Source organism: Lycium barbarum, chromosome 9, assembly GCF_019175385.1.
Source record: "Lycium barbarum isolate Lr01 chromosome 9, ASM1917538v2, whole genome shotgun sequence".
Classification (NCBI taxonomy): domain Eukaryota; kingdom Viridiplantae; phylum Streptophyta; class Magnoliopsida; order Solanales; family Solanaceae; genus Lycium; species Lycium barbarum.
Window position 1 is genome coordinate 13227719 of NC_083345.1, and position 72089 is coordinate 13299807.

General features: G+C 34.7%; 5 protein-coding genes across 5 annotated transcripts; all 5 read right to left on the bottom strand.

The window, feature by feature from the left end:
- Nucleotides 1–19531: 19531 nt before the first annotated feature.
- LOC132611323 (acireductone dioxygenase 2) lies at nucleotides 19532–23852 on the bottom strand. The gene is made up of 7 exons (XM_060325753.1): nucleotides 23699–23852; nucleotides 21168–21279; nucleotides 20628–20722; nucleotides 20396–20510; nucleotides 20188–20312; nucleotides 19977–20047; nucleotides 19532–19870 (listed from the first exon to the last, which is right to left on the bottom strand). The coding sequence occupies exons 1-7, from the start codon at nucleotides 23714–23716 to the stop codon at nucleotides 19804–19806; spliced, it is 603 nt and encodes a 200-aa protein (XP_060181736.1). The 5' UTR covers nucleotides 23717–23852; the 3' UTR covers nucleotides 19532–19803.
- Nucleotides 23853–31620: 7768 nt separating this feature from the next.
- LOC132611023 (heat stress transcription factor A-6b-like) lies at nucleotides 31621–36289 on the bottom strand. The gene is made up of 2 exons (XM_060325438.1): nucleotides 35527–36289; nucleotides 31621–32590 (listed from the first exon to the last, which is right to left on the bottom strand). The coding sequence occupies exons 1-2, from the start codon at nucleotides 35818–35820 to the stop codon at nucleotides 31775–31777; spliced, it is 1110 nt and encodes a 369-aa protein (XP_060181421.1). The 5' UTR covers nucleotides 35821–36289; the 3' UTR covers nucleotides 31621–31774.
- A 6525-nt stretch (nucleotides 36290–42814) lies between these two features.
- Nucleotides 42815–47427, bottom strand: LOC132611024 (acireductone dioxygenase 2-like). Its single transcript, XM_060325439.1, has 6 exons — nucleotides 47239–47427; nucleotides 44476–44570; nucleotides 43973–44087; nucleotides 43761–43885; nucleotides 43195–43268; nucleotides 42815–43071 (listed from the first exon to the last, which is right to left on the bottom strand). Exons 1-6 carry the CDS (start codon nucleotides 47396–47398, stop codon nucleotides 42981–42983), a joined length of 660 nt encoding a protein of 219 aa, XP_060181422.1. The 5' UTR covers nucleotides 47399–47427; the 3' UTR covers nucleotides 42815–42980.
- An 8774-nt stretch (nucleotides 47428–56201) lies between these two features.
- Nucleotides 56202–60386, bottom strand: LOC132610226 (acireductone dioxygenase 1). Its single transcript, XM_060324523.1, has 4 exons — nucleotides 60160–60386; nucleotides 59883–60065; nucleotides 57043–57282; nucleotides 56202–56523 (listed from the first exon to the last, which is right to left on the bottom strand). Exons 1-4 carry the CDS (start codon nucleotides 60169–60171, stop codon nucleotides 56395–56397), a joined length of 564 nt encoding a protein of 187 aa, XP_060180506.1. The 5' UTR covers nucleotides 60172–60386; the 3' UTR covers nucleotides 56202–56394.
- A 6740-nt stretch (nucleotides 60387–67126) lies between these two features.
- On the bottom strand, nucleotides 67127–68628 carry LOC132610413 (EPIDERMAL PATTERNING FACTOR-like protein 4). Its single transcript, XM_060324708.1, has 2 exons — nucleotides 68251–68628; nucleotides 67127–67702 (listed from the first exon to the last, which is right to left on the bottom strand). Exons 1-2 carry the CDS (start codon nucleotides 68369–68371, stop codon nucleotides 67494–67496), a joined length of 330 nt encoding a protein of 109 aa, XP_060180691.1. The 5' UTR covers nucleotides 68372–68628; the 3' UTR covers nucleotides 67127–67493.
- Between the last annotated feature and the right edge of the window lie 3461 nt (nucleotides 68629–72089).

Genomic DNA, 72089 nt, shown 5'->3' on the forward strand with positions numbered 1-72089 from the left:
GATAATTGGAAGTTCCACAGCCTTGTTGGCACCTTAATAGGCAACCTCTTTGCCGTGATTCAAATTGCTGGGAAGCATATGTTGGCCTTTTCACCATCTAAATGGCCTCTGCAATTGAACAAAGTGGATGAATTTTAGTCCGGCTGAGTTGCAGTCGACACGGACTTTCTTTGCCTTGTGCCTAAACCCGTCAACCGATTCAAACCGGACCGGACCGGTAACCGGTTACGGAACCGACCGGTTTCTGGTTAAAAAACCGGAACCGGCCACCGTTCCTGTTTAACCGGTTACGGTTTACCGGTTACAAATCCGAAACCGGAACCGGTCCGGTTCAAACAGTCCAAAACTTTTTTTTTTGTTTTTTGTATTTTATATATATATATATATATATATATATATATATATATATATATATATATATATATATATATATATATATTATAGTATTTATTAGTATATTATAGGTATATTTACATATGTTATATAAGTTTATAAGTAAAGTTTAAATATTTACTGACTAACAGGCTAACAGCAAGTCAGCAATACAGCATATACGTGTATATATATATTAAGTTATAGTGTTATACTACATAAACCTAAAATATAGTAAGAATATACTTATATATATCAATATACTTAGGTTATATAATATATATATATATATATATATATATATATATATATATAGATATATGTTTAAGTATACTATATATACTTATAACTTATATATTATAACTTAAGTTATTTATATCTTAATTTTTTTCTAAGTTTATAAATTCGTATATACGTATATATATATATATACATATATCTAAAATATAGTAAGAATATACTTATATATTATATTCTTAGTATATTTTAGGTATATTCCTAACTTAATATAAGTAAAAATATGAACACAAGTAAATAGAAGAAAGCTCAATGAGCCATATATTTTATTCATTCTTGGATAACATTTATTTGCAAGTTGTAGTCTTCTCTTAACTTGCAAATAATACATGAGTTGTAAAGAAATAGTAGAATAATAAAATCACCAATTCTCAATCATTTCGTTAATTTTCCCCATATCATATTCGGCCGTGGAGATATCTTCAAAGTCTTCCATTTGGTCCGGCCCACTTGCTGTCAAATCTTCAATTTCTTCCTCTTCGCTTTCCTCTGCTTCTAAGTTTTGGTTGCGTCGCTCCGATCTAATCCAATCGCGAATGCACACTAGTACTTGCAATATCACTACTACTACCGGCACCACGTCTAAATCTCTTTGCCACTATTAAATAGAATTAATTTAAATCACACTCAAATAAATCACAAGAAAATAAATTGCAACAAATTAAATTGCTAGAATTAAATTGCGAAAAATAAAGATAGAGTTGGAACGAAGGTACCAAATTGCCGGATTAATTTCCAACAAAGTGAAGGCGGCTAGAATTGCAAATCCACCAAAGCTACTTCGGATTGTTGCAAAATCACTAACTCCACCAACAATATTATAATTACAAAATTAATAATTGAAACTATAATAAGACTTTATAATATTTATTTGAGAGAAATTTAAAGTGGCTAATTATTACAAAGTAACTATAATTGAGAGATTGAGATTTGAGAGAAAGAGAAGAGTGAATTGGTGTGGATTAAAATGAAAATGAAAAAAGGTTTATATAGGGGTGGGGGATGGGTTAAAGTGTTAAAAAAAAGTTTGGGGGGTTGGGGGGGGGGGGGGGGGAATGAGTTTATGGCCGTTTGGCAACGGCCATTTCTGCAAATGGACCGTTGCCAACGGTCCAATAACGGACAGCCCAACGGCTATATTAATTTTTTTTTTTAATTTCACCGGTTTAACCGGTCCGGTTCCGGTTTCAAAAAATCGAAACCGGACCGGTAAGAAATATACGGTTAACCGGAACCGGTTAACCAGTCCAACCGGTTTCAGTTCCGGTTCCGTTTTTACCGGTCCGGTTACCGGTTGACGGGCTTACTTGTGCCTACACCATATGGGTGTCTATTTTCTGCAAAATAGAACAACAAAATTCTCCAATAAATTTGAAACAAAGGAAAACAGTCTATTGCAAATGTTTAAATTTTCATGAAACAATTATGATAGCGGCTACAACAAATTGAATTACAAAACTAAAAGGGCTATATCCTTGTGGCATTACTGCTAACATACCCAAAATAAATACTCAAGAACATCCAAAAAATTGACCATGTACTAAGTAATATGCTGTAATTGAAACCAAAACAAACTTTACTTTCAAAAGTGAGTGTCGTAGCCCTGTAAACCTTGAGAAGTTCAGGAATTCCACGAAAAATGTCATCAATATAGCAAAATTCAGAGGCCTCGCTTTTCTTCGGATTGTGCAGACTCCTGTTAATCGACATGAATTTGAAATACAACTCTTGCGCTAATACCACGATACATTAAGCTCAAGAGGGCCCGTTGATTTCACCAAACTCCATTTTTCTTGATGAAAAGAAGATGCTGGTATAAGGAAGTAGGAGATTTGCTGGGAAGAAGGAGGAAGAGAAAGAGGATTAATCTTTTACGGAGACTATAAGGTCTTTTTTTTTTTTTTAAGGAAAAGAACCGTCACTTGGATTTGCTTTCATTTAAAGATAGACTTATATTGCTGCTACAGAACGGTTACTTTGGGCCAAACAGACAAACAGTTTCTTTTGGCTTAATTACAGCTATAGTGCTACGCGGGTGAGGCAATTTATGCTGGTATTGAATTAGGTTTTTTCAATGAATAGAAAATGTCATTTTTTATCAGAAAAATGAGGTAAAAGCCCAAAAAATTGACAAAAAAGATAAATAGCAATGTTGGTCATAGAGAGGTGTCACATCACCTTTTCTATGTCTAGCTTTATATTATATATAGATTGTTGTATCGTGACATACCCATAGATACTAGAAGAGGTCGGTGATGATCATTTTTATACATTCGTACTGAAGAATGTGATAAAGTGGCACAAACTAAGTCTTAGATTATTACTTTTATTTATTTTGAAAATTATAACAGTTCAAGGCACTATAAGAGAAACTAAATGCAAACGCATGATATAGCTCGTCTACTAGACAAAATCATGCCCCATTTTAGCTTATGGACGAAACAACACCACCGATAACTAAACCTCTTACCCCATCCTAAACAAGGGATTGGTTACACGAATTCTCATCATCATATATACTCTGTTTGGGTCCATAATATTTCGAAACGACCAAACTTAAAATGTTCCTACTAAGAAACTAATACTAATGGAGGCGCCTGCCACATTACTAGAAATAGAGGTTTTTCCACCGATATTCAATGAAAAATTTAAGTTATAAAACATAATTTTTTCACTTCATTCCCACCGAACCAGCTTACTGAAAAATGCACGGTGAGAAACAGGTACCCATAACACTAGAAAACTTTCAAATTTTTCCGTGTGAACATAATACTATTTAGGTTTTCCCCCTTGAATTGAATATTTTTTCAGTGCGAAAATAGTGTTTTTTTAGTAGTGCCAAGGGTAAGGCCATCACCAATTGAAATATGAGCTAATTGAATGCGAGAATCAGTAGCTAAGAAGTTATTGATGTTCATAACGGTTCCCCTCAATGCCCTTAAGCTTTCTAGCATAGTGTTATTGCCCGTGATATACCAAGGCAATGGATGCAATGGTCATACACAGCCACCTATGGTTACAATAAAGAAGTTTTATATACGTTTAAAAGATATTTAACTTGTGTTCTTCAGCTAGAGGTCCTCAAAATGTATGAACCTGAAACTTCTCTTGACCTACTTGCACTCATGTTTTTGGTTCTCTCAAGGTATAAGTATATAACATTTGAATCTCAATGAAGAAAACTCCCAAGTCTTGCACTGGTATATACAGTTGGCTTAACTCTGAAGACCAACATGTTGATGCCTATTTTTTTGGTGACCGCCTTATCTTCCACCATGTGGGTGGTAGGTTTACTTAATCCAGAAACAATAGAAGTTGAAGGACAGACCATGACAAATGATAGATCAAAAAGTGCAACAATAATAATCAATTAAATACAAGTAGGATATTAGCAAATAGTGTCAAGATTAGACCAAGCCAAATAAAAGCTCTACACGTGTTACAGCATCTATACATTGAAAGAAAAGTTGAAAAGTGCATGACTAATTGATTAGAAAACATAATATTATTATTTAACTATGAGATAACGGTAAAAAACACACTTTAACTATCATTTTTATTTTTGAGTTTCATATCTAAACTATCAGAAGGTTGAGAAAACTATCTAAACTGTCACTATTTAGTTTGCAAAACACACCTCAAATTATTCTTGAATGGCATATGATCTACAACTCTCCATTTTATATAAAAATGTTGTCAAGTGTTGTCCACGTGGATAAATAATGTCACAATGACACCTACATGAAAATTTAAAAAAACAAACTATTTTTTTTTAAAGAAACAAATTGAAAAAGAATATTTGTAAAAGAATATCAAAAAAAAAATCTGATTTTCTAAATTTTTTGATATTGTTTTTACAAAAGTTATTATTATTTTCATATTTTTTTAAAAAAATCCAATTTTTTTAAATGCTGATTTTTTAAAAAAATAATGAAATTTGTTTTTAAAAAAATATACAGTTTTTTTTATAAAAAAATATTTTTTTTAATTTCCATGTAGGTGTCACCATAGCATTACTTATGCCGTGTGGATAATGTTTTTGAGAAAATTTCAGCTTCACTGGCATTTTGGAGAGCGAGTTCACACATTTAGTTCAGGTGTGTTTTGTAAACTAGATAGTGATAGTTTAGGTAGTTTTCTCAACCTTATGATAGTTTAGGTATGAAATTAAAAAAAAAGTGATAGTTAGGGTGTGTTTTTGACCCTTATCTCTTTTTTTTATAAAAAAATATTATTTTTTAATTTCCATTTAGGTGCCACCATAGCATTACTTATGCCATGTGGACAATTTTTTTGAGAAAATTTCAGCTTCACTTGCCTTTTGAAGAGTGGGTTCACACATTTAGTTCAGGTGTGTTTTGCAAACTAGATAGTAATAGTTTATGTAGTTTTCTCAACCTTATGATGATTTGAAATTAAAAAAAAAGTAATAGTTAGGATGTGTTTTTTACCTATATCTCTTTAACTATATATATAGTAGTAATATATTAATTGAGGTTCCAGTTGAATGTAGAAGAAGGGCATGCAGATCCCAGGCCTTTCCCAACAAAAGTTTAATACAAAATCCAGTAAGAAATCAAAAAGAGATTGCATTAGATTTTGACAGTTGGTACTGCATAAAGTATAACAATGTCTAGCACCGCCCAGATTTTTTGCTATTTTAATTTCTGAAATGCACTTTTGCCATTTTGAGTGGATAAATATATTATTATATTGAAAGAATGTGGATGATATTCTACAACAAACTGTTATTGTTCAAAAGATTCAGATTATCTCAAAATTATTTACAGACCATAAAGCACTTGTTAAATCAGCTTAAAGTCTAATTAAATAAAGGTTTCATACTTCCATGTATAAAAATAGGCCAAATGCATAAGTCATTTGAACACTTAAGTCAAACACTTATTAAAATGTGTATTGAACACGTAAGTCACAATCTCCCTTTAGAATGTCTATGGATTTGTGAGATAACAATTAAATTTGTAAGTGGGGTATAAGATATGTGGATGAATTTTAATATATTTGGTTGGTATGAAATGTCTATGGATTTGTTTGTTGCAATATATAAATATAAATATATATATATATATATATATATATATATATATATATATATATATATATATATATATATATGTGTGTGTGTGTGTGTGTTACTATTGTGGGAATGTGTATTGTGATTGGTGATTTACGCCAAATATATATATTAAGTAATATATTATATTGAATGAATAAGTAAAGCTAAGGAAGAACACCACAAAATCCGGGCATATATCTCAGAGAGAGAGAGAGAGAGAGCTTTTATATATTTGACTATTACAATGTTGAGATCTGAAAAAAGCTAACCCCAAAAAGGGGAAAAAGATCCTCTATTTACAGGTATGCCTTACGGGCCATGAGTACAATACAAAAGTCCTTATGAATAAAGAAACCCTAAAAAAGATAAGGTGGGACTGTACGATCTGACACCCGTACGATCGTCAGTGCAAATGGCAGAACGGCTTCCTGACGCGTGGCAACCTCGCAACCGGTTAATCGGATCAACGGGCACGTTGATTTTGGTTCGGCGTACCCGGACCAACGGACGCGCTTTTCTTGTCTCAGGTCAATTACGTCTGGTACGATACCTCGATGTGAAGAAAAAACCGAAAATGCTCGTGCTCATTTGGACTTATCTTCGGCTCCGGACTCACCGGTCACCATTGACCCGGTTTTTACCTTATACAGATAGTCCCCACACTTTCCGGATCGTAGTTTTATCGGAGTAACGGGAAGTGGATAAGTCACAAAATCGGTGGTTCCACAAGCTCGTTCTTATCTTCAAATTTGGCAAGAACAGTTATGTTACGTCCTTCTGACTTCGGCCATGTGTCTCGTCCCGAGTGGTCGACCTCGGGAACCGCCTTAACCCACGTCGCTTCAAATCACATCCCATTAATTCTGAGACACGCGTCGCCTCTCGATTGGTCGTTCTCTATAACCGCTACAGTGGAACGTCTATATAAGGCCCACAGTAGCTCATTTTTTCTCTTTCACTTTCACTTCTCATTCTCTACTTCTTACTTCTTGCTTCTTTGATCATAAAGCCTCTTTGTTAACTTCTTCATTTGCTCTAAATCTTCAAGGTTTCTTGCATCTTTGAACTAGCTCTTCAATCCTTCTAATATTCCTCTTTCATTGTTTCGTTCTTGCCTTGAATCTTTCATCTGCCTCTTCAAATCCTTAAATTTGCATACCCACTCTTTCATCTTTAAAATGTCAGCCAACAATGATTCTGCTTCCCTGGACGTTCCCTCGGTTTCTTCTCTGGTAGCCGAGCCCGTTTCAAAACCCAAAGGAAAAACATTTGTGGAATCGACTGCTCTGGACATAATACCGTCCAGACCTAATTACAACCATGAATTTGACATTGAGAAGCCATCTCTAATCGCGGATAGGGGTGTCGTCGTAAGGAGATACCCTTCGTCTATTATAGAGGATCTCCTCCCTCGGGTCTGGACCAATTGTGGATGGGATAAGCATCCGGTGCAAGTTTTCTATTCTATACTTTTACATGTATCCATTTACGCTCAAATTCGATCCTCCAATTGATTCGGTTATTCTCGAGATGTGTCGGATGTACAACGTAACCTTAGCCAAAATTGGACCGATTATCTGGAGGATTGTGGCCTGCCTCTGCCTACTGGCCAATAATGCCAAAAAGGAATTCACACTGGCACACTTCATCCGGTTGTATTCTCTGAGAATCTTCCGAGGGGGCGTGATAAAGGTCGGCAAACGAGACCGGAACCCGATTCTTTCCAAAGTAGACGAGGATAGAGAACGAGGATGGTTGGAACGTTATGTCCGGGTAAGGACCGCAGACATTATTCCGGTTGATCACATGCCCTTTCCGGAAAAGTGGAATAATATGCGTAAGTTTCTCAGTTGTCTTCCCTCTATAGTCGTCTTTCCTTTATAGTTTGCCTAAATTTGCTCCCTTACATGCATATGTGATTTTTTTTTTAGCCGAGGTATGGATACCTTCAGCTGTCCGGAACCTCCCTGAGTGGGTCGAGGCAGTTATTAGCCAACACCCTCATGGTGAACGGACATGGGGGGACCTGTCCCGTGGCCGGTGGTTTGCCCAAAATCATGATAATCTTCCCTTTGATTCGATACGTTTTTCTTTTTCTTTCTATAACTCTTTTGGTATTCAGGCTTGCCCAAGGGCTCGGTGGAGCCAAGACCCGAACCAACGGCCGAGCCTGCCATACTGGCTTCTGAGTTTGATACGACAGGGGCATCCCGGCTCATTGCTGCAGCCAGTAAGAGATAGAGAAAATCCTCAGCCAAAGGGCAGAAAAAGAAGAGGCCGAGAAGTGATGTTCGGACCCTGAAGGATGAATCAGAGTCCGATATTATTATTCGCAGCGTTGGTGTATCCCCCTTCGTCGTCTCTGTTCCGGAGGAAGAAACAATTATTCCGCCCTCGTCCACAGCTGAGGAAGGAACTTCCATCCTGACCACGAACACAGTTGGGGAAGAAGATGTTCTTTTTCTGATTCCTCTAAGGTCCGTTGAATTTATTGACATTTCAGGTGATGTTTCGCCCGAAGTGGCACCCTTGGTGAAGAGGCCTAGAAGATGTGGCCCGTCTTCGGATACCGAGGCCGATCAAAGGGCTGAATCAGCTCCGGACGACAAGGCTATAATGGTTACCAGCCCACTACCCGGTGGCGACTAAGCCACTACATCTGAGGCACCTGCATCTACCGAGGCTGCTGGAGCTGTTCCGGTTTCTCCTACTCCTGCATCGAGGTCTGATAACCTCAACGACATGTTCTCGGATATCCCTCCTGCAACTGGGGAATCATCTGGGTTCGGATACCTTCTTATTCCTCGAGCCACGAGGGCGGATAGCCGGTCCACTGAAACGGGTGCGAAGGACTCCCTTGTAGGTATTTTCCCAGAACCCAGTGTAGAACCAAGAAGGACGAGGTTGACCGTGATCACCGTCCCCGAGGATTGTAGCTTTTTATCCCGCCCTGTGGGAGTAGCAAGTTATCTAAGGCCTCTTATTTCGGATTCGGATAAGAGGAAAATGGTCAGGGTTCCTTGGCAGTGTCTTATAAACGAAGGCATGCATGCGGGTAACCGGGTAAACTTTATACTCGTCTTTGATGTGTGATTTTCAACTCTTGTTTATTTAATATCTTAACTCGATTTGCTTCTTCTTCTGCAGAGTGTTATGCTCGTTAATGAGGGCTTTATCTGTGCCCAACACGAGGTTGATGACTTAAAGGGTCAGCTGGATGCCCAGGGCCGAGAAACGGAGAAGTTCCAACTCCTCCTGCAGGAGAAAGAGGATCAGCTGAGCTGGGCCGCTGCTCTTCCCAACCTTCAATCCAAGCTCAAAGCGGCAAAAGTCGAAAATCTTCACTTAAAGGCCGAGTTGGCCGATATGATTGAAAAGAACCGGCTCCTTGAGGCGGATAATGTCGGTCTTAACCGATACAATGTCAATTTTGTTACGAGGCTTGGTGAACTCAAGGCCACCATTTCCCAACTTCGGAGTGAACTTGACTCGGTCAAGGCTGATGCCGTTAGGATGGCATAAAGGCATTAGCAGCTTGAATCCGAAAGCGCCCGTGATAAGGAGAAACTGAGGGTGGCCGAGGAGAAAGCCACGAATCGAGCTCGGATTAGTGACGAGCTCAAGAGCAAGCTCGAGGAGGCTACAGAGGCCAACGATGTGCTTCAGGCTGAGTTTGAATTGTCTAATCAAATTCGAATAGCTCTTCTTGAAGAGAGATCCGAACTAGAGGCTAAATTGAAAAAAGCTGAGGCCGACCTAGAAGAGTCTTTTAAAGACATGGAGACTGCCGAGGCTCATTCTACGATTCTAATCGGGTATGAGCTGTGGAAATCCCGTAGGGTTACCCTCGAACAGGTTGAAAAAGGTTAGGGGACCTCCAGGCCTGGATACTCGAAGCCAAAGAAATCGAGGAGAAGGCCAAGAAAGCTCTTGATACTGATTCTGAAGATTCCGAGCAAACGATTTTTGAGAACTCCGGTTCCAACCATACCGGGTAGATCAGGGCCTGTACGAGCCTTTATTTTGTTTTTGTTTTTGACTTGTGTGAAAAGTCCAAATGTAAAGACTTAGTTTATATATGAAATGTGTATTTCCCTTTTGGCTGTTGTTTTCTTCATTCTTTGATCCGAATGTACGTTATCGCATTTGCCTTAATCATTTGTCCTGTAAGGAATAATCAAAGGTTCGGAGCCACCTCTTTTGTCCGAATTACGGTTGTCTTAACTCATTGAGTATTGACTTTTATTTCGTTCGATAGGTTTTTGACCGAGGATTTTATCGAATGATTTGCTCGAGGGGCTTATTTATGCTTCGTGAATTCAGACGCCTCTGAATCACGTTGTGCATTTCGGGTCGAGTTTCTTAAATCGTTTAAACCTTTTCCGACGGTTTACGTATAATAGATTAGGTTTGGATACCTGAATCCTTGCTTTTGTCAAGTTTTGAGATGGCAGTCCCCACTCGAGGGTGTTAAAAGATTTTGGGCTTGGTTCAGCTCGACCTTGCTACCTTTGCCGAATTTCGATAATAATTCCCGGTATAGGGTTTTTAAAACAAAGACGTGTCCGAGACGTATACTTTCATAACACTCTTTTATATAGCCAGTGTTTGTACGTACATAAAATGAGGATTTCATCCGTTTCCTTCTATTTTTGCCGTAGCAATACTAACTGGACACGATTCGTTTTTTATCGTTTGGTCCTTACATCGAAACCTAACACAGAAGGTCTGGGTTTAAACAAGAATAAGAGACATAAAATTTCGAAGACCTTTCCGGGATAACACAATAATAGTGTTTCTTCATCTGCTTTGGTGGGTTGAACTCATTCTACCTTTCCGGGATAGGCCTCGAGGTGGGTATGATAGTCCCCTAGTGTTTATCCGAGCAGCATGATCGGGTAAGCACTATTAAGTCCTCACTCAAGGGGCAGACTCTTCGTTTTCGGCTACTTTGCCTTGTTTTCATAATTAATACGTAATGTTTGTTGCCTCGTTAAAAACCTTATTGGAAAACCCACTTCGGGACAAAACCGCACTAAGGAAAAGAGTGCAACGCGGGTTTTTAGACCTAACTCCATTCCCTCGGGGCTTATTTCGGTACCACTTCTGCAAAAAAGGATAGGTTAATAAAAGATGATCACAAGTGATAGGCATCCATACCTTAGCAATAGTATTTCTTCAAATGAGCCACATTCCAGTTATTGCGCAACCGTTGTCCGTCCATGGATTCCAGTTGGTACGATCCTTTTCCTGTTATTACGGTTATCTTGTACGGCTCTTCCCAGTTCGGACCCAACTTCCCGTCATTGGGATTCTTGGTATTCAAAGTAACTTTTCGAAGTACCAAGTCCCCAACTCGAAAATGTCGAAGATTGGCCCTCCGGTTGTAGTACCTCTCCATTCTTTGTTTTTTAGCCGCTAAACGGACCAGCGTATTTTCGCGTAGTTCGTCCGCCAGGTCGAGTTTTACGGCCACAGCCTCCTCGTTTGCCCCGCTGGTGACGTATTTGAATCGGAGGCTCGGTTCACCAACTTCTACGGGAATCAGAGCTTTGGCCCCGTAGACCAACGAGAAAGGTGTTTCTCCCGTGCTCGATTTTGACGTAGTTCTGCAAGCCCATAATACCTCCGGCAGCACTTCCCTCCATCTATGTTTCAAGTCTTTTCCTTAGATTTTGAATTATTGTTTTGTTCGTGGATTCCGCTTGTCCATTTGCACTCGGGTGATACGGAGTCGATACTGTCTTCTTGATCTTCAACCCTTCGAAGAAAGTACTGACCTTGCTGCCAACGAACTAAGGGCCGTTATCACAATTTATTTCAGCCAGGATGCCGAAACGACAGATAATATGGTCCCATATGAAGTCAATAATCTCCTTTTCTCTAATCTTTTTGAAGGCCTGCGCTTCAACCCACTTTGAGAATTAGTCAGTCATAAACAGAATGGAACGAGCCTTACCTAGTGCCCATGGTAGAGGACCGACGATGTCCATTCCCCACTTCATGAACGGCCAAGGTGATATCACCAGGTGCAGCAACTCCCCGGGTTGATGAATCATCGGGGCATGCCTTTGACACCCGTCGCATTTCCGGATAATTTTTTTCGCATCCTCCTCCATCCGGTTCCAGTAGTAACCGACTCTGATAATATTTAGAACCAAGGCTTCCGCACCGGAGTGGTTACCGCAGGTACCCTCATGGACCTCTCTCATCATATAATCTGTTTCTTCGGAACCCAAACAATTGGCCGTCTATTAAGCAGAACCAAGCTGCTTTGGTCTGGAGTGATCTTAATTCTTTCGGGTCGCTCAGGAGCTTCCCATCTTTCAAGTAGTTGATGTATCTGTTGCGCCAATCCCAAGTTAGACTAATTGCGTTTATCTCGACCTGCTCGTTTTTTATCGTCGAATTCATCAATTGCACTACAGTACCGGGGTTGATTTCCTCCGCTTTTACTGAAGAGCCCAATTGGCCAATGTATCTGCTTTGTTATTCTGCTCCCTGGGTACATGTTGCATGGTCCATTCTTTAAACCGGTATAGTATCACCTGAGTTTTCTCCAAGTATCTTTGCATTCACTCATCCTTGACCTCGAAGATGCCATTCTCCTGGTTCACGACCAAGAGAGAGTCGCATTTTGCTTCGATTATTTCGGCTCCCAGACTCCGAGCCAATTCCAAACCTGCAATCATAGCCTCATACTCGGCTTCATTGTTAGTCAATTTATAATTCTAATCGATTGTCTAATGGCATCACCGGCGGGGGTCTTAAGAACAATGCCCAACCCGGAACCTTTTAGGTTCGAATCCCTGTCTGTGTGTAGAGACCAGATACCCGAAGCGTTTCCCGAGGTTAGCAAAAGTTCTTTCTCGACCTCGGAAATCATGGCGGGGGTAAAGTCTACCACAAAATCGGCTAAGATTTGAGATTTAATAGCTGTTCTAGGCTTATACTCGATATCATATCCACTAACATCTACGGCCCATTTGGTCAATCTATCTGATAACTCCGGTTTATGCATGACATTTTTTAATGGGGAAGTAGTTGCTACACATATCGGATGGCATTGAAAGTAAGGTTTTAGCTTTCTTGACGCACTTACCAATGCCAAGGCTAACTTTTCGAGGTGTGGATAACGAGTCTCCGTATCCCCTAAAGTCCTACTCACATAATATATTGAGAATTGCGTACCTGCTTCGTCTCGGACCAAAACACCGCATACTTCTACCTCGGACACGGCAAGGTATAGAAACAACTGCTCGTATGCTTTCGGTGTGTGCAGTAGGGGCGGGCTCAATAAATACCTTTGTAATTCCTGCAAAGCCTTTTGACATTCCGGTGTCCAGACGAAGTCATTCTTCTTTCTCAGTAGTGAGAAGAAACGGTGACTTTTATCCAAAGAACTCGAAATGAAACGGCTTAGTGCTGCTATCCTTCCAGTGAGCCTCTGCACGGCCTTGACGTTGTTCACCACCTCAATATCCTCAATGGCTTTGATATTATTCGGGTTAATTTCTATTCCCCGGTTCGACACTATGAAGCCCAAAAATTTTCCTGATCGGACACCGAAGGCACATTTCTCCGGGTTAAGCTTCATGTTGTATTTGCAAAGTACATCAAATGTATCTTGCAAATGTTTCAAATGTCCCTCTGTTTCCAGGGACTTGACTAGCATGTCATCAATATAAACTTCCACTGTTTTCCCTATCTGTTCTTCGAACATTCCATTAACTAGGCGTTGGTAAGTTGCTCCGACATTTTTTAACCCGAATGGCATGACATTATAACAGTAAGTCCCATATCGGGTAATAAAGGATGTTTTCTCTTGATCCTCCGGGTGCATCCGGATTTGGTTGTACCCGGAGTAAGTATCGAGAAAACTTAACATCTCATGCTCGGTCGTTGAATCGATCATTCGATTGATGTGAGGCATCGGAAACGAATCCTTTGGGCATGCTTTGTTCAGATCCTTGTAGTCAACACACATTCTAAATTTATTACCTTTCTTTGGCACCACCACTACATTAGCTAGCCAGTCCGGGTATTTTACCTTCGGGATAGAGTCTATTTTTAAAAGCCCTGTTACCTCATCTTTTACGAAGGCATGTTTTGGCTCGGCCAATGGTCTCCTTTTCTGCTTCACCGGGGGGAATTTTCTATCGAGGCTGAGCTTATGAGTCGTGACTTCTGGTGGCACACCTGTCATGTCTCTATGGGACCATGCAAAACAATCGGTATTAGCTTGAAGAAATTTAATTAACTTGTTCATGAGTTCCGAGGTTAACCCCATGCCCAAGTATACCTTTCTGTCTGGTAGATGTTCGAACAAGATGACTTATTCCAGTTCCTCCACAGTAGATTTGGTTTTATCCGAGTCATCCGGTAATACAAACGATCTAGGTACGCCGAAATCGTCCTCTTTAGCAGCCGGGTCCGATCCCTTCTGCTCCGCTTTCGAACTCATATTCTTTAATTTCTATTTGGTGTCCTTGCCTCCGATTGATTCATCATCTCTTTGTTCCGGATTTTTTGGAAAAAGGGGCGCTTTCTCGACTGCGAACATTTCCCTTACTGCGAGCTGTTCGCCTCGGATAGTTTTTATCCCTTCCGGAGTCGTGAACTTCAACAACTAGTGTAGTGTTGATGGTATCGCTCTCATGCTATGAATCCACGGTCTGCCGAGCAAAGCAATATACCTCATATCTCCCTTGATGACGTAGAATACCGTCTGCTGTATGGTGACGTCGATGTTGACCGGCAAATAAATTTCACCCTTCGTGGTTTCACTTGCCATATTGAACCCGCTGAGTACTCGGGCTACCGGTACAATCTGGTCGAGTAGCCTCAGCTGTTCTACCACTCTCCACCGGATGATATTGGCCGAACTACGTGAGTCAATCAAAATACGTTTAACTTGTGATTTGAAAATAAGGATAGAAATTACCAATGTATCATTCTGCGGTTGAATGATGCCTTCTGCATCCTCGTTACTTAAGGAGATGGAACCCTCGGGTACACAGTCCCGATTGCGCTTTTCTCATACAATTGAAACCTTTGTTCGTTTCATCACCGGCCCTCGTGGAGCATCCGTTCCCCCAATGATCATATTGATTACATGTTGAGGTTCCACCGGCTCTGCTCGTTTGTGACTCTCCCTTTCTTTGTAGTGGTTTTTGGCTCGTTCACTCGGGAATTCTCGAAGGTGGCCATTCTTCAATAAACGAGCCACCTCCTCTCTTAATTGACGACAGTCTTCAGTCCTGCACCCATGGGTCTCATGATACTCACACAGCACGTTTGGGTCCCGTTGACCCGGGTCTGACTTCAATGGCCTTGGCCATCTAGTCTCCGTGATACGACCGATAGCTGAGACGAGGTCCGAGGTGTTGATGTTGAAGTTGTATTCTGATATCCTCGGTACGTCTTTATTGCTAGCGAACTCCCAGCATCACTTCTAAATGATAGGCCTCGACTGTTTGACGGGCGTTTGGCCCGTTTATCGCCCCTACCCGAGAAGTGACTGGGGCCGACCCTTGATTTTTCAGACCTGAAGCTCGATTTTTCAGAATGAGAGTATGGCCGGTACCTTTCCCTTGATGGTCACGTCTTCGGCTCGTAATTTTTCCTCGACCTCTCAGAGCTTTTGCTCATACTTATAGGTCCCGGGGGAAGTTTGAGCTGGTCATCCTCTACCCGAATCTTTGATTCGTATCTGTTATGAACATCTGCCCAGGTTACAGCCTCATACTCCAACAAGTTTTCCATTAGTTTGAACGAAGCAGTCGAGCTTCGAGGGTTAAGTCCTTTGGTGAAAGCTTGTGCAGCCCATTCTTCCGGAACCGGAGGGAGCTCTATCCGTTCCATTTGAAAGTGGTTCACAAATTCTCGTAACAATTCATCGTCCCTTTGGGCTATTCGGAAGATGTCCATCTTCCGGGCTTTCACCTTTTTGGCCCCAGCATAGGCTTTGATGAACGCGTCCGCGAGCATTTCGAAGGAAGTGATGGAATGCTCGGACAGATGGTCATACCAGGTCAACGCTCCTTTCGATAGTGTTTCCCCAAATTTTTTCAACAACACGGACTCAATTTCATCTTCTTCGACATCATTGCCTTTTATGGCACAGGTATACGGAGTCACGTGTTCCTGCGGGTCCATTGTACCATCGTATTTCGGGATATCCGGCATTTTGAACCTCTTCGGGATTAACTTCAGAGCCGCAGTAGGAGGGAAAGGCCTTTGAATGTACCTCTTTGAATCCGGCCCTTTTAGGATCGGTGGAGCTCCCGGGATCTGATCCACCCGAGAGTTATACGTTTCCACCCTCTTCTCCGTTGAATCGACCCGTTTTTCCAAGGTCTCGAGCATCTTCAGAACTTCGGTAGATGAACCAGCTCTGGATCCATTGCTTTCTACTATCCGTGGTTCGTCCCTCTTAGTTCAGTGACCCCTTTTGACCTTACCGAAGGTGTCATGTTGTTTTTGCCCTGAAGCTGAGCTATAGCGATTCCCTGTTCGGCTATGGCGGTCCCCTGTTCCTGCAATATTTCAAATATTAAACGTAAGTTAATCTCATCCGGAGTATCCGGTGTTTTCCGGCCTTGAGCCCGGGACAAAGTAATTGAGTTATGAGTAATCAAGGGATCGGTGGCCGGAAAGGCGGCATTCTCCTGATTCACGGTATTCTGCCGGTTGAGGTCTTCTCTCGAATCAACAGAGTTTGGGTCGATTGGATCTGCAGGTAGGTTTCGTAACGCACTGTTGTTCTCATTTTCAGCCACGATTTCGTTGTTGTTCACATGACTGGACTGTCCGCTGCTTGCCATTTTGTCCTTTTTTTTTTTGCAGAAATTAGCAGATTCCTCAATCGACGGGTAAAAGAAGGAAGAAGCAGAGATTAAAAACCCACTATTATCCTAGCCCCACAGTGGGCGCCAAACTATTTACCTTGGATTTCGGTAACAATTAAATTTGTAAGTGAGGTATATGATATGTGGATGAATTTTAATCTATTTGGTTGGTATGAAATGTCTATGGATTTGTTTGTTGCAATATATATATATATATATATATGTGTGTGTGTGTGTGTGTGTGTGTGTGTTACTCCTGTGAGAATGTGTATTGTGATTGGTGATTTATGACAAATTTATATATAAAGTAATATATTATATTGAATGAATAAGTAAAGCTAAGGAAGAACACCACAAAATTCGGACCAATATCAGAGAGAGAGAGAGAGAGAGAGAGAGAGAGAGCTTCTATATATTTGACTATTACAATGTTGAGACATGAAAAAAGCTAACCCCAAAAGGGGGGAAAATGTCATCTATTTATAGGTATGCCTTATGGGCCATGAGTACAATACAAAAGCTCTTATGAATAAAGAAACCCTAAAAAAGATAAGGTGGACTATACGATCTAATACCCGTACGATCGTTAGTGCAAATGGTAGAATGACTTCCTGACGTGTGGCAACCTCGCAACCGGTTAACCTGACCAACGGGCACATTGATTTTGGTTCGGCGTACCCGGACCAACGGACACGCTTTTCTTGTCTCGGGTCAATTACGTCCGGTACGATACCCCGGTGTGAAGAAAAGACCGAACATGCTTGTGTTCATTTGGACTTATCTTCGACTCCGGACTCACCTGTCACCATTGACCTGGTTTTACCATATACAAGTTATTGTTCAAAAGATTCAAATTATCTCAAAATTATTTACAGACCATAAAGCACTTGTTAAATCATGCTTAAAGTCTAATTAAATAAAGGTTTCATACTTCCATGTATAAAAATAGGCCAAATGCATAAGTCATTTGAACACTTAAGTCAACACTTATTAAAATGTGTATTGAACACGTAAGTCACAATCTCCCTTTAAAATAAAGAGAGCGTGCTTTTCAAATGCTCTGATATGAAAAAGAGGACCAATAAATGTTTGACACGGTGACAGTAACAAAACAAATAAGATTTTTCTCTTTCCTTAATTTGTGTATTTCAGTTACGAAAACAACATAAAAAACTCCAAACTCAAACATCCGTGCACAACTTAAGCATCAACCACCAATATTAAACTCATCATTGAATATTTTAGCACTCCACTTTCATTCAACACCTCCATTTGTTGCACCATGGGCAAAGAGAGGAATTGGAGTTTCCAGTGACAAATACTTACTAAAGTTGAAGAAATCAATAAATAGTAATGCAAAAGTTAACAATTTGAGATTTGACTAGCCTTACAGATTTGAACAAATTCCATCACCTCAATCTCTTCATTTGCTTTTTCATTTTGTTCTTCTCGTTAAAGTTGGTCTCCTTACTGGATATACAGATCAATCGAATAATTGGGTTTTCAAGAAATCAAAAAAATTGAACCACAGTGGTTAGCTTTAAGAAAAAAACAAAAAGAAAATTAACCACTATGGAGATATTGAATCTGAAGAAGAAAGAGCGAAGGGGGTGGGCTACCATTTTGGAGCCCATAATTAAAAGGGAAAATGACCTAATAATACCACTTAAGACACTATATTACAAAAGATAAAGGATATTTTTTCTTATTTACAAAACATAATAACTTAATTACGAATCATACCAGATTTGAAAAAATTAAAAGCCCACCTTTCCCTTCCTATTTTCCCAGCCGCCCACCATTCCCTTCCCATTTACCCAGCTGCCCACCATTTCTCCCTGTTCTACTCAAACTCTGCTTCAAATCTATTGTGTTGATATCCATTTCATTTACTGAGATAGGCGTACCTATGTGGACTTACTAATTCAAGCGAAATGGATATAGGTTCCGTGGTTGTTTTTGGGACCTGTTTCACGGTGGTTACGTGGATGGAGAAGTGGTGTAGAAACAGAGAAATTGAAGTCAAAGTCAACCATGAGAGATCCCTAACATTGTTGTTCGGTTAAGATTTCAAGTAGTATTAGTTACGTATCACTATATGGTTGATATTATCGCACAATGCGGGTTCAAATCGGAAAAAAAAAAAAGTAGGAAAATTAGCGAATCTGATGAAATTTGGTTTCTTTTCAACTTTCGAAGTGAGATTCAAAATTGTATGATAATTGTATGTTGAGTTTGTATGAAATTCTAAGTCTTGAGTAAGATATACACATTTCACACCAATTTTATACAATTTTCGTACACGAAAATTGTGGGCGAAATTCTCAGCCCAAAGCAATATATACATTTTTCATACACAAAACTTTGAGCAAAATTTTTAAACCTGACCAAGATATACATATTTCATACAGTTTTCATACACAAATATTTGAGCAAATTTTCCAAGCCTTGAGCGAAAATTTTCATATATATTTTATAAGAAATCTATTGTTATGTTTTGTAAACTGAAAAGTATCGTCATATTTTATAAATATATCATATTCTTATGTGTCTATATATATATATATGTAATTCTCCCTACCTAATGAGATAACGGTAGAAGTGGCGGTGTAAGGAATAGCCTGCTTACACAACAGAGGTAGGAACGGAAATGTTTGAGTAAAAAAAAAAAACAAAGATTGCAAATTTTCATCTTTCCACGGGCCCAAAGAGGGTCTAATTCACCTGGTGCGCCATGTTACTATTTTGTGTTCAATAGATACATTTTAATAAAGGTGGAAGGGTTTAATAGGAACAAGCTTTAGTTTATGTGTCAAAATGAAAAATTGTGGCAACTTTAAGGATCCGCTTATGCATTTGACCATAAAGATATGATTAAGCATAAGCAGGAAAAGGATGGGGGGGGGGGGGGGGGGGGGGTTTGGAGGAGGGAGGATTCTGTGAAAGGAACAATACAACCAACAAAAACAGTTGCAGCTAAATTTACAACCAGAGTAGGAAAATATTGGACCACTTGATGACAAGAACCAAGTGCCTAAAATCACTCCACTTAGAATAAAACATTCAATCTCCCATAGGGGGATTTATTCAGTGCTAGGACACAACATTCAATAAGCTAAGCAAAGCGCACATCAAGAACCATAGAACCACATATGGTAATACTTATTACAATCTAGAAACATTTCAAGTTCTTCGCCTATAGTAGATTTAAGCAGCAGCATTAACTGCATGTCCAGCGCCATCTGCTTGGACAAACGTTTCAACATATTCTTTCCTGCACGCGGAAAAAACGTTTATTAGCTTCCACGACCATTACCGTTTCTGATTATCCCAACTAAAACAAGGATTAGATAGTATAGTGAGGGGATCTAGAAATAGACCTTGCAGGCAGATAATCATGTGGACGATTGTACGGAGTCCAAATTGGGTCGCCAACAAAGAGCCGCATTGCCTACACAAACCAAACATTATAACCAACACATTTAACACCCATTCCATTGACCAAATATAACATATTAGAAGTGCAATCAAGCATAAATGCAGAGGTTGTTAACATTAACATGGAAGTTAACGCATGCTCTTAAGAAGTACCTTAATGTAATTGCTTGAATCAAGCGTGAAGCGGTGATAAATTCCAGCAGGCAGAACAATCATTCCACCTTTCTTCACCCAGACGCGAATCCAGCTCTCATTCCGATCACGGACATCAAAATAACCTACAACAAGAAGTTTAATTTAGCAACAGTAGTATAGTTGGAAGGCGGAATAGCAAAATCCAATCAATAAACTGCAATCATACCACTTCCTGCAACACAGTAACGGATCTCCTCGTCAGTGTGTAAGTGTTCTTCAAAAAAGTTCTTGATTTTCTCCTCGTAATTCGGTAGTTTCTCAGGGCAAACCTCACAGAAATCCTGGTATAAAATGTGAATCCTTAATGCTTCGGTATTTCCCAAAATAAAAAATAAAAAAAGGACCAACTTGTTTCCACATCACTGATGAAAGATCTCGGTTTTGTAACTTTAACATACCATGTATGAATATCCACGAGCTTCCCGAATTTTCTTCAACTCCTCATCAGTCTCATAATTGTCAGCATCAAGACTCCAGCTGAGCACTCCAAGCTCTGAAATTTTTCACATAGTAATTAAGAAAGGAATACAAAGGCAGGCCAATTCCAACAATCAACTTGTAAGGTTTACCTACACTTAGGGTTGGTTCATTATTTTGTTCCTTTTTCATCATATGATTAAGGACACAACATAAAAAAGATTTTCATATGATCAAGGACACAACATCAAAAAGATTTTCACCTGTTAAATTTCTAACCCGAAAATACCAAGAGAGTTACCAAACAAATTAGATTAGCAGTACTAACAGAAAAGTAATTTATCCACTTAACCAGAATTTACCAATCTGAGATCCTAATTTAGAGAACTTCAAAACTTATCAGAAGGTATAAACTGCCCTGAAACCTAGGTGATTCCATTTTGAGTGGGGAGGAGGTGAAAGGGGATTTTATGTTCCTCGTAGATAATTTATAGAACTATAATTCTTAGCCTGATCTTTACCAGCAAGCTTGTCAAGAGACACAAATTCCTTTGGCTCACGGTGATGAGGAAGCCTCTGGTCCTCATCGCTGTCATCCATGTACCATGCCTGTATGACGTCCTCTCTTGGATCCTGCAGGAATTGAAAAAACTAAGAGAGCCTGCAAATAATTCTCCATTTCTTTCTCCAACTCAACTATTTTAGGGTAAACTATACTTTGTTTTTATGTGTAAAGATTCATTCAAAAACAACATTAAGATCATTCTCCTCTTTGCAAATGTAAGGGGCTGAGGACCTCCAACAAAGCAACCAAATCATATGCAGTTAACATGTTAAACGAAAAGCCCAAAAGGTATAACCATATGTATTGATAGTAAAATGGTAAAACTAATAGTATATAGTTAAGCTAGCCCCACCCTAACCCGGAACAGAAAAGGAGGCAGAGAAAATAAAATTTGGTGTAGCGTAAATCCCAACTCGTCTAAGATTGCCTAAGAATGCTTGAGGCATTTTCTTTTTCTTTTTTGCTGTCTATTGGAGTAAGTATTATAAGTTCTTCATCCAGGCGAGCGGAGCTAACTCTGTTAGAACAAACTCAGAACCACAACCAGTCTTTTTTTACTCAGAAAAGTATTTCTTCCAAGACTGTGAGTCTGTGACCTATTCAAGATCACATTCAGTTTTCACATAAGACAGGCTTTCAGGTTCTCCTCGTGAAAGACACCTCAAAATTATACTTCATCTATGCTTTCTGTGATAAAACCGAAAAATCCAAAACTTCTAGTGGAGCACAAAAGAAATCAAATAAAAGCCGAAGTAATTAGCCAAAAGTTCCTTTGAAGTTACTAATCATAATGTTGCCAGGGCTTGTACTCTGCAAGGTGCAAGGCCATCTGATTGTAGTTTGAGTCTCTAGTTGGTTTGAGACCTCATATTCATGCCTAAACAAGAGGGGAGGGTAGTGGCATTGTTAAGTGGATCTGGTGTTTGAAAAGGGACTAGAAGAAGTCATTACAAAAATGCTATTAACAGCAAATATGGAGCTTTTGTAATTTATTCGGACTTTGTCCCCATTGTGTTATGTCATTATCAGTAGTTTGCGCCCTTGATTGAGTTTAATACATTCAGATAGCTCTCTATTGTATGGACAGGAAAAAGACGACAATCATTTAAGAAAACCATAGCTTCACCCAAGGCAATGACCAAAGGCACCAAGTAATCCAACAATACAAGCATCATTAGGAGCATGACAAGCCAATATTGGTCCGTCAAACCTCCTCCAACCATAAAATTCAGACCCCCTTTCCTCCAGAACAATATCATTTTATTTGTGTCTATTGTGATAGTTTACTTGGATGATTCACCTTTAAGCAAGGCAGTTTTCACTGCAAAAGTTATCCAAATTCTGTAAAGCAGTTTGTAACAAACTCAATAAAAGTCAATCCAGAAATAGATAATGTTTTAAAAATTATAGTCAATGTCCACAGGATGCACTAATGTGTCTTTATGGACATTACAGATATTGCTATAAATCCCTATATTTTGAAAAAACAATTCAGTTTGGGAATAATTTCCTTGTTAGCCACATCCTATTACAAGATCCAGCTCGTTATAACTTGATCTACTTTATTTTAAATTCTTCTTCATGAAACTACATCTAATTTTGCTTTGTTCATCTATCTCCTTTTTATCAAAATTCCTTTGTTGATCCATAATGACTTCTTATCTAGCACAATAAAATAGACAACACAACGGTTTTCAACTTTCCTATAGTCAACACTTTTTATTTTAAGCAATTAAACACAAATCCTTGAGTCGCGTCAACACCAGATTTGATCCATGGAAAACACCCCCTTCCCCCAAAACAGCAACATCATCTATGTCTGTCCATAAGCACAAAATGTATTCTAGCAAACTATAAGCTTTCCACAGAAAATCAGACAGCTTGAAAACCATAAAAGATTTCATAAAAATGTAAAAAGGCAACACCTTTAACATTTTTCCCCAAATACAAAACAATCCAAGTGCAAAATCCCTATCTTTATGTGTATGCACAAAGAAAAACAATTATTAGCCAAGAGTTAGTTTGTGTGTATCAAACAAGCTAGCAAATTCAAATAGAACACATAAATTGATCAAACCCTTTTTTTACAGAATTCAAAATCAAGATTAAGAAAAGAAAAATAAAAGGAAAACAAAAACAAAAACGAATATTAGCATATGGTAGATGTATGCGTATCAATCAAGCTAGAAAATTAAAAACAATACACAACCAAGCTACCAATCAATCATATACTTCTATAAGAAAATTCCCTGGTTAAAAAAAAAAAATCGAAACTTTAATAAAACATCATAAATAGCATGAAAAACCCAACAACAAAAAAATCAAGAAAAAAAATATAAGGGTACCAAGGAAAACGAAGAAAATCAAGAAGATATAAAAATCTGAACTTTCAAAACATCATAAATAACATCAAGAACCCAAATAAAATTTAAGAAAATTAATGGGTACAAAGAAAAATGAAGATTGTAAATTAGTAAAATTACATACCTTTGCGATGGAACCCATGTTTTTTGGTTATTTCAAGGGATGTTGTAATGTGAGTTTAATAAGGTACAAATAATAGAACCCTCCTTAAATCTGTGACTCACGTTTCACGTTTCCTTAAATAAGCACGTATAGTTTGTCAAATGACTAAATTAACCTTCTTGTTTTACAATCTGGAAACTGTCCAGGTTAATTGAGTTTCTCTTTTGAGGTTAGTTGGAAGTAAGGGTGTTTCTGTCATTTGGGTGTGAAATGGTAGGTGGGAAACAAATTATCCGCATTTTATTTATTTTTGACAGCATCACATACACGTTCAATGTCAAATATCTAACATGATTATATATATATATATGATCAAGATCTTCATGGAATACTTTTACTAATACAAATCATAAACTAAATCTGCTATCATTTTTCAACGATAATGAGCCGTTTGGATTGACTTATAAGTTGTTTTCAGCTATTTTGAGTGTTTGGCTGGCCAGCTTAAAGTCATTTTGTGTACAAAATAAGCCTCAAAAAAATAATTGGGTCCGTTTGGCTTAGCTTATCTAAAGCAGCTTATAACAGCTTATAAGCAAAAAAAATAAGTTAGCTTTTATTTTTTTTTACTTATAAGCTGTTTTCAGCTTATAAGTCGCTTATTTTAAGTCCATCCAAACAGGTTCAATGATAGTTTGTTAAAATATTTTGAAATTAAAGATGTTCAGTAAATTTGAATATCAAAATTGAACCAAATGATAATAAATATTTCAATTCAAGATTTTCAAGTTTTTGTTTTATTATTTTATATGCTGAAACTCCATCTAATGATGTGAATGCAACTATTAGGAATTAATGAAATGTACTATTCAAGATCTTGAGTCTTGACTAATTTTAATTAAGAAGATCTCACATAGCATTCAATAAGTTTTCCTGTTTTATTTTTTGGCAAAGTTCCATTAAATTTTACAAATATCATACAAGTTATTTTAAAAATTGCATTGCGGTAGTATAATCCAATTAAATGGAAATGTCCATTTTGCAATCTATACCATAGTCTAATATCATAAAAAGTTCCATTTACATAAAGTAGGTGACAATTTCATTATAAAGCTACTTTATTTATTTATGTTGTAATACTTATTAAATAGTAACGAGTTTATAATTTTTCATGCTTGTATATTCCATTTGACTTTGACTTCAAATCTTCAAATAAAAACCAGGTAAAAACATGACTATATAAGCTCATTCATTACGTAACATAACAATCAAGCATATGTTACTAAGTCAACAACATTTTAGGATTCCATTTCCTAGTACCACGACCAAAATGAACTCCTGCCTCCATCATCTCTTCCAAATTTATATTCCAATAGGATTTTTTTAGCGTCACACATAAATTCAATTGGTAATTTGGTAATATACTTGCCAATTTATTTTAGTCTAATATCAGGATAGCTAGTGTTCTTGTCAATATGGGAAATTAGAATTTTAAAAAGACTTTTTACAAAAATAAAATTAGTGGGAATAACATGTTTATAGCAAAGAGACGAAGGCCTTCCGCGGGACTAGAATCATACGCCTAGCCAGGCTAGAATTACAATCATTAGACTACAATTCTAACCTCAAAATTCGAAAAACTTAAGGGCAATTTGAACGATTTCCCTTATTCGGGGTGTTCTTTAATTTTTGTTTCAAAAATTGGTGGTATTTAATTTTCGCCCTTCGCTAAAAAACTTTTTGTTCCGTGATTGAACTACCGTTCAGTAAAAAATTAAAAAAAAAAAAAAAAAACGCAACGTAGAGTTTTGATTCGGAAGACAGAGTTTTGCTACCTTCGGGCAGAGTTTGAAACTCTGCCGGCCTTAAGTAGAGTTTGCAATCAAACTCTACCGGATCAGCAACATCATAACTTGTGTGGAAATTTGAGCAACACGTTGCTTGAAAATTTATCCAAATGACTCCAAATTTGATATCAAGTCCTATAATGCAAGTCCCAACAATTTTCAATTATAAATTCAACTAAAAACGTCAAAATCGATAGACCCACGTTATTTTCTTCTACAAACAAACTTAATAAATTTCAATAATTGTGTTATTCAAGTTTCTTCAACCAAAATCAATTCAAAATAATCAGAGAAAAGCAATAATTCTTCAATTTTCTACTGCACATATGAAGAAAATGAAAAAGGAGGAAAAATTCCTGACCACTGTAAATATTTGCACAACTTTTTCAATAAGGTAAAAAATAATAAGTGCAATCCTTTTAAAGACCCACCCCGATGCCTGTAATATTTGGTCCTTGGGGACAATCTCTAAACCAAGGACCGCAGTACAAGTTCACCAACTCCAGCTTATTATCATGGGCCGACAATACCTTCTAGCACAGATGCATTCATACGTGGGCAATTTGCACCATTACCCCCATTCGGGGGTGGTCTTTAATATTTGTCCCTTAAATTGTTGGTCTTTAATTTTTAACTTTCACTTAATATCTCGAGGTTTTTGGGTACGAATCCTGGCTCAATAAAAAAAAAAATCATAAGGTAGAGTTTCATAGTAAAATAGACTTATTCAGGCAAAAGTTAGGTCTAAACTCTAAAGGCTGAGGTTTGCCTTAAGGCAAACTTCTATCCAAACTTTGGCCTTAAGGCAAACCTCCACCTTAAACTTTGGCCTTAAGGCAAACCTCTACCGTAAAGCCTAACTTTTGGCCAAATATGCCTAATTTTGGTCAAATGTTATGCCTTAAGGCAGAGATTTCGTGAAAGTCTTGTCTTACGATTTTTTATTTTTTTTAAGTGAGCGGGGGTTCAAACCCAGAACCTCGGGGTATTTCGGTCACTTTTTTAAGTGAAAGGTAAAAGTTAAAGACCAGCACCTTTGAAGGACAATCCACGCAAAACATTGTTCATATGTTGCCTTAAAGCATAATATTGAGGGCAATTTGCAGAAATACGCTAATTTGGGGGTGCTCTTTAATTTTTATCCCTCAAATTGCTGGTCTTTTAATTTTTTCCCTTTGATACTTTAAGTGCTAATAAAAAAGTGGTCAAAAAATATCCCTAACATTCTGCGTTCTAATCCCAATAGACCCCAAAAAAAAAAAAAAAGTAAGGCAAGATTTTCACAGAAACTATGCCTATTCGGGCAAAGTTATGCCTTAAGGCGTAGCTCTGTAGTATGTCTTTTCCTGCATAGTTTGTAGTAATTTCTACAAAACTATGCCGGACAACGCATAGTTTCTATGTAAGTCCGACATAGTTCTGTAGAAAGAAATTAAGTTACATAGAAACTATGGCTTGTTTGGCATAGTTATGTAGAAATTAAGTTATCCTATAGAACTATGCCTTAAGGCATATCTTTGCTCCGAATAGGCTTAATTTCTATGAAATCCTTATCTTGGGATTTTTATTTTTTACTCTGCTGGGGTTCGAACCCAGACTCTCTAGTTTCATAGACCAGCGAATAAGGATACTTTGGCCTACAAGTTTTTATGAGATGAGAAGTAGAGGCAAAAATTAAAGATCAGTCCATATGAAGGGTAATCCGTGCAGTTTTTGATAATATTGATAAGAGTATAGATTCATCAGTTGAGAATTTGGCATGGTGTGCTGAGTCTTAGGCTTAATTGACATATATTAACCAAGCTTTAATAAGTTGGCACAAAATGGCCATTAATTGTACCACATGACCCGTAAATCAGCCCCCACATATTTGTTTCCCATTTTCTCTGCCACAATTTCCTCCTCTCTCTTATTCATCCCCTAAAATCTCTCTTGTTTCTCTCTCTCTCTCTCTCCCCATTACTGTGTATATCTCATTCATTTTTTCACTCTCTTTCCTTCCATCTTCTTAATTTCTCCGATCAAAATTGAAAATCTATCATGATATGTTGTGAAGTACTATGTATACATTCTGACAATTCGATGGAGAAGAAGAGTACAATGTATACATTCAGGTATATATTGTGAAGTATCATGTATACATTCTGATATGTTGTAAAGTACCATACATACATACTGATATATAATATCAAGTATCATGTACACATTATAACATATCTTGTGAAGTACCATGTATACATTCCATATATAATGTGAAGTACCATGTATACAGATTGGGAAATCGACGAAGAAGAAGAGTGCCATGTATACATTATAGGAATTGTGAAGCACCATGTATACATTCTAAGAATTGGATATAGACAAACTTTCGGATATACATATTGTGAAGACATTTTCAGTTCTGTATACAAATGATAAAAATATATACAATGTAGCACATACACAGAGTAAGCCTTGATTACAATTTTAATGTACCAGTATTACTTTGTAAATATTTAATGTATGTTGCTATGTATCTTATGTATTTTTTTGCCTATTCTGCAAAAATATACTGGGAATACTTGCCAAAAAAAGTGCATAAATATACATAAACACATACACACACAAAAAAATATAATTATTATAATATTAAATAATGTATATTCATTACGTATAAAAAAAAGATACAAATATGATACCAAACTATGCATTAAACATGCAGAATTATAACCTTTTAAGTTTTAAAGAAAAAATCAATCAATCTTTTTCTTGATGTATTTTGACAGTAGAATATACACGTTATATTGGATATAATATATGGGAGATGAAGTCAGCGTTATAAGAGCAAATTTGGCTAAAAAGTAGGAAGAAATCATTTTGAAGTATTATTTGAATGGATTCTAGTCCAAGTAGACGCCCTTGATAGAAGGATTCTGTTATGGAAAATTATGTTACTATTAATTTAGGGGGAAGTATTCTACTGATTTTAGAGAAAATAATATTTTGCTTAGCATGATTTTACGGGCTGAATATAAATTTGGCTACATAATGCCATTATTTTTAGGACTACTTTTGCTAAAAACGTTTTGGGTAAAAAAGATGCCAATTTATGTAGGACTTGTACCGTTATGTTAATGGGACATTTGCACGATTGCCCTTATTCGGGGGTGGTCTTTTATGTTTGCCCTTCACTAAAATTCTTTGGTTTCGGATTCGAACCCCCGCTTAATCAAAAATTTTAAAAAAAATTGCAAGGTAGAGTTTGGATTCACAAGGCAGAGAGTTGTCTGCCTTAAGTACAGTTTGACTGCAAACTCTATCTTAAGACAGAGTTTTACCTTCAGGCATAAGCCAAACTCTGACCTTAAGATAGAGTTTTGCCTTCTGCTAGAGGTTTGCATTAAGACATTTTTTTTTTCACTTAGTTGGAATTTTGCAAAATTCTGCCTTAAGGCCTAATTTTGCTACGAAATTCTGTTTTGCGATTTTTTTTTTTAACTGTGTTGGAGTTCGAACCCCAAATCTCATGATATTAGGCGAAGGGAAAAAAATTAAAGACCACCAATTCGAGGGCCAAAAATTAAAGACCAGTGCATTTGAATGACAATCCGCACAGAAAAATGTATGTTAATTCCCCCGACTCAATTCATGCTTCTCTAGGCCCATTAAATTATCGTGCCACGATGCCCTCTGGACTAAATCCATACTACCACTTATTGGAAAGCAAGTATTACCAAATGAGAAATTAATAGAAATACTAATTGAGAACAATTTACCAATTCAACGTCAAAGTGGATATGATCTTTTCTCTTAGTAGACAGAGATAGAAAGGTGTTATAATATGGGTTCATTTGCACTTTTGCTCCTATTTTGTGTTGGTCTTAAATTTTTGTCCCTTGAGACCAATAATTTTTTTTGCGGGGCATAAATTTATACTTTCGCATCGTAATATCCGAGAAGCTATGCTGAGACCCTTCAAGAAGTTATGCCCCACTGGGCATAAGTTCAATTTTGAATTGCAAAAATTAAAGATCAGTCCATTTGAAGGCCATAACTTAGAGATCAGACTATTTGAAGAACAAACCGTGCAACTTCTATAATAGGCTTAGACCCAAGTAAAGAAAGACATATTAGGCTCAATTGATGCGCTTGAAGCAGTGTTCGATTGATGAGTTGAATTTAGAAAAGGAGAGAAGCCAAGGGCAATAAAAACATGACGAGAGAAAACAATTTCAGAAACGGATTCATCAAAGTTTGACTTTGATTTTTGTCAAATAATCTAACATTTATCCAAAAATCAGAAGGCATTGGCATTTTTTTTTTTGGGTTGGGTTTTTTTTTTTTTGGGTGCGGGGGTGGGGGGGTGTGGGGGCGGGCGCTCAGTAGTAGCATATGATCATTATAAATACTTTTTAGAAGGTTTATTTACACAAATAGTAACTTTTGTGGCCTTCTATTTTAAAGTTAATCCAATTTTTCTCAATCAATGGAAAACAAGTATAGCATTTTCTAACTTTTTTTTTCGTGCTGATTGTCCTTCATTTGGGGTGGTCTTTAAGTTTTGCTCCTGTGGTTGTGAGTTCGAATCCAGCTCAGTAAAAAATAAATAAATTGCGCAAGACATAATTTGCATAATTCTGCCTTAAGGCAGAATTTTGCAAATCTGTCAATCCATGCAAATTCTGCTTCTTTTTTTTAGCTAAGGGAAAAAAGTTACCGCCAATTTGAGGGACAAAAGTTAAAGACCACCCCAGCGAAGGACAATCCTGCAAATTGCTCATTTTCTAACCATCAATATGTACACACGTCCATATGAAGACAACCTTAGAGAGATGCACATAATCATATAGCCGAGCCCTCCTACCACAAAAAACAAAAAAAAATTATATAGCCGAGCCCGATTAATTAGCATCTGAATATCGTTAAATAATTGATATGTAGGTTTCCATAAAAGTTACTCCTAGAAGAGAAAAGTTCACTAGAAAACCTAGGACAAAAACTGTACGGCCTTGAGGTAGAGGGATGAAAATAAATCACCTAACAAAAAAAAATTCTGAGGGCCACAGGGGTGGGTATATCACCACATACAGTATTGACAATATATAGGATACTTCCAACATTCGATCAATATGAAGAAGAAAAGAGAAACATGTGTGTTCGATCCAAGCCAAGCAAGTAATGATGTTCAAATCGAAAAGAATACCGTAATCTCAAAAATTTGAGCAATTAAATGTGACTCCACTTGTATGTCGAAAATTAAAAAAAGGACCCAAAACCTCCACCTGTATAACACTATAAAGTTCAATCTCTGATAAGAGATTATTTACATGTTAGAATTCAACATTCAGCAAGCAGAGGTATGTACATATGGAACTAGAGAACAACCATAGTAAATCTTATATTATTAGGGCCTAAAAAGGTTTGAAGTTCGTCAACATTATCAATAACATCATCATTAATTGCTTGAGCAGTGCCTTCTGTGATCACCCCAAAAGTTTCAACATATTGTTTCCTGCAAATAAAAATCTTTTCTTTAGAGCTCGTTTGGTAGGAGGTCTTCGCTAAAATAGTCATAGTATTAGATGTGATATTATTTTATATCATGTTTGGTTGACATTTTGAGGCATGTATAACTAATACATGGATTATTTAATACACCAAAGGGTGTATTATCTCATCCCACCACCACCCAGGGATTATTTATCCATGGATAAAAAATTAAAATGACAAAATTAGCCTTGTTTTGTTCCAAAAAACCTATAAAGACCAAGCATCCAAGGGTATAATTGTAACAAATTATTTCTTAAATTTTTAAAATAAATAAATATTCAAATGGTATCTTTTGTGTTCAATTTTAGTACAATGAACCAAACACCCAACAAAAATAATTCATGTATTACTAATCCATATAAGTATTACTAATCCCTATATTATTAATCCCTACGCTATTAATCCACGTATAACTTGTCTTTGAACCAAACGACTCCTTCTTTAGTGTCCATGCCCAAGATCATTAATTATTTTTAATCACCAAATTACAAGGAGAAGAATTTATAGTAAAAAAAGAAGACGGGAGGCTTATAGAAAGACCTTGCAGGCAGATGATCTGCATGGGGACGATAGTGCTCTGTCCAAATTGGGTCACCAGCAAACAGCCATATTGCCTATAAAAAATCATATTTCATAGATTTACTAATCAAGTACTAGTTTACAAGAACACAATTATGCCTCTCAATCAGTGGCGGATTCAGAAATTCATATAAAAGCCGTATTAAAAAAATCCAAGCTGATGAGCCAAAATGTCCACATTTCCTCCTTCAATATTATTATCACGTAAATTGATATCATCTTCAACATTTTCATCCAACAAGTCCTCCCAAAATCCTTCATCAATAGCTTTATTCTCACTTTCAAAGTTTACGAAATCTTCATTCTCAATATTGTAGTCTTCTTGATCAAGATTGATTCTGTTCCCACTTGGTCCTTGCATGCTCATATGATCAAGTGATCTCTCCAATTCAAAATCATCAAATCCATAAATTTCACCATAATATTCTTGAGGTTCCATCTTTATATTAACATCATTTCCATCGATATTATTCACACTATGGCCTAATTCTCCAAGTCCAACATTGCTAGGATCTTGATGATCAATTTGCCTCCTTCTCTTCTTCCTAATTTCTTCTACAAGTTCCTTCCTTCTTTCCTTTTGTTGCATCATTTGCTCCAAAAACCTTGGATTTTCCATTGCTTTAGCCAAGAAACTCATCATTTGTTTCTGTTTTTGTTCAGTTCTCTTAAGCTTTTCTTCCATTGATTTGATATATGATTTTGTAGTCTGTTGATGTTGTCTAAGCTCCACCAATTCCATCACCAAAACCTGCTTCTCGCGCCTTAATCGATCAATTTCTCTATCTAATTCAAGCTTTCCCAATTCAATATAAGAGTCTATACCTTGATTTGAAGCTTGGCCAAGATGGAAATTACTTGTCTGTCTCCTCCTAATTGTTTTCAAGAGATGCCTTTGTCCCCTCAAGAAACCTTCATTAGCAAACTCCCATTGGTCTGGATTAACCTTCCTAAATCCCTGCATGATAATTCACATTGCTAGTAATCTTCCATTAGGGAAGAAAAATGAAAAAAAAAAAAAGGATCATGAAATACGAATATAATTATATTAGGATTTAACTTTTATGTACCGATGGTATAATTTTTTTTTAATACTATTGACAGTTACCTGCCTTATTTTCCCGTTTACTCATTCCACTTTCTATGGACAGTTTACATGTAGTTATCTTTTAGGTGACATGATAGTGTAAGAAGTCTTTATATAAATTGTCAGCGTATAATAATTAAACACATAATAAAATTGTGTTGTGCACTAATGAAATTTAGCCGAACATAAAATAATTGGAATTGGCTGATGAGTTATTTTAATGTTAATTACACATAGGTAACTGCACATTTCCTTTTTGTTTTGTGACTAAAGATACATATATCACTTCCCTTTCTTAGCGATTTAGCCGTAGATTTATATAGTTTTCTAAGCTCTTATTCTTTCTATTTTAAAGACATTATGATTTATTCTCCACAATACCTTTAAAAAAGAAACAAATCGAGTGCAACTTGCCAATAAAGGAGAAAAGAAAAAAGTGCAAGCTGCATTTGAAAATTCATAATATTCACTAGAAACTTCACTGACATGAGAAAAATCTAGAGAAGTGCAAGCTGCATTTGAAAATTCAGAATATTCACCAGAAACTTCACTAACATGAGAAAATTCTAGAGCACAATATATATAAACAACTATACATATACATATCATTATAATTGATCAAAAAAAGATAAAAATATATCATTATATAGAAGTCTGGATCTTTTTCATTATATAGAAGTCTGGGATTTTTTTTTTGTTTTCTACATATACGAGTATTTTGTGTGCTCATACATACTATTTGAGTTTGAGTTTAACTTGAAAGCTTTGCAAGAGTAAGAAGTTACAGTTAATATTAATCAAACATCAATCAAAAGGATACAAATTGATTGGATGGTAAATCATATAAACAAAGAAATAATTTCACAACAAAAAGATTTTAAAAAAGCACTAAATAAAATGGTAGTATGGCTTTACTAATAAATTCAAAGTGTTGGGTATTTTGAACAAAAAGATCAAATAAAAAAGAAGAAACACGATTAAAAAATCTGACATTGTTGTTAGCTAACAAATTTGAAATGTATTCTTAATTTCAAAATGACATTTATCTAAGAAGATTAACTCAGTTATGATATGTATGGTTGACTTTTCAAATAAAATATTGAAAGTCTATGTTAGATTTTTTCTTTTTTGCAAGCTAATCCAGCTAAAAATAAAAATATCAAATAGTGAAAATAATTCTTGATATCTTAATACATAAACCCTATACAAAAGAAGGATAGTAGTCATAGAACTTAAGTCGAGTCTCATGTCAAGAAAAAACCACATAGCAGTATTGAAACAAAATTAATAAGCATTCCAATAATAATATTTGAATTGAGATAAAAGAATTTGAATTTTACTTGAAAGATAATATCTTTAATAAATGGCATAAAAAAATTAGATTAAAAGATAAGAACATTTGGATTGATGTTAAAATTGACATTGAATTGAATTAATGGCTAGCTTAACTTAATTAATAAAAAGAATTAAACAGATGTGGTTAATGTTTGAATTTGATATTAAACTGAATATGGATTTGTATGCATTTTGATGATTTTTGCATACTTAAAACAAATTCGTATTGCGAATAAGATAACTAAAATTTAGAAAATAAGCCGAAAACAAAAACATTAAATAATGAAAATAAATAATATAAGGGAATTTATACTTTGACTTAACTTTAAAAATAAGATAATTTAACTAAAACTACTAAAAGTCTTAATTGATAAACTGTAGGGTGATATTATTCAATCATTAGAGTTTTGGTTACCATTAATGTAATATTTTCTAACTATATCATTTTTTTATATTCATTTAAAGTATAATATTGAATCATTACGAAATTGTTATAAAATATCTTTAATTTTAACAATTATTCTGTTATATTACATGCTATAACTATGTGTTTAAAAGGTTTTTGTTCTCTTTCATTCTGAATTAAGTAAATGAAATTTTGAGTTTTGGCTACTATTATCAAAAATTACTTATACGAATAATTTCTAATTAAAATGTTATTATGCTCAGTTATCAAAATTATAGATGTTCAAATTTATTTTTCATATTTTTACTTCCATTAGTTATATAATTAAAGTTATGTCCATAATATATGTCGGTACTTTCAGATACTGTATTTGAGACAATTGTTCCTTATGATATGCAACTTCTTGGTTGGGGGAGGGGGGGGGGGGGGGGGAGGGGAGGGAGAGGGTGAACGTTAGGGCTATTAAAAAGAGAAAACAAGAGATAGGTTAATAATTTAGAGGGTAAAAAGGTATTTAAAAAGTTCAAAAGAATGATTTTCACCCATAAAAATGATGATATAATTTTGATCAAAATTAAATAAAAATATTATGAAGAGAGTAAAAGAAATTCTATATCTATTTAAGGAACTAACAAAATATTCGCACTTATCATCCGTTTTTTCTAATTTTATACAGATTTTGTTATTAAGTACGCTGCAATAAAAAAAAAAATGACAATTGAATTTTGTTAAAGTAATATATGATCTAATGTACTTAAACAAGCCAGATTATAATTTTTCAATAAATATATTCTTAACATTTCCGCACATCGCGCGGATACGAGAACTAGCATCTTAAAAAAAAAAAAACCAGTGCAACGTGCCAACAAAGGAAAAAAGATGCATTTGAGAATTCAGAATATTCACTAGAAACTTCACTAACATGAGAAAATTCTAGAGCACTATATATATCAACAACTATATATATCATTATATAGAAGTCTTGATCTTTTTTTGCTCTCTATATATAAGAGTTTTGTGTGCTCTTATATACTATTTGAGTTGGTTAGAGAAAATTAATGCTTACATAAGTATTGAGCTGCCTGACAAAGCTTGAGAAATTGTTATGCTTGAAGTACCTTGGAAGTAGATTCATGGCAAAGGTCTGAGGATCCCAAACAATGAAACTGTTATTACCTATACTCCAAGAAACAACACCATTTGTGTTTGGATCATCCACAAGTTCATAAGTCTTTGTTAGAAATGGTGGAGGCCCACTCTCATGAAGCCCCTCCATTGGTTGAGGATTAGTCCACATAAAGGAAGAAGTCTCATTAGATCCAGGAAACTCTTCTTTTATTGGGGCAAAATTAGGATCCATATATACTTATGAATCTTGAATAACAAGGGGTAGAAAATTAGATCTTATGAGGTGAAGCTCAAAGAATAACAAATCTTGAAAGGAAAATAACAAATGAAGATAATATAAATATAGTGTGTCTTTGAAGTTCAAAGGAAGAGCTACAACATCTTTGGGAGCTTCTCTTCAAAGGGTATATTGATTTGTGGTGGTTTAAGGAGTTAGGGTTTGAGAGAAAGGTTTGGGAGTTAGGAAAATCAAGATAAAGATGAAAAAATGAAGAAGAAATAGGAGTAGAGAAAGAAAATAAAATATATAGAGAGGTAAAGAGATCTAAAAGAGTTTGTAAAATAAGGAAGTTGGATTTAGATTTGGAGGAGGAGATGGAAATATGTTGTAATGGAGGGTCAAGAGAGAGGAGAGAGAGATGGAAAAAGGAGCTGGTTAGGTCACAGTTTGATGAATACAGGTTTTGAAAATAATAGCATTAGTTTAATTATGGAACAGTCCTTAGATATTTTCAGTCCCTTTTTACATTTTATTTCTCAGAATTAACTCTTATTTGATAACCCTTTTGGGAAGGGCTGGTGGGAGAACATTTTATTTTGTTCATTGAAGTTTGGTGCACTGTCAGTGTATGATTTTTTTTACACTATCAAATAATTTTGACCTGCTATAGCAGGTTACTACGCCAACTTTCTTTGATTGATTAATTCATAAATAACAGACCTTTGATTGATTAATTCCTCAATGTATTTTAATTTTTCAGAAATATCGCATGAGATTGTGTTACCCATTTGGCATTCAAAGCTTTGGTGGTTGCCTCCACAAAAATCACATATGACTGACCTCTGATTTATTTTATCAATTAATTCTTCAAGGTCTTTCAGTCTCCGAGAACACCATATGAGAAAATGTTACCTGCTTGACATTCATGATTGAGGTGATTTTCACCACAGTAATCACAAGTAACTAACCTTTGATTATGTTATATCCTGAATTTTTATACGTCGAATTATTCGTAAGCTAATCGACATAAGTTAAGGACGGGATTATTTTGGGATATAAAATAAGTGCCTTTAATTCTCGATTTTAATTAGTGCACAATTTGTTTATAAATTTCAATTAGTATAGAAATATTATTGGAGATTAAGGACTAATTAACTGTGATTATATTATTAAGTGGGGATTAATGATTAATTAAGCTAATTAGACCACTAGGCGGGCCCCACAACACATGGCGGAATTTGATTGGAGGTTAATGGAGTGGGACACGTGTCAAAAGGGTGGACACGTGTCCCATAAAGGGGGCTGCCTATATAAGGTTTTGAGGTGACTCATAAGCCACCTTTCATTTACATCCAATTCATTTTGGATTAAAAAGAAGCAAGTGAAAATAAGCTAGAGAGAGGGAGAGGAGATTCGGCCATGGCTATGGGAGCTCATGAAGCTCACGGCCATGGCAGCTTGTGGAAAAGCTCACGGCCAGCCCCTTGGCATAATTAAATTGTTAAATTTTCAAGCTCAATTGGAGGAAAAAAAAAGATGGAGGTTGCAACGGCCATGGATGTTCTTGAAGGAGTTTACATCTTGATAATAAGAGCTTGTCTCTAAGGTAAGGTTTAATTCCCTTTTTCATGTTTTAGAAATGATTGATCTTGGTGTGATTTAGTGGATGTGGAATTGAATGCAAAAATTGTGTGTGTTGATGTTGAAACTTTGCTTGGGCCGTATGTGGGGCTGTTTTAGACTAGCAATGATAAGTTAATTTTAAATTGGTGTTGTTGTTGTTGTCATGGAATAAATGATGAAAGTAAAGGGATTTGATGATTAAGAATGGAGTTATATATGTTTAGTGGGTTGTTCTTGTTGAATTGAGGGATTAAGGGTTAATATTATGTATTGTGTTGTTGATTTTGTGAAATTGGAGGACTAAGTGTCGTTAAGACTTGTGTTGTGTTGATTGTAATTGACGGGCTGCTTTAGGACTTGTTGTAATGTCAAGATAATTTTCTTGCGTACAAGGGTTGAAGCCGTTGTTGTGTCGTTGCTAATGTGAATCACTAATTCGATAAGAAAGGAATGTATAAAATATCGTATGCGAAATGTATGTGGGCTGTTTTGGAATATCCTCGGATCTTGTTTCGACTAGTTCTTAATGCGATAACTTAGACGTGCCTTGGTTGTTGCTATGTTGGTTGTTGTATAGTTGGCGTAAATGCGAGGAAATTGAGCGATATAGGTGAAGTGTTGCCCAATTGTCAGGAAATAAGTTACTAACGTTAAAGTACGTTTTATGCCATTTCGTAGCTTAACTATAGTTTTGACGTCTTAATATAGGTTGAGATATTTTGGGCAACGTGTACATATCGAGTCATGGATTAAGCGCCAGAGGTATGTAAAGCTAACCCTTCCTTCTTTTGGCATGATCTTTATGAAACAAACAGACGACGTATATATATGACTCCAAAGAAGCTCCTATTCTTAAAGCCACTAGGATGGCTAATGTTCTTGATTCCCAGAACTTTCCTTATTATGTCTTGATACGTATCTATGATTTCTGAATTTCTATTTGATATGTTCCGTAGTGACATTCGAAGGATACTTGATATGACTATTGTCCTGATTTCCAAATGATAGTTCGTTTGAATATTCTATTGAGTCTCAAATATAATTTAGTTTGCATATGGTTGCTCACTACTCTGCTCGTGCATGCCTCAATACATCTTTCACTGAGTCCCGGGCCAGGATACGTTTTCGTGCACAGTTTCACTGCATTGTTCACCGAGTCCCTCACTAGAGGGCCGGGTATGGTATATATATGATGTGATGAGTGATTATGGCGCCAAGGATGGTATGTGGCGACCTTATTCACCGAGTCCCATAATGGGCCGGATATGATATATGATATTGATATCCATAATTGTCATTTCATAAGGCAAGTGTATTGATATTTTAAAAGTCATACTTGTTTCTGGTAATCTCTATTTCAGTTCTGATCCTCTTTATTGTATTTCATGTTTTATATACTCAGTACATATTCCGTACAGACCCCCTTTCTTCGGGGGGCTGCGTTTCATGCCCGCAGGTACAGATAGTCGGTTTGTTGACCCTTCAGCATAGGACTTCTACTCAGTTGTCTTGGAGAGCTCCGTTGTTCCGGAGCCTAGACTTTTGGTACAAATCTTATGATGTATATATATATATATATATATATATATATATATATATATATATATGTTTACCCAGGGGTACGGCGGGGCCCTGTCCAGTCATATTTCGCTATCGATATTCTTAGAGGTCTGTAGACATATGTGTGGGTTGTGTATAAGCTTGTTCAGCTGTGTCTATACGATGTGCTATGGATATGCTCTTCTATAATGGCAGCCTTGTCGGCTTGCGTATGGTGACGATATGTATTGGCAGCCTTATCGGCTTACGTATCATGTTATGATTTCATTAGTTGTGACTCCTCAGGAGACAGTTTATCTGGATATATATATATATGATGACGTTACGAACCTTGGAGTTCTTTTGCAAGTTTCCATATTGTTCTTAGATTCAGTTTGACTATATCTAACAGGTACGTATACGAGTGTCCAGGTCGGGCACTAGTCATGGTCCACGGGGTTGGGTCGTGACAGATTAATTCTAATTGGTAATTTTTCAATGTCTTTTGATTTGTCGGAATCACCATATGAGAACTCATCAAAGAGTTCGCAATCATCTTCATATTCATAAATGACTAATTTATAATTCAATTTGTGATGGCTCTCACCATAAAGATTACAAGTGATAATCACCTGACAATAACTTTCAACCAGATTTCTACGTGGTTGATTAAGATTCATTTTGAAGGTGCATGAAATGAGTATATTTTAAGATTTGTTTTTCAAGTCTTGCTCCAACACTTGCTATGTATTAGAAAAGAAAATAAGATAGTTAAATAATGAAAATAAAATAGAAGATAGTTAAATAATGATAATATATATATATATTAATAATAATATAATATAACTTCAATAATATAATAATATTAATATAATAATATAATATAATATAATAATATAATATAATAACATAATATAATAATATAATATTATTAATATCAATATAATAATGGTAAAAAATGGCTTCAAGTTTTAGTCCCCTAACACTTGTCAAGTACTAGGAAATAAAATACTTGAATATATAGTTAAAAAAAAAAAATCTCAAAGTAGTCATAAAATAATTAATCTGAAGTAGCTGTTTACCAATCCCTGGCAATGGCGGCAAAAATTTGACGAGACCAATGTGCATAGGTATTTTCTGCTCGTACTCTGTCAAATTATAGTAAAGTTTAAGATATCGTCCCATAGAGATTGGAACCACCTTGGCTATAGATTTGTATTATTTTTGTTACTATTTGAGAGGATCAAATTGATGAAAAGAGAGTTGTTCAAAAGTCTTGAAAAGTATAATAGTAAAATAAGAAATATTTTGAATTTTTCTAATAAAAGATAGAGGTTGGGATATTTTGAATCGGCAAGATAAAATTATTATAATAAAATCAAAAGTTTATTATTTATTTCTCTATTTAAGGAATGATTGCTTATTTCTTCTAATACAATCACTCCACATAACGACAATATGTTAATAGCACCACTCTCGCTTATACTATTAATTTATTGATAATTAATTAGTGACATTAAACAATAATTAATTAGTAACACCTCTTTTGATTAGTGTAGTTAACCAATTAAAGTAATGGCTTCAAACAAGAATTATTTTAGTTGAGTGCACCAAGTGAACAAAAGCCTCTTTCGATTAGCTTTTGCTAAATCAATAAACTTATTTGAGTCAATCCCTCCGTGAGAATTAGGATTAAAAGAAATAAGACAAAGATCCCTTAAATCAATAAACTTATCTGAGTCAATCCTTTCGTGAGAATTAGGACTAAAATAAATAAGGTAAAGATCATTTAAATCAATAAACTTATTTGAGTTAATCCCTCCGCGAGAATTAGGACTAAAAGAAATAAGATAAAGATCATTTAAATCAATAAACTTGTTTAAATCATTCTCTTCTCCCGAATAAGAAATAAAATAACAAAATAAATATTTTTGTAAAGAGATATAATTATATTCAATAATAGATATAATTAATATCAAATACCTTGGTGCATAAAGATGATAAAGAGAAAATCCCAATATAAGAAGTTAATAACATAAATATGTTTATTATAATAGCTTCATCAAGCTTTATCTAGTATCCCAACCAAGGAAACTTACTCCATTATGGAGTAGAAAACTAAATAGAAATAAAGACTAGGAGAATATTATTTACTACAACAAAGAGCCAACAGAGACACCAAGACTAGTTCTTGTGTCCTCTTCACTATTGAATGCAAATAGGATGAAAGATTGAATTTTTTTTTCTTCTACAAACATGTGCCTATTTATAGGAGAATTCCTACAAGGCTTTGGTGAGAAATTGCAAGAGAATATCAATATAATATTATATCCTTGATGAGAATTTGACATGGCAATTTATCATGCAATCTTGGTGAGAAATTGACATGATAATTTGTCATGAAATCTTGGTGACAATTTGCCATAACTTTGTATCTCTTGATTTTGTGTAGTCTTTGGTGAAGTTGTCATGGACACATCCTCCTTCCTGGACTTTTATTTCTTGCTTCTTCTCTTTTTCCATGTATTTTTTTTCCTGCAAGATTTGTTAGAAAAGTGCGAGAATATGATATAAATTATTCATATTTTTATTTAAAAATATATACTTTTCTACTGAAATTACATGAATAATTTATATCCATCAATCTCGGACAACCTCACCTATCAGCTGTTTTTCACATGCTCAGATACCTCAAAAATGACCCTGCCTTGGGTATATTCATGTCTTGCACACCTGATCTTCAACTTCTAGCCTTCTGCGACTTTGGTTGGGCTTCTTGTCCTGACTCTAGAAAGTCTGTTTCTGGTTACATTGTACTTCTAGGGAACAATCCTATCAGTTGGAAAAGCAAGAAGCAAGATACTATATCACTCTCATCAGCTGAAGCTGAGTACAGATCCCTCAGAAAAGTGGTTGGAGAACTTGTTTGGCTGCATAGACTCTTTGATGAACTAACTGTTCCATTTACTGATTCCATTCCTGTGTTTTGTGATAGTCAATCAGCCTTACAAATTGCCAAAAATCTTGTCTTTCATGAGAGAACAAAACACATTGAGGTGGATTGTCACTTTGTCAGAACTAAGCTTCTGGAGGGTCTCATTTCTCTTCATCATATTGGCACTGGTGATCAACTAGCTAATATTCTAACCAAGGCTCTCACTGGTGAAGCATCATACCATCCTACGCAAATTGGCAGTGTTCACCTCACCTCCAACTTGAGGGGGGGGGGGGGGGGGGTATTAAGACTTAAGTCTGCATTTGTATATCCACATGTATATCTACCTATCTATTGTATACGATCATAGTTAGCTTCACATGCTTAGTCGATTAGCAAATATGTTCAGTAGTTAGTTAGCTTGTGGTTGGTATAAGATTAGGAGTGGATCATGGGAAGCTGTTAGTTAGTTAATCCAGCTCATTAGTTAATCCAGCTCAGATCCAGCTGTCAAGATAGTTAGGATAGTCGGTTAGGATTGTGTATATATATATATATATATACATACCTCCTCACACGTCTATACAGTTTACAGTTTTTCATTCTCAATGATATGAGATATTTTCTCTCCAATTTTACTCTCTCCTCTCATGGTTGCTTGTTTGTAATTGTTCATTCACCATTAATGGTGAGTTGTTATTCTTCAATATCTCGATCCATGTCTGAATTCAACAAACACATACAGTATTGACAATATATGGGATACTTCCAACATTCGATAAATATGAAGATGAAAAGAGAAACAAGTGTTCGATCCAAGCCAAGCAAGTAATGATGTTCAAATTGAAAAGAATACCGTAATCACAAAAATTTGAGCAATTAAATGTGACTCCACTTGTATGTCGAAAATTAAAAAAAAGGACCCAAGAGCTCCACCTGTATAACACTATAAAGTTCAATCTCCGATAAAAGATCATTTACACGTTAGAATTCAACATTTGGCAAGCAGAGGTATGTACATCTGGGACTAGAGAACAACCACGGTAAATCTTATATTATTAGGGCCTAAAAAGGTTTAAAGTTCGTCAACATTATCGATAGCATCATCATTAATTGCTTGAGCAGTGCCTTCTGTGATCACCCCAAAAGTTTCAACATATTGTTTCCTGCAAATAAAAATCTGTTCTTTCTTTAGTGTCCATGCCCAAGATCATTAATTATGTTTAATCACCAAATTACAAGGAGAAGAATTTATAGTAAAAAAGAAGACGGGAGGTTTACAGAAAGACCTCGCAGGCAGATGATCTGCATGTGGACGATAATACCCTGTCCAAATTGGGTCACCAGCAAACAGCCGTATTGCCTATAAAAATCATATTTCATAGATTTACTAATCAAGTACTAGTTTACAAGAACACAATTATGCCTCAATTAGTGGCGGAGTCAAAAATTCATATAAAAGCCGTATTAAAGAAAAAAAAAAACTAGAGTATAACACTTATTAGAATTTGAAATTATGACCTAAAGCAATTTTTAAATCACCTTTAGCACTATACTAGAATCTTCCCTTATCAAGGAGATTCAATAGCTTATACATCATTTTTGCGTTATTTTACCAGCATAATTTTTTGGAAAAAAGGATTCAATTGAACCATGCATATTGCCTCCCTTTAGCTCCACCCCTGCCTGACGGCCTCAAATCTCAATCTCAAGAAGCTATAGAAATCCATACTGATCATGCACTAACAAATATACTAGAGAAAAAGTGCAAGCAATGTTGAGGGTGATGAAAAGGAAAAAGGAAATTAAAGCAAGATCTATAGAATTTCATCATTTGGCTTATGTTAATAAGTACCTTAACGTGATTGCTTGAATCAAGTGTGAAACGATGATAAATTCCAGCAGGCACAACAATCAGTCCTCCTTTCTTTACCCAAATCCGAATCCAAGCGTCATTACGATCCCGGACATCAAAATAACCTATAACAAGAAGTATATTAATTTAGCAACAAGAGTACAGTTGACAGATTAATTTGCAAATTTCTAATCAATGGATTTTAGCAGTACCACTTCCTCCGAGACAGTAACGGACTTCCTCGTCAATGTGCAGGTGTTCTTCAAAGAATTTCTTGATCATATCCTCGTAATTTGGTAATTTATCTGGGGAAACCTCAATAATGTCCTGAAGAAATAATATAGGCGTTTGGACAATATTTGAGTTGAAGCTGAACACATATATTATTTGAAGTTGAAGATGAAAAAAGTTTGTCCAAGCCAATTGTTTCGACTTCAATTTTACTTCAATTTTTTCTTCTGAAACCGAAAATTTGTAAATGAAAACCACTTCTTCATTACACCTTAGAACCGATTATATTAATGTTACGATTAGTTTAAGCAAAATACACATGATCAAGTTAGCACGTATATGCAAATGCTGCAATTGTCTTTCGGAATTTGCAAATACTGTAATACTAGCTAGTATTTATGCTCAAATAAGCTTTATGAAAAAAAGGGAAAGTTTAATCCATATAAATATCAAAAGCATTCTGATTATGTAAAATCCAACATACCATGTAAAGATATTTACGTGATTCTCGAATTTTATTCAACTCCTCATCAGTCTCATACTGATCAGCATCAAGTCTCCAGCTGAGCACTCCAAGCTCTGAAAATTTCACAGTAAGTACCTAATTAAATTAACGAAAAAGGCTCAAATATGCCATCCAACTATCAGAAATGACTCATTTATGCCACTCGTCAACAGTTTGACTCATTTATGCCATCAAACTATAGGAAATGGCTCATTTATGCCATCGAACTATAGGAAATGACTCATTTATGCCACTCATCAATAGTTTGACTCATTTATGCCATCACTTGTTATCAAAATAACTCGTCCATGCCATATTTCATTAAAGCTGGTTTTACAATACCATATATGACACATAGCCTCCAACTAGATTATGGTTGTGGGTGGGTAAGGTGTATGGATCAGATTTTTTATTAATTTGTTATTTAAAATTGGGTTGGTTTAATTAAACGACGTGGACCTCTAATTGGAGGCCACATGTCATATCTGGTATTATAAAACCGACGTTAATGAAAAAGGGCATGTATGAGTCATTTTGGTAATAGGTGATGGTATAAATGAGTCAAACTATTGATAAGTGGCATAAATGATCCATTTCCTTTAGTTCGATGGCATAAATGAGCCATTTTCTATAGTTCGAGGGCATAAATGAGCCAAACTATAGACTAGTGGCATAAATGAGTCATTTCCGATAGTTGGATGACATATTTGAGCCATTTTCGTTAAATTAATTAAAGGGCTGACCAATCCAGGACTTCAACTTGTAACTTGAGGTTAATTTACCTCAAATACAATGAGGCGAGTCATGTCAAGCGAGGACTAGGGGGTCGTTAATCGATGGTTAGGAGGTGATTTATTCATGTATTAAATTCAGCATAACTTGTTTGGTAGCATTTTTTTTTTCTATATATAAAATTCAACACACCAAATACGGTGTTTGACTAGCTATTTAGAGTCCCGCAAAACTAATACATGTATGAGTTATATATGATGAAATTTATATTTTATTTTATGCACGATAAAAGATGAAAATATATAAATAATTATTAAACCAGCATAACTACTCATGCATTACTAATACCTAAAAAAGTTCAGCAACCAAACAACCACTAAAGTAAGGGTGTCAACCGGTTAAACTGTAACCGGTTTAACCGGTAACCGGAACCGGTTAAACCGGAACCGGAACCGGAACCGGTTATACCGGTTAACCGGTTCCGGTTAACCGGATATTAATTTACCGGTCCGGTTCCAAATTTTTTTTAACCGGAACCGGTTAAACCGGAACCGGACCGGTTAAACCGGTTAAACCGGTTAAAATTAAAAAAAAAAATAGTATATATATTAAGTATATATTGTATATATAGTAGATATGTATACATAGTATATATATTAAGTTATACTTATATATATATATATATATATATTAAGTTATGCATATATTTAGTATATATATTAAGTTATACATATATATAGTATATATATTAAGTATATATTGTATATATAGTATATATATTAAGTATATATTGTATATATAGTAGATATGTATATATAGTATATATATTAAGTTATACATATATATAGTATATATATTAAGTTATATATATAGTAGATATGTATATATAGTATATATATTAAGTTATACCTATATATATATATATATTAAGCTATACCTATATATAGTATATAGTACATATATATACATATATATAGTATATATATTAAGTTATGCATATATTTAGTATATATATTAAGTATATATTGTATATATAGTAGATATGTATATATAGTATATATATTAAGTTATATCTATATATATATATATATATATATATATATATGTAAAGCTATACCTATATATAGTATATAGTACATATATATAGTAAGTTATACATATATTTAGTATATATATTAAGTTATACATATATATACATATATATAGTATATATATTAAGTTATACATATATATAGTATATATATTAAGTTATACATATATTTAGTATATATATTAAGTTATACATATATATAGTATATATAATAAGTTATACATATATATATATATGTATATATAGTATATAGTACATATATATAAGTATGTATAGTATATATATTAAGTTATACATATATATAAGTATATATAGTATATAGTACATATTTATATATAAGTATATGTAAGTTATACATATATATGTATACGAAAAGCACTATTCTGTATTGCTGACTTACTGTTAGGCTGTTAGTCAGTAAATATTTAAACTTTAATTATAAAGTTGTATAACATATGAAAATATAGCTACAATATACAAATAAATACTATAATATATATATATAATACAAAAAACAAAAAAAAAAATAGATTTTAATCACTCCAAACCGGACCGGTTCCGGTTTGAGGTTTAAAACCGGTAAACCGGAACCGGTTAGGCGGTTCCGGTTTTGGAACCGGAACCGGCCGGTTTTCTAACCGGTTCCGGTTCCAACCGGTTGCCACCACTACACTAAAGGATCGGTTCACTTTTTCTATCCCACGTGATTGGACTTAGAGAAATTATAATATATCCATATCCTTGCAGGTTGCAACATGGGAACTATTGGATTCACACCCTCCAAATCAAAAGTAACTCAAACATAAGCATAAAAAATGGTTTTCACCTACACAATCTTTCATCTAGAAAGCTTGCTGTCATTATGTTTAAACCGAACTAAAATGAAAATATTGCCATATAAACTAGAATAGATTTTTTACCAGCAAGCTTGTGAAGAGACACAAATTCATTTGGGACACGGTGATGTGGAAGCCTTTGATTGTCATCACTATCATCCATGTACCATGCTTCTATCACTTCTTCTCGGCTAAGATCCTTATTATAATACTCTTCTACTTCTGATAGCTGACCAACCCCCATTCCAAAAAAGAAGGCAAGGGAAATAAATAGTATCTGTGTAGAAAAACTTTGAATTAGTTTCATTCTCCATTTTAACGGGAAAAAAAAATAGCTAGCTCCTCCAAGAATGCACCCTATCGATCATCTGGCTAGAGGAAAATGCTCATGTTTTTTTTTTTTTTTTCTAATTTCTAAAAACCTAACCATTTTATTTTGGGATATAAATCTAAAAAGCCGTCCGTCCAAAAAAAAATAGTTAGTAGATATATAATACTATATGAATATTGGCTAGAGTCTATAAGTATTTTTGGCCAAACGGCCAAATGTATAACTTCTCCTTTTATCTTTGATTTTGTTCACCATTGGCTTTATCACTAAACAACAAAAGTTCGTCTTTAATCTTATTCAAAAAATTATGTTTGTTACGAGCTAGCGATAGATATCATTAATGGGGACTTCATACTTATTATTATTTTATTTTTTGTAGTGTATAAAATTATGGTCAATTTCCAACGGCACACTGATGTACCTTTTAGGGGCATGAAATATCTTCTAAAAAGAAAAAAAGAAGAATAATATTGGATAATAAATTAGTAGGAGTACTACTGTATACTGTGACTAAAATTCGTATACATCGCTCTTATTAAAATTCTAGCTACTGCATGAAAGTGCCTCGACTTTGATTATCTATGAAACACCCATAATAATTCAAGAAAATTTGTATATCCTACCAAGAACAACGAATGAAAACTTCAAAAAAGAAAATTGTCAATTACATACCTTTGCAATGTATGCCATCTTTGCTTTATTTGCTTATACCTCTTTTCTGATACCAGTGCTGAGTGCTAGAAGAAATTATATAGTGGAACCATTTTCAAGTCAATGTCCATAGTCTTTTTTTTTTTTTTCAAGTCAATGTCCATGGTCTTTTTTTTTTTTTTTCAAGTGGAATGTCATGTTACTTCTTTTTTTCCAAGGGGCGGATACTTTAGTATTTTCCAAAAACTAAAAATAATATCACTATTCTTCTAAGTCAAACGACTTTTTCCTTTTCGAGGCTAGTTAAGTGTGAATCCAAGTTATATTATTACTAGTGTCTTTTTTATAATTATTATAATGGGTAACATGTTCAGTTTCAGTAATCTGTATTACTAATACGAAAGATTTTTTATTAAAGACTTTACTTTAGATTTCCGACCAAATTCATGAAGAATTAGTCAAAACTGCTAATCTCGTTGTCATGGCCCATTGGAATGGAACTTCTAGTATTCGTATTAACTATCAAGTATTAAACACTATCTAAGTGGAGGTGGGGGGATAAACTGTTTTAAACAATTGACAAAAAGTTTTCAAGGTTTAGAGTCATTTTATACTAGTAATAATACGCAAATTCTAAAAGAATTGAACTCCAATAAATACTACTTCTTTGCATTCCATAATTCATTTGATCAAAATTTTCATTTATTATTTGATCAAGCGGTGAAAATATCAATTGAAGCTGCATTAGTTTTCTTCTCGAGATCACGTTGTTATAATATTTGATCAACAATGAGTTTATTGCTTTACCTGCTTGTACATTATGCAATTTGATTTCGACTTAAATACGCAATAGATACTATATATTTGTTTATACTATTTTTAAAAAAATGAAATTTCAAAGCTATATTGATCGAGAAAAATAACTCAGTAAATGTTGACCAACTTTTATATTCTGTATGGAAAAAAAAAATTCTTCAAAAAAATATTTTCATACTGGATAAAAAAGTTCTAAAATATTGGAATCATACGTAATTTTTATGAATTTTTACACAAAATCTATACTTCGCATTAAAAATATTAATTTCGGATGAACTCATTATTGAAGCACTGATTTTATTCCTGCATTATCAGATATTCAAATTCACTACTATGTCTTGTTTTTTAATTCTTGGTAGCATCAGATACAACTTAATTCAGGTTCAGTAATCAACTAATCCATATAATATAGTATAAGATTTCATTAAAAGCTTTCTTTTAAACTTTTGATTAAATTCATAAAGAACTGGTCCTTTAAGGGATGCTAACCACTTTGTAATGTCACGTGGGAATGCAACTTTTAATTTTCGAATTATGGAGCAGTAAATTAGGAATAAGGCATAGAAGCACCACTAAATTATGGCGAAATTGCTAACTACAGATCTAAGAACTTATTGTTTTGGTATAATTCACCCTCTTCACTAATTACTTAATAAAGAAAATAAGTAAAAACGCAACATGTGAAAACACGCGCTTATTCTAAACTTAAAAAACAGGTTCTTAATGTCTTTTCTCATTTGATTCTTCCAAACTCAAACAATCGGACCCTCATCCCCTCTCAAATTAAACCATTCGTACTCCATCTTTCACTTTTAAGATCTCCATCTCTTCTTTTATTTTTATTTTTATTTTTTAAATCACTTGATGAGAGTCCAGTCGTTTGGGTTTGAAAGAACGAAATGAAAAAACACATTAAGTTGTTGCCATGTGACCACGAGGTTACGGTTTCGAACGATAAAAACAATCTCTTACAGAAATACAGGGTAGGGCTGTGTACAATAGACTTTTGTGGTCCAATCCTTTCGATCCTCAAACCCGACGCGTAATGGGAGTTTAGCGCACAAGGCTAATTTTTTTTAATTTTTAGAATAAGTATGTGTTTTCACATGTTGTGTTTTTACTTATTTTCTATACTAGGTAATTAGTGAAGGGGTAAATAATACGAAAATATAAGTTAAGGTGGTAAATAATACGAAAAAAATAAGTTCAGGAGGATCATAAGACCCACTCATGATTTACTGTGTGTAGTTGACAATTTCACCATAATTTAAGGATGTTTCTATATCTTTCCCGAATAAACTAGTACTTATTTAAGTGAAAAGAGGACGCTATTTTAAACAACTGACGTACGATTTTGAAGGCTTTTAGTAATTATATAGTATATTTTCTTTTTTTTTTTGCGCGGATTGCCCTTTATTTGGGGTGGTCTTTAATTTTTGCCCTTCAAATTTTACCCCTCGCCTAACACCCCAGGGTTGTGGGTTCGAACTAAGCCCGTCAACTGGTCCGAACCGGCAACCGGTTATAAAACCGGCCGGTTTTCGGTCCAAAAACCGGAACCTGACACCGGTTCCGGTTTACCGGTTTGAAACCCCAAACTGGAATCGGTCCGGTTCAAAACGTCCAAAACCTCTTTTCTTTTTGTTTTTTTGTATAGTATATGTATATTATAGTATTTATTAGTATATTGTAGGTATATTTGCATATGTTATATAAGTTTATAAGTAAAGTTTATATATTTACTGACTAACAGGCTAACAGGAAGTCAGCAATACAGCATATATATATATATATTAAGTTATATGCTTAAGTTATACTACATATACCTAAAATATAGTAAGAATATACTTATATATATCAATATACTTAGGTTATATAACTTACATATATACATACATATATGTTTAAGTTATATATAACTTATATAAACTTAAACATACATATATATATGTTTAAGTTTATTATGAGATACATATATATATATATATATATATATATATATATATATATGTGTGTGTGTGTGTGTGTGTGTGTGTGTTTTTAAGTTATATGTATAATATATATTATAAGTATATTTTAGTTATTTTTCAAGTATATAACTTCCTAGTTTTTAATTTAAGTAGATGTATCATGTATATTATAAGTAGATGTATCATATATATATATATATGTTTAAGTTTATATAAGTTAATATATATTATAAGTATATTCTTAGTATATTTTAGTTATTTTTTAAGTATATAACTTTCTAGTTTTTAATTTAAGTATATGTATCATGTATATTATAAGTATATTCTTAGTATATTTTAGGTATATTCCTAACTTAATATAAGTAAAAATATGAACACAAGTAAATAGAAGAAAGCTCAATGAGCCATATATTTTATTCATTCTTGGATAACATTTATTTGCAAGTTGTAGTTTTTTTAACTTGCAAATAATACATGAGTTGTAAAGAAATAGTAGAATAATAAAATCACCAATTCTCAATCATTTGGTTAATTTCCCCCATATCATATTCGGCCATGGAGAGATATCTTCAAAGTCTTCCATTTGGTCCGGTCCACTTGCTATCAAATCTTCAATCTCTTCCTCTTCGCCTTCCTCCGCTTCTAAGTTCTGGTTGCGTCGCTCCGATCTAATCCAATCGCGAATGCACACTAGTACTTGCAAGCTAAAGCCTGATAATGAGTTTCTATGGTCTCCAATTTGTTGTCTTCCCTGGCTAAATGCACTCTCCGAAGCCACGGTTGATACTTGAACCGTAAGGATATCTCGAGCCATTCTTGAGAGTATCAGATGACTTGTCTTGTATTTCTTCTACCATGCTAAGACGTCCAGCTCATCTAGTTCCTTGATATCCACATTTGGTTGCATCAAATAAAAGTGATATTCATCAAAGTTTGCATTACAAGGAGTTGGATGTGAATGTAAAACTTTTAAACCCGACAAGCCCTTTTTGCTACTTTGAAAAGTAGTAGGGCATGGAGCAACGGGTGTAGCATGTTCTTCCAAACTAGAATAATGAGTAAAAATTTTTCTAAACTCATCATCAATAGCGGTTTCGGCTTCAGCTAAAGATGGTTGAACTCCCTCTTCAATTTCTAAAAATGTATAAATTTGACCAACCAATGCTTTAGTATAAGACACTTTTAAACAAGGATTTAAAAGAGAACCCAATATAAATAAAGTTGGGATGGGAAAAAAATACTTCTTAAATTTTGTTGTCATATCAAAAATAGCCGCTTGATAACCGGGTTTATATTTATATTCTTGTAAAACTCTAGCTATTTCTGCTAAGTAGGCTAAAATTCCGGTTACCGTGGGATAGAATTGTCTAGAAAAAGCAAGAGTTGCATTATAAAAAATTTCTAAGAGTTCAACACATTCCTTAACATCTTCCCAATCCGTAAAATTTAACCAATCATCACTATTAATATTATATTTGTTGTGAACTTGTTGTATGGGAATCCTATACTCATATGTTTGTTGTAGCATAATGTAAGTGTAGTTCCACCTAATCTCAATTTCTACTTGAATTTTCCTAGGTCTAAGGTTATTTTCCACACAAGCATTCTTAAAATCTCTAATTCTTCCCCTATTAGCATTACAAAAAAGAAACGCAACCGCGTCTCTAACTTTTTTAATAGAATCGCCAAAACGCATAAGACCATCTTTAACAATTAAGTTTAAAATGTGACAACTACATCTTACATGAAAAATATTTCTTAGCAGAGGGTTTAGTTCTCTTTTTAAAAGACCAATCGGCTTTGTATTATTAGAAGCATTATCTAAAGCAATACAAAGTGTTTTTCTATAAATGTTAAAAAATCTCATAATAGTAGACATTGAATCCGCTAAAAATTTTCCATCATGACGACCTTTTCCTTCATCATATAAAAAAGCTATAATTCTTTTTTGCATAACCCAGTTGTCATCAATCCAATGACATGTAATAGCAAAAAAATCTAACTTGTTAAGACTAAGACCCAAATCAGCGGTAAGAGAAACATTACAATTTAAAGAATTAAATACATGGCGCAAATAAAATCTATATTTTTTATACAAATCTATAACATCGGCTCTACAAGTACTTCTAGGAATACCCTCAAATAACGGATTATAACAATGTTGAATGTAAGTAACAAACCCTAAACCCGAAGGAAAGGAAAATGGTAAACAATCATAAGCTACCATTTTAGTTATTTCTACACGCTCTTTTTTCTTGTCATACTTAAAATTTTTACCGGTTCGTGGGTCTATCGTCATTTGAATACCCCCTACATTTGAACCCGTTTGCTCTCCCCAAACATCCATATGTTTCTTTCTCATATGACCATTTAGTGTACCCGTTCCACCATTCTTACTAGTTTCTTGCTTAAAAGTAAATCTTTGTCCACATAGGGTACATTTAGCGGTTCCCGTTTCCCTATCCTTAGTCATAAATTTCCAAATTTTAGCGGTTAACTTACGAGTTCTAGGCGGTTTGTCTTGTGTATGTGATTGTGCAGGACATGTATCTCATATGGGATCTTCGGGGGGTTGTGTTTCATCATCATCATCAATTTCATTAAAAGTATCGGTATAATGTTGTTGCATTGCCTCATGACCTAAAAGTGAATTATTTCCACCAATATCAATACCTAAATTAGGTGTTTCTTCCACAAATGTTTCCTCATTAAGACCACGCCTAACAATACCACTACTACCGGCACCACGTCTATATCTCTTCGCCATTATTAAATAGAATTAATTTAAATCACACTCAAATAAATCACAAGAAAATGAATTGCAACAAATTAAATTGCTAGAATTAAATTGCGAAAACTAAAGATAGAGTTGGAACGAAGGTACCAAATTGCCGGACTAATTTCCAACAAAGTGAAGGCGGCTACAATTGCAAATCCACCAAAGCTACTTCGGATTGTTGCAAAATCACCAACTGCACCAACAATATTATAATTGCAAAATTAATAATTGAAACTATAATAAGACTTTATAATATTTATTTGAGAGAAATTTAAAGTGGCTAATTGTTGCAAAGTAACTATAATTGAGAGATTGAGATTTGAGAGAAAGAGAAGAGTGAATTGGTGTGGATTTAGGAAATGGAGAGGGGTATATAGGGGTGGGGGATGGGTTAAAGTGTTAAAAAAAAAAGTTTGGGGGTTTTGTGTGGGGGGGGGGGGGGGGGGGGGGAAGAGTTGGGGACCGTTTGGCAACGGCCATTTTTGCAAATGGACCGTTGCCCAACGATCCAATTTGGGCCCACCGCAACGGCTACAAAGTAAAAAAAAAAAAAAAATCACCGGTTTACTGGTTCCGGTTTCAAAAAAATTGAAACCGAACAGGTACAAAATAATCGGTTAACCGGTTCCAGTTTTACCAGTCCGGTTACCGGTTTGAACCGGTAAAATTGGACCGGTTGACGGGCTTAGTTCGAACCCCAGCTCAGTTAAAAAAAAAATCGCAAGGCAGACTTTGCAATTGCAAATCTGCCCAGCAAAATTCTGCCTTAAGGCAGAATTTGGGCTGCACAGGCTGAATTTCTGCCCATGCAAATTCTGCCTGAAGGTAGAAGCAGAATTTGCACGGACAGAATTTTGAGGGGTAAAAATTAAAGACCACCCCCAACGAAGGGCAATCCTGCAAATTGCCTGTATATTTTTGTCCACATTCAAGAAGTTTTCATTATAATAATTGTATTTAATTCTTTTATTGCCTTCCATTTCACTATTCTAATTGAATTAATTGCTTTTCCTAACAACCAAGTCATATAATGAGATTAACAATCGATCCTTTCTTAGTCGAGTATATTGAAGAGATTCTCTTTAAGAAAAGCTTTAACCCTCTAAAGCAACTTTTATGAGTTGTTTCAATAGTGCCCGACTTTATTTTATTAGATGTATGATTAGTGGCTTAACCGTTAGCTGTCTTGATACGTGTTATTATTATTTTCAAACATCACGCAGATTCTTTAACAATACTTGCATTCCAATAAATACTTATTCTTCCATAAAGTGCATTCAATTATCTATTTCATCAAATTTTCCCCTTAATTTTGCATTCAATAATCCTATTTGTGCTGAGGCTGTTCAAAACGGAACCATAATCGATAGCCTAACCGCAAAATTTGCTTATTGGCTTATTGGTATCGGGTTATTGAATTAACGGTTGGTGAACGGTTTAAAATTTTATAATTAACCATTTCAACGGTGCGAGGGAAGATTACTCAATTTCCTTATTGGATAAACCGTTAACCCGTTAAAGAATTATTATATTTACATTTTTACCCCTATGTATAAATGATTGGATGGGCTTCGTAGAGAACCACATAATTAGAGCTTCTGGTTGTAACTCTTCTATATGCAAAAAATACTAATAAACAGAAATACACTTGAGAGAAAAAAATGCTTTATGAGATTTAAATTGCATGTCATCCATTCAGAAAGTCTTACCACTCCATATCCAACAACTTATAACGTGTTGGGTTGATTTCCTCGAAAATGGCTTCTTGAAAATAACCAAATGTGGCATATTACTGAAAATAACTTCCTTCTGCCATACTAGTGGGCAATAGCTTTATAATTCTAGTGGAGTGCATGTTGTGATTATAATTCTAGATTTAGTCGATACACGGTTCGATAACCGCCCTATAATAGCTAATTCGATACCGAACCAATCGTTATCTTATTTGTTGGCTAGCGGATAAGTAAACTTAAAAATCGATAACTAATAAGCCGAACCGTTAAGCATAATTATCCGCCTCATCCTTCCGATAAGCAGCCATTGCGCATTCAATAATCCTATTTGCCCCTGCCATCATTTTTTTCGCCTCTCTATCGTTTCTTCCCCCTCCCCCCCCCCCCCCCCCCCCCTGTCTCCTTTCAAGTAGGAATTTCCTTTCTGATTGAAATTGAGTAATTATGATACTTAAAATTCTTGCCTATGGAAAAAACAGAATTGAAAAAGACATATTCTTCTTATAAAAATTCTAGAGTGGAAGAAGGGAAAATTATCTTTAGTAAGATTGGGATCGTATGCCGGATCGTATGCCTAATGAAAGATAAAGTTGCAACTATCTTAAAGACTTAATAGTCAAATCTTCATTTGAAAAAATAGGAACTTCATTTTACAAAGCCATATTTTACTAAAACTATTTATTAGAAACCCCATATTTGTTTTCTGTATACAACTTTTAGGGATATTTAATCCCTTGTGCCAATATCAAACCACAGGGTACAGGCCATTGCAATATCTGAACATGGTATAAAATTCACTAAGCTCCTAGTCCAGATATATTCATTTGTAGCAACATATAAGAATGTTGATTACACTGTCTCCAGATATACAGGATATATTCCATACAAATATACAAAATATGCAGCAAACTATATTCCCAAGTTTTAATAATTTGCCTCATTCAACCAGAAATACATGTCTCAGTGTGCTGCAAGAGGCACTCCTACTCTTTCAGTAACGCTCTTGATGTACTCCCTCCTTGCTGGATGATCTTCTTGTGGTCGATTGTAAGGTGTCCACACCGGCTCTCCCACAAACAACCTCATCAACTGCACACAATCATACATACGAAACACACAATTAAAATGGTATTTGACAAAACATTTATCGCGATATCATATTTACCAAAGAACTTGTTAGTTACATCGTTACATTACAAATTATAAAATTGAATGGCGACAAGGTTCACTTGGAGAAAATCCACTCCTTTAGCTGATTAGAATAGAGCTTGAACTATTAGTCCACTCCTAAGGCTTGTTAACAATATATACAAGTACTCAAATAGGGTCATTGCGTTACCAAATTTAAATTATCAAATTATGTAATGGCAAGATTCACTTAGTTTGAACTGTAGAAATTCACTACTTTTGGTTGATTATGATAGAGCTTGAATTATTAGACCATTCCCCATGGCTAGTTAAGAATATATACAAGTCAAACAGAGAAATGTGCCCCAGATTTCCCATATTTTATTTTTCAGTACTACTATATGATCTTAGTTAATGTCACTGGCAAGTGGAAACTTTTATTCTGTGCTTAATAAAAGGGAAATTTGAGTTTCTACACACCTTGACATAGTTCCCTGTGTCGAGGGTGAACCTGTGGTAAATCCCAGCAGGCAGGACGATCATATCACCAGCCTTCATACAGATGCGAATCCAACAGTCATCCTTGTCTCTTACATCAAAATATCCACTCCCTTCCAGACAGTAACGTATTTCCTCATCTGCGTGTATGTGCTCCGTGTAGAAATTTTTCAACTTCTGCTCGTAGTTCTCGACCTTCTCAGGGCACAAATCCAGCAAATCCTTCAAAGCAAACACATGATAGGATTAAGAAAATGAGAGTGCAGCTCAGTATAAATAGCTGGCAAAGAAACGGAGTTTAAAATGGACACAATAATTACACTCTGAGAACATAACAAATAGAAATAATCATACAGATCATGTGTGCGGTATTGGTAGCTCAAGCAAATTACATTTAAAGTAGATAGACTAATAGATCCAAGAATCTTAAGTTACGAGTTTTGATTTTTTGTGTACGGAGCTGTTTCTGAGCTACGACGAACACAAGAAATGACCACTTATGCTGAATCTTGAATCATGCACTTCTAAAGAGCTGATGTATAGTGTTCACATGTTCAACTTGCTACGATAGGGGCAATTCTATATTCACCATAAGTCACCTTCCTTTTGGACATAAGGCCTCAATTGAGAAAAGATTTCTCTTGAAAAGCAAATACAGCAAAAAGATCAGAAAAAGGATTCAGAAGACAGGGAAACAGTACGTAAATTGCGTACTCCTCGCTGCCCTTTATCTCCCTGGCCGGCTTGAGGTCCACATAGAGCTCAATCTCTACCTTCTCGGATCATTATTACTCTATCTAAGATACCAAATTATAAAACATAAACTACCACTTAACCATCTCTCACTTTATTTTATTCTATCCGGAAGATGAGAAATCTGAACCACTTCGTTCAACTTCATTCCCCTAGCTTCTAAGGTATCAACTTAACTCTCATTCCGGTATACTTTCATCCCATTGCACAATTGTCCAATGGAATCTCAACAATAATAACAAAATCCTTGATTTAAGCCTGAAGAAATACTCCAAGAAATGGAGAACCAAATAAGCTACGACCAAATTAGGGTCATGTTTTACACAAATGCAGCACCATCGTAGTATACCTGAAAGCCACCCTAGAAATTAACCTACTACTCCCCACTACTAAGCTATTGCCTTATGAGAGAAAAAGTTTCTAACTCTTTCATTCCATGAATCACATGTCTACTACGTAATTTTGTCCAATAGTTCAGAAAAAACATCATTCTTATCTCGCGATTCAAACTACCTACTGATGAAAAACTACAATAAATATCTCTAGCCTACTTTTTAAGTGTAGAAGATTTATCGAAGCTCAATCTTTTAATATCTAAAAATTTACAAAACAAGAAAACTAAAGTAGAAAATTTACAGATGAGGTTCTTAAGGTTCCAAGAGAGTGTTTTATCGGTTACGCGAATTGAGACATAGATTAGAAAAACTTGGAAGTCAATCTTAAACCCTGTTACAATAGCTTGCTTTTATTGCAATAGCTGGAAAATGATTTTGATCTTTTTTTTTTTTTTTAATAACGGAGAAATCTAGCCAACCCTTTGACAAAGCCACAGCCTTCAAAACTCGGTGATGATGAGCCTGCCCCTCTACCCTTCGCCAGTTAAATACTAGACTAGTTCGCTTGGCGCAGGGCTCAAGCTTGTGACCTAAGACACAAGTCGTCAACCTTTACCAACTGCAGTAGCCCCTGGGGGCAAATTGATTTTGAACTCTTGATTTAGATAATTGAAGCAATAGGCCTAATCTATTGTGCAAACTCATATTTTCCATTCTAAGATGTTCAACAGGATCCATGCTGATAATAGGAATTACTAAAATTAAACATGAATCTCATAAATCAGAATTGAGAAGACAGGAATGTGCAAGTTGGGAAATACCTAGGATAATTACTAGGGCTGGGCATAAAATACCGAAAACCGAATTACCGAACCGAACCGGCTATTTCGGTATTCGGTAATTCGGTATTCGGTATTTACAATTATACCGTTCGGTAATTCGGTAAATACCGAATACCGAAATTAATACCAATACGTGTACAGCCTAGAGTAAAGGGCTAAAACATTTCAGGTCCAGTAGTCCAGCCCAAACATTTCAAGTCCATTCGTTTCACAATCTTTTCATATTCTGTGAATTCTTTATAAACTGCATAATATATTGTCATTTCATTTCACTTCTACAATACCTTCTATGTGTCAAATATTTATCATTGATCATATTGTTTCAGCCTTAAATCAATTTGATGTCCAATCTTGCGGAAAGAAAGCTAGAAATAATGTTGAAGCTATTGTTGGTTTATGGACTGTTGAAGCCTTAAATCAATTTGATGTCCAATCTTCACTTCGCAGTCTTATTTAAGCGGATCTTATTTGGTTGCCAATGCGCTTTGCTGCAAAAAAATGGTATTACCGAATACTGTACCGAACAAAAATTTGATTTACCGATTCCCGAATTACCGAACCGAAGTTTGAAAGTTCGGTATTTGGTATATACTTTCAATTACCGAATACCGAATTACCGAACCCGAACTTTAAAAATACCGAACCGAATACCGAACACCCAGCCTTAATAATTACAACCACTAAAATTATTTAATAGGTTCTCCTCAATTTTTTTTTTTTGGAGAATGATAATGTTAAGGTTCTCCTCAATTCAAGAAAGAAAAAAAAGTCAAAAGATGCACATTTTCCATTTATTAAGCAAATTAAAGCAACACTCCACAAAAGATAAATTGAAGAAACAAGGTAAAACACAAAGACAATTAGTAGTAGTAGTAGTAGTATAACAAAATACCATGTAGCTGTAGCCTCGACTCTCACGAATTTTCTTCAATTCTTGATCATTCTCATAATCTTTAGGATTCAACTTCCAGTACAAAACTCCAAGTTCAGCCAATTGCTCCACAGACACAAACTCTGGTGGATTCTTTTGGTGAGGTAGCCTTTGATCTTCTGAATTTTCATCCATGAACCATGCCTAAACTTAATAAACAATCAATTAATCAATAATCTAGCGAACAAATTAAGTTTATTTTATTTAACTAATTACACTATTGTTCTTGGAAACTCACCTCGATTGCCATGTCTACTGCTAATGCTACTATTCTTGGTAAGATGGACCTTAATATATAGTTACAGAAATTTGATAAAATGTTAAGTTCATTAATGATATTTGGATATTAATGCAGTCTTTTGATGCCACGTGTTATATTTTGATTTTCATTTAAATTTATGTGGCGAAAGTTTGTTTGGCTGTTTCTCGTAGTTTAATCAAATATCTACGATCGGATGGAGATTTAACAATTTTCCACCATACATTCATTTTGTGAATATCATAACTGTACACACCGAAATGCAGTGTAGCTATAGAATTCTCCAGAAATAAACTTGGCACAAGCTTACAAGCTATGGACTGAAACAAAAAAGAACCGTATGTTGTATTGCTTCATTCATTTGTTGCATTTTATGCGGTACATATGTCTCTTTCAAAAAAGACATACTTAGAAGGCTGAATACATATGCGGCCCCTTAAATTTGTTCAAAATTTTCATTTGGACACCTATATTTTGGGAGCATATTTTGAAGATTTGTTTTCAAATATTTGTTTGGCCATAAAATCCTGGCAGATTTTGAAGACAAATCTTCAAATCCCAAATTCTAGCTCAACCTCGTTTTTGGGCCAAGATATATGTTTTGGCCTTTTCAAAGTTTTAAAAGCTACCCCAAACTTTTATATTTTATAAAAAAAAATACCATCAATTTATGACTCAACTAATTCTATCTACCATATTCCTCAATTAAAGCCATATCTACCATATTTCCACGATTAAAGCAGTCTCTTTTATAAAGAGAACGAGCTAAGCTAGTTACTACCGTTGTTTTTTTCTTCTTGAACGGATGGATCTTTATACTGTAATTTGTAGTAGCTAGTAAGTGTGTTATTAGCAATTGCTATTCAAATATCATGTTCTGCATAATTTGGGTGTTACTACCCAACCAAAGAGTCATGACGGGCACGTGGAGCTAACCTGCCGAGCACCTCAAAATGTACATCTCGTAGTCATATCTGAGTGGGCCATAAAGCTAACTCATAAATATCATAACTGGAAGGGACCCATGCCCAAAAGATGTATATATAGATGTACAACATCAAATTGTGGCCATATATAAGCTGACAAGGTTATCAAATGTTATATAACAAAAATATGGACCGAGGAGGTCATAGACATCTAGCTGTACACACCTGTCTACAAGCCTCTACATGGAGTACATATCATAATAAGGATGGGACAGGACCCCGCCATGTCCATATATACAAAAAAAAATCATACCAGCTGGCCTGCAACTTCGGAACAAGTGGAGTGCTCATGTACAACTGCTGAGAAGACAGCCTATGAGTCTGAACCGTCTCCCTGTCTACCTGCGGGCATAAAACGCAGCGCTCCAAGAAAGGAACGTCAGTACGGACAATGTACTGAGAGTGTAATGCATGAGAATAATAATGAAGAGGCATAAGGCAACATAGGAAAACATAGGACATAGTAAATACAACCTGTATGTCTGAATTGTCCCTGTGAATGAATCATGTATATAATTACTATGCATCTGAACTGCCTCTGAGGGTTAATGATACGCGTAAGTACTGTGCATGCATGCATGAGGTCATACATACATACATATATATGTATATATATATACACGCGCATATAGTGCCTGAGGGGTCTGGGGTCTATATATGCATATGTATATATAATGCAATGCAATGCGATGCTTAAAACATGATAGGTGTACAAGTGACTATAAAGACCAAACTGGATCTAAGCAAGCCCTTTTTAAGATAACAATGTGGAGCATGAATCAAATGGATTATTCCCTAACTCTAAGAGTAGAACCATTATGGATTAACGTTATGTGTACGTTCGGTTCACAAGGATCATGCCAAAAGAATGAAAGGGATAGCCTTACATACCTTGCCACTCACTTAGCTACTCAAAATCTACCTTTCGAGCCTACAAATCTACATCCAAGATAATTCATACAACAATCAGGCTATAGGAACACTGAAACGCTCAAACTCAACTAGTTAATGAGTTAACGAAATTCGGACAGCATTTCCCCAATAATTATCTACTCCGAACCAATTCCACAACAGCTCCCAAACATCAATAACAACATAATTAAGATACTACATGATAAACGTATACAAATCCATCCAATGCTTTCTTCGAAAATCAGTCCATAAGCCAACAACACCAATATATCCACCTACGACCTTTATGCCATGTTTTCCTTTACTTTAAACCATTAAGATCTTCCAAAAATAACTTAATATCAAAGTCAAGATGGAGAACATACCTTTTCCGATCCCGAAACTATAAATCCAAACCATTCTTTCAACCTTAACATCCACAATTTCAATAGTAACAATAGCTATCACTATACACGAACTAGTTTAGGATTTCTAGGTTAATCTTTACTTAATTTGATAGGGGGAGATTTGGAGAGGTTTAGGAGTGTTAGTGTGACGACCCCCTTTGGGGACCCACTACTCAAGGTAAGAAATGAGGATCAGATCGTGCTTGAATCATTTTATACAAATAGCCACCTCTTCCACCGCCTCAACATCGACGGTTCACTTGACGGACCGTTAAGTTGCTTGACGGCCGTCAAGTTGCACAGAACTGTCAAAATGCACTGCTCTAATAGTATGTCTTGAAACGCCCATAAACTTCTACTCCGATGTCGTGTCGACTAATGGTGTGTTGAGTTGAAAACTAGACTCAATGAACTTCAATTTGGATAGCTGATTCACCTCATAGGTCCTTATATTCTAGGAGATATACCTCTCTCAAGTTGGACCGGAAATCCCATCCCAAATTCGGCCAAGTTTTCCCAAAGTTTCGACAACTTACCTTCTTCAATTCTCTTGATCCCAGAACCTTTAGATACTCTCTTAACACTTGTTAAAAGTCTTGCTTAACCTTATAAGAGTTCCATGGCCCCTCTGGGCTTACGTTAATTTACTAATGACACTAGCGATACAAAATTTTCTAACGTGTAACATTGGGCTTAGCAAGTATGTATGTTTTTGTATGGTTGGGTAGTCTTGATAGTTTTTAGAACTTATGGGTATAATTAATGTTTCATGTTTTCCAAAACAAAATGTGAAATATGTTTTGAAAAACTATGGCCAAACACATTTTCAAAACTTGAAAAACTTAGTTATATACAAAAATGATACATACCTTAGTGATTCATATTTTATATAGTTTTTATACATTATAGATAGGTACTGATACATATTTTTATACACAAACGATACATATTATATACAAAAATCGTCTCAGAGTTTTTTGGGATATTTCTTATTAAATATACACATATTATACATGTTTTGGGATATTTAACCTTTAGTGGAGACCTTTTTGATTGCTACTAAAAAGCCTGATTTTTCTGTAGCAACCCTAAAAGTCGCCACAAAAAGTCTGACTTTTAAAAAAAAACGATGGGGCTATTGGACCACCCAGCCTTTAGTGACGACTTTTTAAATCTATTGTGGCGACTAAAAGTCGCCACAAAAGGCTTGCTACACATTTGGCTACCAGATGAGAATAGTTTATGGGCTAATTTTTGGGTTTGGGAATAGATGGGCCAGCACATGGGATTATTTATGGCCCAGCGGCCATTTGTGCCCTTTTCCCTATTTTATATTCTCTTCGTTCACTTTTACTTGTCCACTGTGAACTTTGCACACCCTTTAAGAAATAATAAATGAAGTACGCATTTATACCCATATTAATTGGTGTATAATTGTATTAGATTTGGAAAATGATTTGGAATGAATAATTAATGCTATGGGTAAAATAGGAAAAAAAAAATTCTTGATATGCGAAAGTGGACAAGTAAAAAATGAAAATCTATTTTTAGAATAATGGACAGGTAAAAGTAAACGGTGGGAGTATTAAATTATGTGACTTTATAGTCACAAAAATATCACAAAATATCTAAAACTATAAATTTAACTTTTCTTAAATGTTGCACGCAATCAAATAACAAGTAAAAGTTATAGATTTAGAAAACAAACCTACCGAATTTCTAGTTAGATGGATGACACGCAAAATATATCAATTGTTCTATGTTCTATGGTAACAACCAAAAATGCCAACACATTAACATAAATAGACATATTGTACCATATTCCATAGGCTAACCTACCAACATTTTGTCTATAAAATCTTATCTAAAGTCATCTTCAAATATACAAATTTAGCTCTTGATTATTCCCAACGGAGCAATTTTTTTTGTTTTACACATAGTTTTCAAACTTCCTTTATTTCCGCTATTTTTCTTTTCTGACTTGCTTTGTTATGCTTTCTCTTGACTCGAGGGTCTTTCGAAAACATTCTCTCTATCTTCACGAGGTAGGGGTAAAATATGTGTACACCCTACCCTCCCCAGACCCCACTTGTAAAATTACACTGAGTGTGTTGTTGTTGTGCACATAGTTTTCGAATTATGTGCAGATTTTTGACCATTTTAAGATGAATTCATAACGAATCAAGATTCAAACCTCAAGCCAAAACAGAATTTAAGCTCAAACTTCAAGGACATAATTTGCAAAATTCCTCTAAGAAAAAAATCTGCTTCAAAAACTTCTCTTTTGAGTCGAGGGTCTATTGAAAATAGCCTCGCTAACCCACAACAGTAGGGGGCAAGGTCTGCAAATATTATATCCTTTCCGAACGTCACTTATGAGACTACACTGATATGCTGTCGTCGTCGTCCTCCAAGGAAAAAAGAAAAGGTGCACGTGTGAGTTTTAGTTTTTGGGTGGGTAAATAACATTTGACAGCATTACTTTTTCCATAGGAAAAATAGGATGAAAATTTCACCCCCAATTTTGCGTTAAAAATCAAACTCCCCCCTCAACTTTGAACGATAGTCATTCTCCCCCTTTTATTCTAATTGGTTTTTTGAAATTCCTATTTTACCTTTACATTATCAACTTGACTTTTTTTACTTCTTTAAAATCATGATTTTTTTTATATCTCTTTAATCTATGTTACAAATTTTCTATAAAATAAATAAATATTATTTTCGAGACGGAAAAAGAAAAGTGAGAAATACTAGTTGAGTATATAACTTAATGCTGTTCTATAATGAAATAAATGAGCGGAATAAGATTTTTTTTATTATTAATAATAATCAAAACTCTGATATCTATTTTTACGAATAAACAAGTACTAGTAAAATAATATGTAATAATAATTTTATAAATATATTTCAATGAAGTCAATATAAAATAATTATAAAAATAAAGGTATCTTCTATAACAAATTCCTGAAAGATTATTTATTTATATTGTAAATGGGTTTTAAATTATAGTTTAAAATATTTTATTTATGACAACCAAAACTCGTTTATATATTGACAATAGAGAATCAGAGAGAAGTGAAACTTAACATTACACATACCCCCCCCCCCCCCCCCCCCCCAACCTATGTAAAAATAAACGGTAATATGTGTGTGTATATACTTAATAAAATATCAATCATAAAAAGTAACATTTAATTTTGTGATAAATTCATAAATTGATTATTCTACTTATAATATGCTTTTAAATAAAAAAGAATAAATACGTAGGTTAAAAAAATAAATTTTATATAATATAAAAAGGTATCACATAGATAGAGGATTGAAAATGTCAAGAGTAAATACTATAAAAAAAATAGGTAATTTGCAGAGGTTGAAAGTTACAATTCGCGGAATTTTAACCTTAGCTATTTGTTAAAGGAGGCTAAAACCTTCGCAAATTGTAACTTTTAACCTCAACAAATTATCCTTTTATTTGTGGTGAAACTAGTTATTGTTTTAGATAAAGGGGAAAGAATATCAATTATTGAGGAAGTTTAATTTTTAAAATAAAATTGAGAGATGAAAATGATTTACACCAGGAAAAATAGGAATGTGCAATTTACGGTGTACAGCAGGCTTTACCCGGTAGAGACACACGGCCCATCTGTCAAACCACAGTCCTTTAGTCTGACTGAGTATTAAATGAGACTATCTGACTGAGCCCTTCAAATCGTCGAGCCCAATGGCCCACGATGAGACTTGTAGGCCCACACACTTTGATTGATTGCCATTCAACCCTTCATGATTAAACTCACGAAGCTCAACCAGTTTCACTCATTATTCAGCTGCAAACTTGCTTTTATTTAGTAGTAGTAATATATTTTGTAATCATTTGAGCTTAGGGTCTATTGAATAGTCTCTCTGCCCTTGTAGGGTAGGTAATATTGCGTATATCCTTTTCAATCTCACTTATGAAATTATACTGAATATATTATTAATATTGTTGTTTTTATCTTTTGCAATCATCAAAATGATAATCCTAACTCTTTCCATTCTTGTAAGGATCTAGTAGCTTAGTTGGTTGGTTAGCTGAACTTTTATCTTATTGGTGAGAAGTCGAATGCTAACATTGTAATTCTCTCCCCCATTTTCCCTTCCCCTTCCCCTCCCCCCTATGTATTTTTTTTTTAAAAAAAAAACTCTCTCCATTCCATTTAACTTTAAGGGTACTTCAACCAGTTTAATAATTAAAAAAAAGTGTTTCTCAAACATACCAAATGCTTATTATCAGTTCCAATACTTATATACAACAACAATAAAATACCGAGTATATTTTCACAAGTGGGGTCTAAAGAGGGTGAGGTGTACGCAGACTTTACCTCTTCTGAACGTGCAAGTTCTTGACTAACCTATACACTTCATCCCATATAACATCGTTGGTCAAACCACGCCACTCTATAGAACTTATCTTTAAATCTCGATGACACATTCTTATCACATAATATACCGAACGCGAGCCTCCAATTATTCAAACACATAATTACTTAGTTATAAATATAACTTCTAACACTTAAATGTTTATCAATTATTCTAAATCAATTTATCCAAACAGGCTCTAAACAAATGGTGCATAAAGGAGAGAGAAAGATAACAACTGTTCCTTGAGAGCAATGAACAGTGAGCAAAGAGTGAATAACACATCTCTCTGAGACTCTCAAAAAAAAGAAAATTACGTTTCCAAGGTTCTGTCATTCGCATGAAAAAGAGAAGAATCAGTTGATACAACTACACAACAAAATACTTCTTTTGACTTTTCTTTTTATCTTTCCAGAATCTTTCCGTTAAATAAGCTGAGAAAAAAAATAAACTTTACAAATTACAACTAAAAAAGAACTCTAATTCAGATTATAACAAATGGTGCTATACTAATTGGTTATGCATTAGAATAAGTGATTAATTAGTACATAGTGAAAAAAATTTAAATACAAAGAAGAAGCCCAAAAAAAAAAAAAACAAAGAGTAATCTACTACTACTAGGAAGTAGTTATTTTTAAGGCATGAAGAGATTGTTTCCACACTTGCACCTCCACGCTTCAGGGTAGTACTCTAAAGTGAAACTCAAACCGGGTTGAATTGAGACCCGAACCGGTTTACATGGTGAACACCTTCCACATTTGGATCTGCAGGTAGGTGGTGATGAACCCGGTCCACTCAGTCTTCTCTGAGTAACAACTCGCTCAACAACCTCAGACTCACCATCTATGCATAGTCACCATGAAAAGATATATTAATTAATTGTAAATTTAAATTAGTCGAATCAGTAAATTTCATGTATAATATTGTATGATTAAAACTAAAAAAATCAAAAGGTATCAACTACCCAAGTGTGGTTGACATATAATGAATGCATATATGATACCCCTCTTAAGAGCTTAAGTTTTTTAAAGGAGAAGACAATTCAACATAATATTCGAGTTATTTATCAATAAAAATATTTTGACGTATTAGATTCAGCAAAAAGAATCAAGCCATCAGTGAGGAGCCTGTTGTAAACAATTTTCTTTTTGAAAGATGGTAAATTCACTAAAAGGAGATTACATTTTATACACTAGCAAGGTAAAAAATTGTTTACACTATCAGATCACTTAAAGATAATTACATGTAATCTTTTACAAAAAGTGAGATTAATAGCAAAAATAATAATGCAAATTATTAGTACAAGATACGAAAACAAGTTAAATTACACTCATAATATTACAATTCACTACGTTTTTGAGTATGTTTCAGTAAAAAATAGGTGGACTTACTGAGTCTTTGAGTGGGGTTTAGACGCAGAGCTGAAACAAGTGGAGTGAGCAAAAGGAAAGCTAAAGTGGCTATTGTTGCAAAAGAGAAGCTTGAGGTTGTGTGTTGGAGATGATCGCCCATAGCCAAAATGTAGTGAAGTTATTAATTATATATGGCGTTTTGCTATTAAGCTAGTGGATATGGAGATTGGAAGAGTTAATGCAAAACCTAAGAGAAGAAAAAAAGTTGAAGATGGGTTCTAAGGTTGGGTGGGGATTGGATTCTATTATTGAATGAAAGTGTGTTGCGGGTGAAGATGTCAGTTCTAGTCAAAGACATACACCCAAAATAAGTCTATTCATTTATTAAATGACATGAGAGAGAAATTCACTCGTGTTTGTTCGCCAATTGTGCCCTTTTTTTAGTATTTAACTTCTTACGTTTCACCGATAAGGGTCGCAGTGAGTACTCCTGTGTTCAAGTTTTCTACATGAAGTCAGATTTTGTTATGTAGTGCTTTATTTTCCAATGTGGACTTTCTGTAGTCAATCGCATTTAGTGGTATCCCAATTTATGTATAGATAAACAAGAGGAGGTTGCTTAAGCACTCTCTATTTTCAACTTTTAGGTCGTGAGTTCGAGTCACCCCAAAAGTGAAAGGCTAGAAAGCTTATTAGAAGAGGTAAAACAATAAATAGTTAAATATATGTATTCGATGACAATATTTTCTAAGCTTTAACTTATGAATAGTACTATATTTTTTATGTCACTCCACATGTCTAAGTTTATGTGGCATATTTCATTATTTAGAAAAGATTTAATTTTTATTTTTATTTTATTTGTATTGAGATGATTTATTGCCACATATTTTAAAAAAAAAATTGTTCTAGTAAAATATTTCACTTATACAACTAGACTATAATTTTTTGGTGATTTCGCTTAAACTAATTGATTTTGTTAATATACACAATAGACAAAAAGATCCCATCTATTTTATAGTTATATAATTTAATATTATATTGAAATATGCAGAGAGCTTCACATAAATTGAGACTTAGAAAGTAATTAATAAATTTCTTAACGCAAAGTCTGTGCGAAAGCTTTTGGGTTCATGTGAACCAATTGTAGATTCGTCCCTGCCCATAGCCGACACTTTAGTTCCGGCCGTGTTCAGGATCAATTAATGGAAATATATTTGTGTGTATATCTGTGGATGGGTGTAAGAATGATAATACTAAGACATTAGTAATTACATACTACATACTAAACAAGAAAAATACATAAAACTTTCCATTTTTCCTTTTTATTTTCTTTTATGGGCAACTTAAAGATGCCGCGAGTTGGTAAATAGCAACTCCATAGACAAACATGTGATCGCTATAAGTAGAATGACTAAATTCTAATGGTAGCAAAAATTTAGTGGAGTGCATTGTGGGGTATTTTTCCTTTTTATTGCAGATATTTTAATGAACAATAACTACAAATAGAAATGTTACTCAAAGTCGCAATGAAGTCACACGAGCACAGGCAACCTAATATACGACATATTTATTCATAGGCCTTGTTGATCTAAAAGAATGCCTATGTTTGCCTGGACACCACATTACTCCCTCCTCCCCATAATAAGTGTTACCTTAACAAAAAACATGCATATTAAAAAATTAATAATGTAATGTGAAGTTTATCAAGTTACTCCTATATAATAAAAATAAATTATTTTTTCCTCTTGATTAGAACATGCACAAGTAGTAAACCTTTTGACATTAGAAATCCAATAATACCAAGTTACTATGTGACTTTTCCAATCATCATTTAGATGTTACTTTAACTTGTCAGTTTTTATCTAAGGGTAGAATTGAAAAAAATTAGTCAATTTATGTCTTGATTTCCTAAAGTGACACTTATTATAAGATAATTTTTTTAGTTAAGATAATACTTATTATAAGACGGAGGGAATATAAGGCTACCATCACTCATGTACTTGAGGAAAGAGAAAAAGAAAAGCCCTTAGCTTTAGCATTTTGGATGCAACCAATTCAAATTTCCTGTTTTAGCTAAGAATGAAAAAGACATTTTGAACAGTATTTTAAAAAAAAAAAAAATTGAAAAATCTTTGGCTTAGTATCCAATTTGAAAATATCGACCCCCTAACTCTATAGGCTCTCAAAGGAGCTAGTCACCTCAACTTGGTGAAAGTAAGTACTTCAAAAGTAAATGCATTTTATCATTGACGAAGTTTATATGATGTTAATTTGGCTAAGTTTGACAAATATAGAACACATAACCTATAAAGAGAATGCACATATATTAGTGATTTTGACTAAAAAGGATTAAAATAATAATAAAAAGAAATTTTTGTTAAAAAAATAATTCTTTTCCCCTTTTTTTGCTTTAGCCCTTCCGTAGTTGGATTCTTTCTCATTTGGATAGCATAAGGGGTATTGGAGACTATTAAGTTTCAAAGATTTAGGTAGAGTTAAGGCAGAGGAACGATTTTTTTGGCTTTCTTCTATGTTCTGTTTCCCACTAAGAGAAATTTGTAGAAATGTAAGGCAATAGCTTGTTGAGATTTTTGTATTTGTGGAAACTGATTTTGTCGTGGGTTAAGAAGGGAAATAGATTTTGGAGTTGTCTGGTTGAAAGTTGGGTTCTTTTGGAAATGAATTTGCGGGGGACTATTGAGGGGGAAGTGCACATGTAGCATAATCTCTATTTATTTTTAATGTATAATAATGGAAGTTTATGATTTTTTGCAATTCTTATCGTTTCAAAATCAATTTCATATGTGCAAATCTGAAATTATAAAAAATTCTTCAAACATCCAGTATTGGGGAAAATTCGCAGGATACAACTGGACGAATGCTAGAGTGCCACGTGTCGCTAAGGATGAAACGGATTCGTGTCAGCATGAAGCGTCCCCAGAGGTACTCACATTGCTCCGGAGGCTCGGTGAAGTTTCTTGTCCCGGAGGACATGAAACTGAAGGGTTTTGACGAAGGCCAACGATCATCCATTACACAAAGACTTTGAGGCTTCCACGTAGCATTAATGAGGATTATCATCACCTTTATCGCCCATCATTACCACAACATTAATCTGCAATAAGAGGGGCATGCATAATTCATGGAACATGTACCCCTTAGGTCAAGTATAAATAGGACTCTCATTCCATTGTAAAGGCATGTGAAATTATATACGAGAAATACTTCATTCTTACACTGCTGTTAGTTTCTTATTGCTGTAAGTTCAATTTAACAAGGTTACAACTGAAAGCTTGACCGGAGACTCTAGCTCAAAGCTTCTCCAAGGCCCAGACTTGTCGAATTCTTTGTCTTCAATTATATTTCATTTGCTAATTATATCATTATTTTGATCACATTCACGTGTTCTTGACTACGTATATAAATTTAACTGTATCGATTTACGGATAAACACATATGCATTTGAAGTTTGACTTAACAAACCTAACTTCTGACATCTATATTTGAAGTTCCACGAATTAAAAAATCGTGTAAGTTCTGTATGAGTGTTAGTTTGGATAAGTCAAATTCTTTTCGCGAGAGAAGAACAATGTTTCGATAGTAATTGCTTATTAAGCATTTTATTTCGTTTCTATTTCTTTTAATAATATTGTCTTGAGAATGTTTCTCACCGTCCAAAAATATCTTTCTTATTTAAAAAAATGAAAAAGAGAAACCAGGATCAATCAAATAGAAAATAAATTATAACATTTATTTTAAACAGAACAGAATCAATCACAGATAAAATACATTACAATATTTATTTTACTATCTTAATTTTTTTAAATTAAAATACATACTATATGTAGTTGGCCAATTTGATGCACAGGGAAAAGGAG

What these genes read in the sequence shown, in the direction of transcription:
- LOC132611323 (XM_060325753.1), bottom strand. An exon ending in GTCTCTTGACAAGCTTGCTG is followed by an intron (nt 20,723 to 21,167) that starts GTAAAGATCAGG and finishes GAAAAATTTCAG; the next exon opens with AGCTTGGAGTGCTCAGCTGG. An exon ending in TTACTGTGTTGCAGGAAGTG is followed by an intron (nt 20,313 to 20,395) that starts GTATGATTGCAG and finishes TTCTTGTTGTAG; the next exon opens with GTTATTTTGATGTCCGTGAT.
- LOC132611023 (XM_060325438.1), bottom strand. Translation starts at nt 35,820, where the DNA reads ATGGATCCTAATTTTGCCCCAATAAAAGAAGAGTTTCCTGGATCTAAT. An exon ending in TCAGGCAGCTCAATACTTAT is followed by an intron (nt 32,591 to 35,526) that starts GTAAGCATTAAT and finishes ATTATCATGCAG; the next exon opens with GGATTTAGGAAGGTTAATCC.
- LOC132611024 (XM_060325439.1), bottom strand. Translation starts at nt 47,398, where the DNA reads ATGGGGGTTGGTCAGCTATCAGAAGTAGAAGAGTATTATAATAAGGAT. An exon ending in CACGTAAATATCTTTACATG is followed by an intron (nt 44,088 to 44,475) that starts GTATGTTGGATT and finishes TTATTTCTTCAG; the next exon opens with GACATTATTGAGGTTTCCCC. An exon ending in TTACTGTCTCGGAGGAAGTG is followed by an intron (nt 43,886 to 43,972) that starts GTACTGCTAAAA and finishes TTCTTGTTATAG; the next exon opens with GTTATTTTGATGTCCGGGAT.
- LOC132610226 (XM_060324523.1), bottom strand. An exon ending in GTCGAGGCTACAGCTACATG is followed by an intron (nt 57,283 to 59,882) that starts GTATTTTGTTAT and finishes TTTGCTTTGAAG; the next exon opens with GATTTGCTGGATTTGTGCCC. An exon ending in ACACAGGGAACTATGTCAAG is followed by an intron (nt 56,524 to 57,042) that starts GTGTGTAGAAAC and finishes GATTGTGTGCAG; the next exon opens with TTGATGAGGTTGTTTGTGGG.
- LOC132610413 (XM_060324708.1), bottom strand. Translation starts at nt 68,371, where the DNA reads ATGGGCGATCATCTCCAACACACAACCTCAAGCTTCTCTTTTGCAACA. An exon ending in AAACCCCACTCAAAGACTCA is followed by an intron (nt 67,703 to 68,250) that starts GTAAGTCCACCT and finishes GACTATGCATAG; the next exon opens with ATGGTGAGTCTGAGGTTGTT.